The sequence below is a fragment of the Podarcis cretensis genome (assembly GCF_951804945.1).
Source record: "Podarcis cretensis genome assembly, chromosome: 13".
NCBI classification, from domain to species: domain Eukaryota; kingdom Metazoa; phylum Chordata; class Lepidosauria; order Squamata; family Lacertidae; genus Podarcis; species Podarcis cretensis.
Window position 1 is genome coordinate 10,647,374 of NC_137182.1, and position 72,089 is coordinate 10,719,462.

Consider the following 72,089-nt stretch of genomic DNA (forward strand, 5'->3'; position numbering starts at 1 on the left):
CCCAAGAATGTTGTTCCTGTTTCAAAACATACCTGTGATTAGAGGCCCTAAAATATTTAAGGATTGGCAGAAAACCCTTTCAAAATTTATATGGCAGGGGAAAAGACCAAGAATTAGATTCAAATTACTCACAGATCGAAAAGAAAGAGGGGGATTTTCAGTCCCGAATTTAAAATTGTATTATGAGGCTGCCTGCCTATGCTGGGTTAAAGATTGGATAACTCTAGAGAATACCGACTTATTAGATTTAGAAGGATTTAACAACAGGTTCGGTTGGCATGCCTACTTGTGGTCAAACAAAGAAAAGGTATATAAAGAGTTTTCAAGCCATATTATTAGAGGACCACTATATGAAGTTTGGGAGAAAAACAAAAAACTTTTGGAATGGAAAATACCTTGGTGGTTGTCCCCAACAGATATCCTAATAATTAAAAAAAAAAATATGGAAGGGCAAAGATTGACATATGAGGATTTATTGATAAGATCTGAAGGCAGCTGGAAATTAAGACCATATGAGGACCTGAAAGGAAAATTAACAGGCTGGCTACAATACCATCAAATAAACGCAATATGGACGGAAGATAAAAAAGTAGGAATGAATGAAAAGAAATCTAAATTCCAGATAGAAATAATTGAAAGCAAAACCAAGTTATTATCCAAAATGTATGACATACTATTAGAATGGGACACAAAAGATGAAGAAATCAAGGAGGTTATGATAAAATGGGCGATGGACCTGGGATATACTATAGAATATGAAAAATGGTCCAAATTATGGAACGAAGGAATAAAATTTACGGCAAGTGTTGCAATTAGAGAAAATTTAGAAAAGATGATATATAGGTGGTATATAACACCAGTAAAATTAGAAAAGATGTATAAAACAGGAAACAGGGCCTGCTGGAAATGCAAAATAAAAGAAGGTAATTTCCTGCATATGTGGTGGACATGTGAGGAAGTGAAGAAATTTTGGGACTCGATTTACAATGAGTTAAAAAAAATATTTAAGTACACTTTCCTTAAAAAACCAGAGGCCTTCTTATTAGGAATTATCGGAGAAGAAATCAGGAAAGAAGACAAAATTCTGTTTCAATACTCAACAGCAGCGGCCAGAATTCTAATTGCACAAAATTGGAAATGCACAAATATACCAACGGTGAGGGATTGGCAAACAAAATTATTTGAATTTGTTGAATTGGCAAAAATGATGCAAAAAATTAGAAATCAAAAAAATACAAAGTTTATTGGAGATTGGAATAAATTCATGGTTTATATTGAAGGAAATTATAGAAACATTACAACTATAGCAGGTCTGTTATAAAACTTATGATGTATAACCTCAGTAACAATACCAGCAGCAGAAAATGGAGTCTTTAATTAAGAAACCCGAAACCAGCAGGGAAGGAAGTCAATTTGTGTGTCCGAAATGGTTTTTATCATGTGTATCGGCTCTTTTTTCCCCTTTTTTTCCTTTTTTTTCTTTTTTGATGGATCCTATTTGTTTAATTTTTTTTGTGTGTGTATGTCTGTTGTAAATGAAACTTAATAAAAAGAATATTAAAAAAAAGAACATTAAAGCAGTAGCAAGAAGATGATTGGATCCCCTTCGGAACTTGAAATATGGGTACCCCCAACAAAAACAAAAAATTCGGCTTTGTAATTTGGAATTTATGTAATTTGGTTTGATTTGATGTGATTGGTCGGTTAATAAAAATTATTCTTAAAAAAAACAACAAAGCAGCTAACCTTCTCCTTTCCCTTCTTCCCCCACAACAAATACTCTGTGAGGTGAGTGGGGCTGAGAGACTTCAGAGAAGTGTGACTAGCCCAAGGTCACCCAGCAGCTGCATGTGGAGGAGACGTGAACCCAGTTCACCAGATTACGAGTCTACCGCTCTTAACCACTACACCACACACAAACACCTGCATTTATCTTGCTTGTAAATGGTTCTTCCTTGTAAATGGGTCTTGACTCAAGGAAGGGAAGGGTGTTTGGTTGGGCTGGGTTGTTGTTGCTGTTGTTATTGTTTGCATGGATCAAGGCCTCAGGACTGTGAAAAGACCCAGCCCCTCTGAAATACCAGGACAGGACAATAACACAAGCGAAGACCACCAGGCACCCTTTCCTAGAAGTGTGAGGTCTGATGAAGCAGAAGTAATAAAGTGTTTCGCAATGCAAATAATATGCTGGAGATGAGGCCTGAAGGCCCTCATTTGCTTTGCTCCACCCATATTCCATTCCTATCAGCTCTGGGCAGTGATAATAAATCCTTGGGTGCCATTCTGGGGCTTCATTGGCAAGGACCTTGAAGGCTAGGCAGTGAACACCATGCGGGTTTTAATGCTTTTCCCCATAAGTCTCTTTTTCTGGATCCAAGGTAAGAGGAACAGTTGAAACGGATTTGATTATTTTTAATGAATCTGGTATTTGATATTTGCCAAAGATTTCTTGTTGGTCTTGATTTCTCTGAAAGACTATTCCAGTGCTAACTGTTACCATGTGAGGAGTCATATAGATTTTTCTCCCTATATCTAGATGCCAGAGGGGACATTGTGGTGCTGACTCAGTCTCCAGAATCACTCTCCTTATCCATTGGAGATATGGTTACAATTAAATGTCAGACCGTTCTCAACATCGATGATGATATCAACTGGTACCAGCAGAAACCAGGACAACCCCCAAAACTCCTCATCGCCGATGGGCATAAACGCCAAAGTGGGGTTCCAGATCGGTTTAGCAGCAGTGGCTATGATACAGATTTCACTTTCACCATTAGTAACTTCGAAGCTAATGATACTGGAGATTATTACTGTCAGCAAAGCGACCGCATTCCTCTCCACAGTGATTCAAAGCAATACATAAACCCTTCCTCAGAAGCTTGCATCTGATATATCGGCCACTTGTTAAGCAGGGGGCAGGTAGGCTCTTCTTAGCTCTGTCGCGTGTGAATGAACCACAAAACTCTCTGAACAGTAACTTCTCCAGATGTCCTGGCAGCCAATGAGGCATGAATCACTTGAACACCCCCCTCCCCCCCGTTCTACCTTAAAACATTTCACAGGGCATTTGTGAACTTTTGAGAAGAGCACTGTTCTCACACCAAGCATCGCTGCCTGAGAGCATGCACACATGAAGCAATGTACCCAGGTTAATACATTGGCAGGGTTTTAAGATTACTTGTAATTTTATTATGATTCAAATGGTTAAAACTTTACAATGGACATGTAGTACATTGATAACACAATGGAACCAAGGAAGTCAATCTGTTTTGTTTTTTATTGCTGTTTGTTTTATTCTTATTATTGTTGGGAAATTAATAAAATGTTATGAAAGAAAGAGAGAGAGCATGTACATATGAGCACATGCATTTTTATTTTTATTTTTAAAAAGTTAATTGTCCAGCTCAGTTTCAAGCATGTGTTGCTTTCACCCCAATCTCTGAGCAGAGAGAGGCTCCAGGAGTGTCAGCGCTAACTTCTGGGTTTGGTTTCCTTGGAATGAAGGTCAAACAGGAATGCTGTGCTGTTATGACATTGATACATACCATCTCAATATCCATGAGAGGTGCGAGATGCCAGGGATCTCAGGCATGCGTTACCCAGACGTGTGTTATCTTTTGAACACATGAGGCACTACTCAGCTAGCTCTGCCAAGCTGGCCTGACTCATTAGCATAACATGGATCGAGGGGTTTCTATGCTTGGCACAGTTTAGTCAAACCTTAATTCATTCTAACTTTGGCTAAATCCAAGAATCATAGGTGACTTGCGCCCACAAACTCGCACCCAAACCTCTCACAGTACATGGTTTTACAGAGAACCTTGTTATGTACTGAAGTTCTCACCCTGGACCAGCAGGGGGATACTGTAGATAGTTCAGGTCCACATATGCAAATAAGGGATCGAAAGTGATGTTCAGTGATTGGATAGTTACAGAAAGTTGTTACAGTTACGTTCTACTGGAGCTCTATATAAGCAGGCTGGCTAAACCCTTCAGTTCAGTTCTGTTCTGACCTGTGAATAAACAAGAGCTGTTTGGAGAATTGCTGTGTCATCTGATATGTTCACCCACAACTTAACAAACCTCATTTCTAGGATGAAGTGGCCTCCAGGCAGGTGATGGGGAGGCCAAGCCCATTTCCTCCTTATGGAAGCACCATTGGCGATTCTCTCTATGGCAACACATCCACACTCAACCGACTCTTTAGATATGTAAATAAGGTGTCTAACAGACTGCCCATTGACATAACAAAGAAACTGTATAAGCTCGGAGTGTTGTAAGCCAAAAATGGCTTATCTCCTGAGTTTATGCCAATAAAAACCCAGAAACTTGAGGAGTTAGGAGTCCAACGTTTATTGCAACGCAATAGTTTACAGTTGAATTGTTTCGCAAAACTGCAACCTCGCCTGATGTTTCTGGCAGTGGTATTTACTGTATAAAATTTCAAACAAAGGGTTTCAATTTTCACCAATCTTGTACATCATTACCTCAAAGTTGTTGAGCAAAATAAAATACATTTTACAGCTATTTCCCCCACGCCCCCATAAATTGCCAAAACCATCGATTCCGATATGGGTTGCCATACACCCAGACATTCCACAATTTCCACCTGGATGCTATTCCCGATAGCTGAATCCTGGGTATGTCCAGGAAATTCCAGACATATGGCAAACCTGCCAGAAAATTATCAAGTTTGGAGGCTTTGGCTATTTCAAGTAGAGGTCACACTAAGGCCTTGGATATATAATATATTTTTGAATAATGTTTATTGGATTTTGTTGTGCACAAAGCACATGAGAACAGTAGAAAATAACCCCAACATACAAAGGTACCATAATATGAAAAACTTAGGATGAATGTCTCTTTTTCTTCTAATTTTTCACTCTGCCCCCTCTATTTTTACATACATGTTTATGAGATCAGGATGAAATACAGGCGATCGAGGCTGAAAATGACATTTCAAGGGAGGAAAAATGTACGTCGTCATGGAGGAAGGAGTAGTGATCAATTTTATGATTGTCAGATTAATGAAGTTTGCCAGTGATTTCTGAATTGTTTTATCATTGTTATTGGCATATGAAATAAACAACATCTTATGGCAAAGAAAGCATCCAGTTTTTCCTTTCCTTTTAGGGCAGTGATAAGATATATAAGATGCTGTTATATTCTGAAACACACCCTGTGGATAATTTAAAATAATTGTGGGAGCATGAACATGGAGATAGAAGACTCTACCTCATCATCTGTGTGGGACAAACCACCATTTTGTTCTCTCCCAGCAAGAAACAAGGAACCTAAAATTGATTCGTAAATGATTCAGATTTGAATCATAAATAAACTTGGATTGCCTTTATAATTTAAAAGGTCAGAAAACAGGAAATTATTTAGGCAGAAACAGGAGCTGAAAACAATAACTATGTAATATTTACTTTCTGGAATGACTGAACTATTTGTTAATTTGAGAGAGCAAATCTTTGCTTAAATTGGCTGCTTGGGTTCCTCCTGCTCCATGAGCTGGAACTTCCACCACAGGTGGCGTTTCTGCTTTGAAACACAATCCTCGCAAGAAGTGACAGTCACCCCTTGCAACACCACTATTCATTTTGCATATATTTCCATCCCTGGCACTTGATAACTCTCCCAGTTTTACCCCTGTCATTCTGAAGCCGGGCTGCCTGGTGGCAATATTATCTGAGAGACCAGAGAAAAAGTTTTATAAAAGGCATCATCATGTTACAGATTTGTTTCATGTGGCTCATCTTGAGTTTCTTTGAGGGTAAGTCATAAGAGGTGTGTGGTTCTGCCTGAGTTTCTCAGGCCAATGTTGTGTATTTTACAGTGCGCTTTTTGTTCCTCTCCTTCCAGGATCCAGGGGACAGATTGTCATCACTCAAACACCAGCTTCCATACAGGCAAGTCCTGGAGACAGAGTCACCATCCAGTGCCAAGCTTCCTCTTCCATGAGTGATGATATGGCCTTATATCAGTTTAAACCAGGACAGAAACCCAAGCTTCTTATTTATGATTCTGCGAGCCGTTTTGATGGGACCCCAGATCGCTTCAGTGGTACCTACAGTAACACTGACTTCTCCTTCACCATCAGCACCGTCCATGTCGAGGATGAAGCAGACTATTTCTGTGGCCAAGGCTACAGCTTTCCTCTCCACAGTGATACACTTCAGTACAAAAACCAGCTCGGCAGCCTAATAAGTTTGTGTCTTGCATCAGCACCCACCTTTCAGCTTGCAGAATGGGAGCAGGTGGGATGGAGATGGGAACTGGGCTGAGGGTCATGGGCATCTCCAGGTCAACCAACAGAAGGGCAGCTTCTCTGAGGCAAGCCAGAGCCACCACTGTGAGGGAACAGGAGAAAGAAAACTGGACACCAACGTCTGTGGAGCAGCTCAATCCGAGATGGCTCCTGACCTGAAGACTCTCCTTCCCCAAAGTTTTTAGGTCGCTATTTCCTCCTGGCATTCTGGGCCACATCGTGTACAGAAATAGACCAATCCCATACAACTGAGTTGAAAGAGGTCATGGCTTCAAGTTCTCTTCAGACTTCAGAAATGCTTCCAAATCATCATTATCCCTTTTTTGTGCATGGACTGATTGAAGTCCACTGATGAGATTTGCTTCATTGGCATGGGATGAAGTCCCCATCCTCTCCCATCGCTGATGTGCGATGATGGTTGGCTTTAGTCCTGTCCCTGTGAAACAGCAGGATGTTTATTTAGGTTCTTTGTATATTGTTGCAAGTATCTCGTTTCCTGCTTGGCAGGGGGTTGGACTCAATGGCCCTTGTGGTCTCTTCCAACTCTATGATTCTATGATCACTTCACTTTCAAAAAAATAAAACCATTACACACACACACACACACACACACACACACACACACACACACTTCCTACTAACTGGCTGGAAACCCAGATTGCTGGTACACTTGAGGTTTGCAGCTGACCTTTCAAGCACATGTCACAGGAATCCCCCGTGACAAACGATTCAGACTGCTGCATTTTCGCGCCGCCTTTGCGGGTGGCAAAGCAGCTGTCAGGTTTTGAACTGTTGCCCAGCCATTGTCACAGGTTGGGTTGGGGAAGAGTTTAGGTTCAGTTCACGCCGAAAGATGATTTCTGCATTGCAGTTCTCCATCCCAAAAATGTATACCAGGGGTCAGCAAACTTTCTCAGCAGGGGGCCGGTCCACTATCCCTCAGACCTTGTGGGGGGCTGGATTACATTTTTTGGGGGGAAATGAACAAATTCCTATGCCCCACAAATAACCCAGCAATGTGTTTTAAATAAAAGGACACATTCTACTCATGTAAGAACACGCTGATTCCTATATATATATATATATATATATATATATATATATATTCAGATTTTGAAAGTTACAAAAAAGAACAATAAAAAAAGAAAAATAACAAAGACATATAAAATACACACAAACAATTAAAAAAGAACAAATCAGACCTTTACATAGCTTTCTTTCCTTTGCTTATTTCCTTGACCTCCTCACACCTCCTTTTTTTGTATTCTAGTTCAATTAGGTGTTTCAGCAAATCCTTTCCAGCTTTGTTTTTATCCTAGTAATTTATCTTAATATATTGTATTTCTCATCTTTCACCAATTAATAAATCCATTTTAACCTAATCCTTTATATCATTTCTGCTAAAACCACATTACTTCATTCCAACAACCTTCTAACATTCCTTAATTTTACAATGATTCTGCAAATAAACTTTGAATTTTTTCCAATCTTCTTCCACCAACTCTTCAGCTTGGTATTGGATTCTGCCAGTCATTTCCGCCAGGAACACGCTGATTCCTGGACCGTTTGTGGGCCGGATTTAGAAGGTGCCTGGCCTCTGGCCTTAGTTTGCCTACCCATGGTGTATACAAAGGTGCATGTATTATAAGAAAGTGTGAATTAAATGTGAGGATGACGTACATTGCATTGCTGTTGTTGTTGTTTAGTCGTGTCCGACTCTTCGTGACCCCATGAACCAGAGCATGCCAGGCACTCCTGTCTTCGTACATTGCATTACATTATTCAAAGCTATACAGTGGTGCCTCGGGTTATAATCACCTCGGGTTACAAACACTTCAGGTTACAGACTCCGCTAACCTGGAAGTAGCACCTTGGGTTAAGAATTTTACCTCAGGATGAGAACAGAAATCGCGTGCCAGCAGCGCGGCAGCAGCCGGAGGCCCCATTAGCTAAATTGGTACCTCAGGTTAAGAACAGTTTCAGGTTAAGAACGGACCTCCAGAACAATTTAAGTATGTAACCAGAGGTACCACTGTATTCTAAAATCAATTTATAATGAGAAATTAGCACAAAAGTCTGGTGAATTTTCATGAGGATTAAAAGGGGAAAAAAGCTTCACCAGTTGGAGAAGAAGTTTGGACCCAGTGCGGCTCCATCAGCCTAGGCTTGGCTTCGCCTTCCCTCAGGTGGGATACCTGGAGGTCTCCGTCTACCTCAGTCAGTTGTCCAATCCCACCTGGGGGAAGCGTTGCCAAGGAGACCAGGCCAGGTAGGGGAGGAATTACCTGCCCAGACAATAGAGGGAGGATCTTACCTGGGAATCCTCACTTGGCTCCAGAGCTTCTCCCGCCCTACGCACCCTCAGTTAATGTCTTATTTTGCAGGTTAACCTTTTCTTCACAGGTATGCGGGCGCTGCTACGTCAAGGTCGCTATTGAAGGGCCGGAAAGGAATTATCCTGCATTGGCTGTTTTTGCCTTTCTCGTAGCAAAATGTCACAACTTTGGCGGTATCAGGCCTTGGGTGGAATCCTTTAGGCTATCTTCCTGAATGGGGGGAGGGGGCGTGCAGCGGTGACCCACGCCCCCTTCCTCTTTGCAGCGGCGATACCAGTGTTCCCCGTTAAAGGGGTTTCTGAGGGGAGGCTTTGACCGTACGCCGAGAGGTCGTCATTGCTCTCCACTGCGACGGCGGTGTAACGGGGGCAGCTATCTCTGCTTGAACATATGTTCTCCAGAGCTGGCCTATCCCCACACACACACACACTGGATAACCCTGATGTTCCCTAGATCCCCAGGGAGGGATAACGCCCAGTGCCTGAGCCAAGGTCTACCCACATCTGAAATATAATAAAGTTGTGGCCAATTTAATCTCATAGCACGTTGTCTTGAGTTGTTATTCCACATGGGGGGCCCCCAGGGTTTGGGGGACTCCGCCTGTCCACGCAATGAGCCATGGTCTCTGTGTCTTTGTCCCAGCCAGCCCAAATAGTGTTTTCTTCCTCTACCTTCTACTTGCTAACACTATAAAAACTAACTCTTCCCAGCCTACGTTGTCCAAAACTGAAATCCCAAACCTTTCTTGGCCCTGCCCACTAACACACAGCTGGAGGAGGAGGCCTCACCCCTCCTTGCCTGTCAGTCTTCACCCTCTTGATAGCTTTTTTGATGGATGTTCCTTCAGTAGCCTTTGTTCCTCCAATGACCCACACTCAGCTAGCTCTACCAAGCTGGCCTGACTCATTAGCATAAGATGGATCCAGGGGTTTCTATGCTTGGCACAGTTTAGTCAAACCTTAATTCATTCTAACTTTGGCTAAATCCAAGAATCATAGGTGACTTGCGCCCACAAACTCGCACCCAAACCTCTCACAGTACATGGTTTTACAGAGAACCTTGTTATGTACTGAAGTTCTCACCCTGGACCAGCAGGGGGATACTGTAGATAGTTCAGGTCCACATATGCAAATAAGGGATCGAAAGTGATGTTCAGTGATTGGATAGTTACAGAAAGTTGTTACAGTTACGGTCTACTGGAGCTCTATATAAGCAGGCTGGCTAAACCCTTCAGTTCAGTTCTGTTCTGACCTGTGAATAAACAAGAGCTGTTTGGAGAATCGCTGTGTCATCTGATATGTTCACCCACAACTTAACAAACCTCATTTCTAGGATGAAGTGGCCTCCAGGCAGGTGATGGAGAGGCCAAGCCCATTTCCTCCTTATGGAAGCACCATTGGCGATTCTCTCTATGGCAACACATCCACACTCAACCGACTCTTTAGATATGTAAATAAGGTGTCTAACAGACTGCCCATTGACATAACAAAGAAACTGTATAAGCTCGGAGTGTTGTAAGCCAAAAATGGCTTATCTCCTGAGTTTATGCCAATAAAAACCCAGAAACTTGAGGAGTTAGGAGTCCAACGTTTATTGCAACACAATAGGTTACAGTTGAATTGTTTCGCAAAACTGCAACCTCGCCTGATGTTTCTGGCAGTGGTATTTACTGTATAAAATTTCAAACAAAGGGTTTCAATTTTCACCAATCTTGTACATCATTACCTCAAAGTTGTTGAGCAAAATAAAATACATTTTACAGCTATTTCCCCCACGCCCCCATAAATTGCCAAAACCATCGATTCCGATATGGGTTGCCATACACCCAGACATTCCACAATTTCCACCTGGATGCTATTCCCGATAGATGAATCCTGGGTATGTCCAGGAAATTCCAGACATATGGCAAACCTGCCAGAAAATTATCAAGTTTGGAGGCTTTGGCTATTTCAAGTAGAGGCCACACTAAGGCCTTGGATATATAATATATTTTTGAATAATGTTTATTGGATTTTGTTGTGCACAAAGCACACGAGAACAGTAGAAAATAACCCCAACATACAAAGGTACCATAATATGAAAAACTTGTGATGAATGTCTCTTTTTCTTCTACTTTTTCACTCTGCCCCCTCTATTTTTACATACATGTTTATGAGATCAGGATGAAATACAGGCGATCGAGGCTGAAAATGACATTTCAAGGGAGGAAAAATGTACGTCGTCATGGAAGGAGTAGTGATCAATTTTATGAATGCCAGATTAATGAAGTTTGCCAGTGATTTCTGAATTGTTTTATCATTGTTATTGGCATATGAAATAAACAACACCTTATGGCAAAGAAAGCGTCCAGTTTTTCCTTTCCTTTTAGGGCAGTGATAAGATATATAAGATGCTGTTATACTCTGAAACACACCCTGTGGATAATTTAAAATAATTGTGGGAGCATGAACATGGAGATCGAAGACTCTTCCTCATCATCTGTGTGGGACAAACCACCATTTTGTACTCTCCCAGCAAGAAACAAGGAACCTAAAATTGATTCGTAAATGATTCAGATTTGAATCATAAATAAACTTGGATTGCCTTTATAATTTAAAAGGTCAGAAAACAGGAAATTATTTAGGCAGAAACAGGAGCTGAAAACAATAACTATGTAATATTTACTTTCTGGAATGACTGAACTATTTGTTAATTTGAGAGAGCAAATCTTTGCATTAATTGGCTGCTTGGGTTCCTCCTGCTCCATGAGCTGGAACTTCCACCACAGGTGGCGTTTCTGCTTTGAAACACAATCCTCGCAAGAAGTGACAGTCACCCCTTGCAACACCACTATTCATTTTGCATATATTTCCATCCCTGGCACTTGATAACTCTCCCAGTTTTACCCCTGTCATTCTGAAGCCGGGCTGCCTGGTGGCAATATTATCTGAGAGACCAGAGAAAAAGTTTTATAAAAGGCATCATCATGTTACAGATTTGTTTCATGTGGCTCATCTTGAGTTTCTTTGAGGGTAAGTCATAAGAGGTGTGTGGTTCTGCCTGAGTTTCTCAGGCCAATGTTGTGTATTTTACAGTGCGCTTTTTGTTCCTCTCCTTCCAGGATCCAGGGGACAGATTGTCATCACTCAAACACCAGCTTCCATACAGGCAAGTCCTGGAGACAGAGTCACCATCCAGTGCCAAGCTTCCTCTTCCATGGATGATGATATGGCCTTATATCAGTTTAAACCAGGACAGAAACCCAAGCTACTTATTCATGATGCTACGAGCCGTTTTGATGGGACCCCAGATCGCTTCAGTGGTACCTACAGTAACACTGACTTCTCATTCACCATCAGCAGCGTCCATGTCGAAGATGAAGCAGACTATTTCTGTGGCCAAGACTACAGCACTCCTCTCCACAGTGATACACTTCAGTACAAAAACCAGCAGCCTAAGACTGAAGGAAGAAATGGAAGTTTGTGTCTTGCATCAGCACCCACCTTTCAGCTTGCAGAATGGGAGCAGGTGGGATGGAGATGGGAACTGGGCTGAGGGTCATGGGCATCTCCAGGTCAACCAACAGAAGGACAGCTTCTCTGAGGCAAGCCAGAGCCACCACTGTGAGGGAACAGGAGAAAGAAAACTGGACACCAACGTCTGTGGAGCAGCTCAATCCGAGATGGCTCCTGACCTGAAGACTCTCCTTCCCCAAAGTTTTTAGGTCGCTGTTTCCTCCTGGCATTCTGGGCCACATCGTGTACAGAAATAGACCAATCCCATATGACTGAGTTGAAAGAGGTCATGGCTTCAAGTTCTCTTCAGACTTCAGAAATGCTTCCAAATCATCATTATCCCTTTTCTGTGCATGGACTGATTGAAGTCCACTGATGAGATTTGCTTCATTGGCATGGGATGAAGTCCCCATCCTCTCCCATCGCTGACGTGCGATGATGGTTGGCTTTAGTCCTGTCCCTGTGAAACAGCAGGATGTTTATTTAGGTTCTTTGTATATTGTTGCAAGTATCTCGTTTCCTGCTTGGCAGGGGGTTGGACTCAATGGCCCTTGTGGTCTCTTCCAACTCTATGATTCTATGATTCTATGATCACTTCACTTTCAAAAAAATAAAACCATTACACACACACACACACACACACACACACTTCCTACTAACTGGCTGGAAACCCAGATTGCTGGTACACTTGAGGTTTGCAGCTGACCTTTCAAGCACATGTCACAGGAATCCCCCGTGACAAACGATTCAGACTGCTGCATTTTCGCGCCACCTTTGCAGGTGGCAAAGCAGCTGTCAGGTTTTGAACTGTTGCCCAGCCATTGTCACAGGTTGGGTTGGGGAAGAGTTTAGGTTCAGTTCACGCCGAAAGATGATTTCTGCATTGCAGTTCTCCATCCCAAAAATGTATACCAGGGGTCAGCAAACTTTTTCAGCAGGGGGCTGGTCCACTGTCCCTCAGACCTTGTGGGGGGCTGCATTACATTTGGGGGGGGAATGAACAAATTCCTATGCCCCACAAATAACCCAGCAATGTGTTTTAAATAAAAGGACACATTCTACTCATGTAAGAACACGCTGATTCCTATATATATATATATATATATATATATATATATATATATATATATTCAGATTTTGAAAGTTACAAAAAAGAACAATAAAAAAGAAAAATAACAAAGACATAAAAAATACACACAAACAATTAAAAAAGAACAAATCAGACCTTTACATAGCTTTCTTTCCTTTGCTTATTTCCTTGACCTCCTCACACCTCCTTTTTTTGTATTCTAGTTCAATTAGGTGTTTCAGCAAATCCTATCCAGCTTTGTTTTTATCCTAATAATTTATCTTAATATATTGTATTTCTCATCTTTCACCAATTAATAAATCAATTTTAACCTAATCCTTTATATCATTTCTGCTAAAACCACATTACTTCATTCCAACAACCTTCTAACATTCCTTAATTTTACAATGATTCTGTAAATAAACTTTGAATTTTTTCCAATCTTCTTCCACCAACTCTTCACCTTGGTCTCGGATTCTGCCAGTCATTTCCGCCAGGAACACGCTGATTCCTGGACCATTTGTGGGCCGGATTTAGAAGGTGCCTGGCCTCTGGCCTTAGTTTGCCTACCCATGGTGTATACAAAGGTGCATGTATTATGAGAAAGTGTGAATTAAATGTGAGGATGACGTACATTGCATTGCTGTTGTTGTTGTTTAGTCGTGTCCGACTCTTCGTGACCCCATGAACCAGAGCATGCCAGGCACTCCTGTCTTCGTACATTGCATTACATTATTCAAAGCTATACAGTGGTGCCTCGGGTTATAATCACCTCGGGTTACAAACACTTCAGGTTACAGACTCCGCTAACCTGGAAGTAGCACCTTGGGTTAAGAATTTTACCTCAGGATGAGAACAGAAATCGTGTGCCAGCAGCGCGGCAGCAGCAGGAGGCCCCATTAGCTAAATTGGTACCTCAGGTTAAGAACGGTTTCAGGTTAAGAACGGACCTCCAGAACAATTTAAGTATGTAACCAGAGGTACCACTGTATTCTAAAATCAATTTATAATGAGAAATTAGCACAAAAGTCTGGTGAATTTTCATGAGGATTAAAAGGGGGGGGGGTGAAGCTTCACCAAGTGGAGAAGAAGTTTGGCAAACTGAATTCAAGAAGGAAAAATAGGGAAACAGAGAAAAGCAAAAGCAATAGAACCACCATCACCATGGCTTCATATTGCCACATTTGGACAAAATTCCTACAGTCCCATAAGCTCATAAATGAAGTGCCATTTTGTAGGGCTATCAAAGATGGTTTCTTCAGTTCTCTCCCTCTCTCTCTCTCTCTCTCTCTCTCTCTCTCTCTCTCTCTCTCACACACACACACACACACACACTGCTCTCTCCATTCTCCAACCATGCCTATTCCTCTGCATTTTCCCCACACCTGACCAAACCCCTCTCCCTTGTGAGAGCCATGTGGCTGAGCTGGAGAAACCAACTCAAACCTCCTTACATGCTGAGTTTCTCAGGTAGATTGGTGCAGCTGGAACAACTCGGGGCAGTTTAGGCATTGGGTAGGCCTAGTTTTGGAGGGAGGGGAGGTTGTAGTCTCTGCCTGCCTCTCTGGAAATTGGGATATCCCGTTAAAGGGATCCAGGTGAGATGCTTCTGTCTGGACGCCCAGGTGGGCAATAGGGCCACCACACTCTCCAAGTACAACCCAGAAGTCTTACGACTCTTTGATGTAGGTAAAGAACTCCTTCTCTTCCAGTTGACCCCATATTAGGTACTTCCAGCCGGAGGGCCAGAAGGGGTGCGGTCTACCTAATGCCTATGCCAAACCTCTTACATCTGTAGTCAATAAAGTTGTGGCCTGATTTGACCCAAAATAGAACTTGCCGTGCTTTGTTATTTGTGGTGTAAGACAGTCCATCGGATGGGGGGGCGCCTGGGCGCGCAGTGAGGAAACCAACAAATGCCTATAACTTTTTAATGCTTTGGCAAAATCGATTAAAAATCGCAAGCATAGTAAAACAACTCTTTACCTTAATTGGCTCCCAGGTGTTTCTCCTGATTTGTGAGCTGGAACCATGAACTGAATATGGCATCGTTTCTGTTGCCATTTTGGCGGGTGGCAAAGCAGTTGCCAGTTTCCGAACTGACAATCAGCCATTGCCACAGGTCCACGTGGCATGATATCGCCAGCTCTTGACAAAACTCCCATAGTTTAATGTTATATCAGCCCAAGACATTTTGGCACATGAGGCGAACCACAAAGTGGTGCCCCCTCTGCTTGCTCTAGCTTTAGGGACATGGTACTGTTGCTGTGAACCAATGCATGATTCTAAAGTAAGTAAATACCATTTTTAAACTTACTTTACAAGTTCTTGCCCGATCCTTTGTGAAGAGGGAGAAGAAAGGTAGAGCCAACTTACTTCATAGCTGGATTTGTTCAAAACAAGGTTTTGCAGCCTAATTCCTGTGCATTTAATTTTGCTGCCGTGGATGGGATTTTGAAACTGTGTTCAACCCAAACACAGGGGCACCTGGAGGGGCAAATTGCAATTTTTGTATCCTCTTTTCCCCATTAAAACCCATCCTGCAGAAAGCCACTAAGGGGTTAATGTACCTGGGTGTTTGGGGCTGGTTGGCTTTCCTGAGATCTGAGTTTGGTTTCTGTTTACTATCCTAACCAATATTTTCTCCAAAAGTGTTTCAGTATAAAGATATTATCTTTTATGTTGCAGAGTGCATTTTTTCTCTGTTCTGCTGTTCTTTTACGTTTGCTTCAGTGAACTCGGGTTTATCTCTTGATTTCTAATTCAGAGAGCCAGAAGATGGGATATTTTTCACCCGGAAAACTGGAGCACAAAATCTCTTCCTATTATTATCTTCTCTTTTTTTGGAAAGATCAAACTACTGTGGTACCTCAGGTTACATACGCTTCAGGTTACAGACTCCGCTAACCCAGAAATAGTACCTCAGGTTAAGAACTTTGCTTCAGGATGAGAACAGAAATCGTGTTACAGACTTCGCTAACCTGGAAGTAGTACCTCGGGTTAGAATTTTACCTCAGGATAAGAACAGAAATTGTGTGCCAGCGGCGCAGCAGCTGCAGGAGGCATCATTAGCTAAAGTGGTGCTTCAGGTTAAGAACAGTTTCAGGTTAAGTACGGACCTCCGGAGTGAATTAAGTACTTAACCTGAGCTACCACTGTATCTTACAATTCAGGATGGGAGAAAATCTCGTGAATTGTTCTCCTTCAGATTTCTGCACATCTTGCTGAGCTTCCTTCTGCTTCGTGACCTGGAACCTCACCCACAAGTGTTTTTACTGCCTTGAAGCACAACCATGAAGCAACACTTATCCCTTGCACCCCTTCTCTTCATTTGCATAGATTTCCATGCTGAACACTTAATAACTCCTCCACAGTTACCCCCTTCATTACCAAGCTGGACTGGCTGGTGGTGAAACCATCTGGGACACAGGAGAAAGAGTTTCATAAACAGCAGCATCATGTTACAGATTCCTTTGATTTGGGTCATCTTGTGTTTCTTGGACGGTAAGAGAGGTGTTGTTCTGTCCGGGTTTCTCTCTCTCTCTCTCTCTCTCTCTCTCTCTCTCTCTCTCTCTCTCGCTCTCTCTCTCTATATATATTGATTTTGACATATAAATAATAAAATGTACCACAAAACTTATCACTTATACAATCTTTTTAGACTTCCATCAGCACCTCTGATGATCCACCATTTTAACCACTTCTTATGCATTTCTTAACTTTATATTGCCTTTACATCTCTTAACAAATCATCCTTCCCCTTCTCCATTTTTGCAATACAATTTTGTACTTCCAATAATACTCCTCACAAAACTTTTTGCAAACCTACAAACGTCGTCTGATCTTCACAAATACTTTTCAAGTAGTCCGTAAATTTACTCCAGTCTTCCGTGAATTTATGGTCCCGCCGGTTTCGAATCCTTCCTGTTAGTTTATCTAGTTCTGCATAGTCCATTAACTTCATTCTCCATTCTTCAATCGTCGGTAATTCTTCTTGCTTCCATTTTTGGGCCAGTAATATTCTTGCTGATGTTATTGCATATAAAAAGAGCTTACATTCCTTGTTCTGTCTGAGTTTCTTAGGCAAATGTTGTGGACTCACCGGTGTGCTTTATTCCTTTCCTTCCAGAATCCAGGGGGCAGATTGTCATTACTCAGACACCAGCTTCTATACAGGCAAGTCCTGGGGACACAGTCACCATCCAGTGCAAAGCTTCCTCTTCTGTCACTAAATATACAGCCTTGTATCAGTTTAAATCAGGACAGAAACCCAAGCTACTGATTTATGATGCTACAAACCGTTTTGAAGGGACCCCAGATCGCTTCAGTGGCAGCTACGGCACCACTGACTTCTCGTTCACTATCAACGGCGTCCACGTCGAGGATGAAGCAGACTATTACTGTGGACATCGCCAAAGCTTACCTTTACACAGTGATACGCTTCAGTACAAAAACATGCTCAGTAGTCTCAGATACCAAAAAGAGACAGCAGTCGGTGTTTTGCAGCAGCACTTAGTAGCAGAACATCTGCTTTGCAGTCAGAAGGTTGCAGATTAGATGCCTGGCATCTTCAGGTCCAAACCCTCCAACAATTGACCGTTGAAAGTAGGGACATCTTAAGGAAAAGCTTGGGCTCCATGATCACTGCAGATGGTGACAGCAGTCACGAAATTAAAAGACGGCTGCTTCTTGGGAGAAAAGCAATGACAAACCTAGACAGAATCTTAAAAAGCAGAGACATCACCTTGCCAACAAAGGTCCGTATAGTTAAAGCGATGGTTTTCCCAGTAGTGATGTATGGAAGTGAGAGCTGGACCATAAAGAAGGCTGGTCGCCGAAGAATTGATGCTTTTGAATTATGGTGCTGGAGGAGACTCTTGAGAGTCCCATGGACTGCAAGAAGATCAAACCTCTCCATTCTGAAGGAAATTAGCCCTTAGTGCTCACGGGAAGGACAGATCGTGAAGCTGAGGCTCCAATACTTTGGCCACCTTGTGAGAAGAGAAGATTCCCTGGAAAAGACCTGATGTTGGGAAAGATGGAGGGCACAAGGAGAAGGGGACGACAGAGGACGAGATGGTTGGACAGTGTTCTTGGAGCTACCAGCATGAGTTTGACCAAACTGCGGGATGCTGTGGAAGACAGGAGTGCCTGGCGTGCTCTGGTCCATGGGGTCATAAAGAGTCGGACACGACTAAATGACTAAACAATAACAAATATAATGAGTTAAAGAAAATATTTGAAAATACTTTTGTCAAAAAACCAGGAACATTCTTACTGGGTATTGTGGGTGAAGAGATATCAGTTAGAGATAAGAAACTGTTTATGTATGCAACAACTGCAACAAGAACTCTTTTAGCCCCAAAATGGAAGGAACAAGAAATTCCAACGAAAGAAGAGTGGCAGATGAAGATGATGGACTTTGCGAGATTGGCAAAGCTGACCGAGAAAATCCAAAACCAATGAGATCAAGCATTCCAAAAAGACGGGAGTAAATTTATACAATACTTGAAGGATCATTGTAAACATTTAAAAACACTGGCAGGGTTGTAAGAAGATTTGTAATGTTAACTATACTTAGCTTTCTATATTTATTTAAAATGTTGATGTATCAAATGAGAGAATGTAAATTGGAAAATGCACAAATGCTATGATATAGAGGTTAACTTTGAAAACCATGAGGTGGGAGGGAGGGGGATCAATATGCTCTTAAGAGCGGTGAATAATGATGATGTGATTAAATGTTATAAAATGGAAAATGAATAAAAATATTATTTTTAAAAAGGGAGGCATAGATGGCTCATTCCTCCCATTGCTTATTTCTCTCTATATATTATATTATTGGCATGGTCACATGACCTGGGCCACGTCTTGTGCCCAAACATGGGGTTGGGTGTGATTCTGAGCCAAAACTCTGTGGGGTCCACAACCCTATCTCATCCTCTTCTTTATTTTTTCACACATTGGGCTAGCATGTTCCCAAGCATTCTCCCACAAGTGGGGCTGTCTGATTTGGGGTGTCCCAAAACAAAACACCCCTAGTTCTTGACTTCCCATCTAGGGCTCCCAGAGATTTAAAAAGCGTTGTGCAAAACCAACACTTTTGCACAATACAATGACGGAAAATAAATATTCTCTTTGAGAACAAAAATTGTGAATCTCAAAAGGGACAATCTCCCCCCAAAAGAAGATATATGAGATCCTCTTATTGTGGACTACAGGGACATAGTGACAGTAGTTCCTTATTAAGTTTACTGGCCGAGCTCATTTTGAAACCTTAAAGGAAGTAAGGAACTTGGAATAAGTAACCTACCGTATTTTTCCGTGTATAAGATGCCCCCGTGTATAAGACGACCCCTATTTTTTTGAGCGCAAAATTAAGAAATAAATATTTTAAACATTCTGTGTATAAGACTATCCCCAATGTTAAACTTAAAAAATTTGGGGGGGAAATATAGTCTTATACATGGGAAAATACAGTACTTTGTCCTTGTAATGTATAGAGATAGAGAGCAGAGAGCAGTATCTTATTTGCATAGCCCAGAAGTCTTTCAAGAGAACAGCTGTGGGGGTGGGGTGGAATCAGAAAATGCAGTTAAAATTAAACTTTTTTTTTTTAAAAAAAATTATTATTATTTTTGCTTGTTAAGCAGGGGGCAGGTAGAGAACAGCAGACTCCTCTTAGCTCTGTCACATATGAGTGAACCACAAAACTCTCTGAACAATAACTTCTCAGGATGACATGGCAAGCTGATGAAGCACAGATTAGTTGAACAACCTTCCAGCACTGCAATGGCTTTTAAACATTTCACTGGTGAAAATAGGGACGCTTGTGAACTTTTGATAACGGCACTGTTTGCACGCCAAGGATCGCCACCTTAGACGGCGTGCACATTCACATGCTTAAAAAAATAAATAAAATAAAAAGAGCCAACTCAATCATATGCACATTTACTCAGACCTCAGACTCACAATTTGATGGGATACCAATAAAAAACAGCTATTTGCAAACTAATCAGGCTCCCTACTGGAGAATTTCAAATTAAAATGAGAGCAGCTTACAGGATACATATTGTATATTTCTTAGGATTTCTTTCCCTGTTTATCCTCCCAGCTGAAAGAAAAATAGGGGAAAATGTACTTGGTATATATACTTAATTTCGCACCTTATGGTGTAGCAGCTTGCAAGACTATATTTAATACTGGGAATTTAAATATATTGTTTTAATAAAACTAATGCATTTTTATTCTACGGCTGTGTCCTTATACGGACTTACCTGAGAGTACAGTTCTCTGTATGTCCATACAAATGTACCAGACAGGTAAATCATACAAGATACATATCATATTCTCCAAGTAAGTTTAGATTATTATTATTTTAAAGTGTGTATATTTTATTTCCCCCGCTGCCATTGGTGTGCATTTTTCAGGGAAGACTATTTTCTTCCATGCCATGAGTCTTTCTGGAAATTTTACATCTGTTGGCCAAACCCAGTGGAAAACATTATATGACTCCAAAGTGTACAGTTATTGTGCATGTTTGCAAGTTTCCTTCAATCGAAGAAGTATACCTAGATGGTATCAGGCCAACATAAATCAGCCTAATACTCTCAGCGTTCCTTCGCGATACAATCAGTTGCAGAGTACTCAAAACCCTTGCAAAGTTGATAACGTAAAACTGTGAGCTAAGCCTCAGAACAAGACCCTAAGAACTAAGACCCTACCCGCCTGTGGAATGTCTTGCCAGAGTGGTGCATGCTCTAGTTATCTCCCGCTTGGACTACCGCAATGCGCTCTATGTGGGGCTACCTTTGAAGGTGACCCAGAAACTGCAACTAATCCAGAATGCGGCAGCTAGACTGGTGACTGGGAGTGGCCGCCGGGACCACATAACACCGGTTCTGAGAGATCTGCATTGGCTCCCAGTACGTTTCTGAGCACAATTCAAAGTGTTGGTGCTGACCTTTAAAGCCCTAAACGGCCTCGGTCCAGTATACCTGAAGGAGCGTCTCCAACCCCATCATTCAGCCCGGACACTGAGTTCCAGCGCCGAGGGCCTTCTGGTGGTTCCCTCATTGTAAGAAGTGAGGTTACAGGGAACCAGACAGAGGGCCTTCTCGGTGGTGGCGCCCACCCTGTGGAACACCCTCCCTTCAGATGTGAAGGAAATAAGCAGCTGTCCTATCTTTAAAAGACATCTGAAGGCAGCCCTGTTCAGGGAAGTTTTTAATATTTAACGCTGTACTGTTTTTAACACTTGATTGGGAGCCGCCCAGAGTGGCTGGGGAAACTCAGCCAGATGAGCGGGGTATAAATTATTATTATTATTATTATTATTATTATTATTATTATTATTACATTTACAGTGCCAACCTATATCCATTTATTTCAGTTTAATCCACATAATCCTGGAGCTTGCTCTCTCTCTCTCTCTCTCTCTCTCTCACACACACACACACACACACACACACACACACGAGAACCATAACAGACAATTGAAGACTAAGGTGAATGAGATCATGAAAGGAAGTCAGCTATGTCATGTGCTGTTGATGAAATGAATCCATGCAGGGACATTCAGGCAAAAGAGAAGTGGCTCATCTCTCTCATACAGACACACGTCAGACACTCACAAAGGCCTAGTTTGGGTAGCAAGTTAAACTTTGGTTTGGCATTCCAAGAACAAGCCTTGAGTTCATAAGCTCACCCCATCCTCTCTCCTTCAGCATAGCTGTGAGGAGGGATTGGAAAATTTGACTTCCGTTTTAACTAATCGCATTTGCACTTTTATATCCAAAACCAGACAAACTGTGGCGAGTCTTAGTTATGGTTCATAATAATAATAATTTATTATTTGTACACCACCCATCTGGCTGGGTTTCCCCAGCCACTCTGGGTGGCTTCCAACAAAGATAGAAAATATATTAAAATGTCACACATTAAAAACGTCCCTGAACAGGGCTGCCTTCAGATGTCTTCTAAATGTCAGGTAGTTGTTTATCTCTTTGACATCTGATGGGAGGGCGTTCCACAGGGCGGGTGCCACCACCAAGAAGACCCTCTGCCTGCTTCCCTGTAGCTTTGCTTCTCGCAATGAGGGAACCACCAGAAGGCCCTCAGCTCTGGACCTCAGTGTCCGGGCAGAACGATGGAGGTGGAGACGCTCCTTCAGGTATACTGGACCGAGGCCGTTTAGGGCTTTAAAGGTCAGCACCAACATTTTGAATTGTGCTCAGAAACGTACTGGGAGCCAATATAGGTCTTTCAAGACCGGTGTTATGTGTTCTCGGCAGCCGCCCCCAGTCACCAGTCTAGCTGCTGCAAACCAAAATTAAAGCAGCAAACCATGGTTTATAAAGTTGGCTTGTTTTCCTATAGTTTAGGCAAGCCACAGTTTAGGATTCAGACATAACAATATACTGCAGTTCATTAAAAATGGAAGTGAAATCTTACAATCTCTTCCTTGCAGATGTGCAAGAGGAGAATTGCATGTGCCTCAGGTTTAAACCTTGGTTTAATCCTAGGTAGATCTAGGGCCTACTTGGTGTCTGCTCCCAAATGTGCTTAGACTACAACTCCCATCATCCCTAGCTAGTTGGACCAGTGAATGGGAATGATGGGAGTTGTAGTCCAACCAAATCTGGGGACCCAAGGTAGGCTTAGAGTGTATTTAGCAATAGCAGTTTACAGCCTCTCTGACCTTTGGCAAAAAAATAAAATAAAGTCCATTCTCGTCATATTTCTTAAAATCTTTTATCATGGATGTACGTAGGAAAGTCCTAATGAGAATTTTGGCCATCATAATAAAGAACAAGGTGCAGTCCTATTCATGTGTATTCAGAAGTAAATCCCATGAATTGCAGTGAGATTTCTCCCAGATAGCCATGTTTAGTTTTGTAGCCTAAGTGGAGAAAACAGATGTTTTTCTTTGTTAAAGCGTGTTCTCCTTCATGGAGAGCACGTGTTGCGGTGGGGTCTGACAGGCCACCCCTCTGTTGCTGGGTGAGTTAGTATGGATGACCATCCACAGTGATTGGGCAGTTGGGTTACTGGGCAAATTTTGGTGTTGCCATTTAGGGGGATGGACCAAAGGTTATAAAATCAAGTCACGCAGCAATGACCCTCCCTAATCTAGGGCTATTGTGTTGACTTTGCTATGGGTGTGATGGGGTCATCTGCTTTTGGGGCAGAGGCGCCTGGTAGGAATTTTGTCCATTTGGCTGATTGGCTGGTGCCATTTGGTTTTTGCCTACTGCGTAGTAAATCGTCACAACTTGTAAGGTTGCGGTTAGTAAAGGTAAAGGGAGACCTGACCATTAGGTCCAGTCGTGACTGACTCTGGGGTTGCAGCGCTCATCTCACTTTACTAGCCGAGGGAGCCGGCGTACAGCTTCTGGGTCATGTGGCCAGCATGACTAAGCCACTTCTGGCGAACCAGAGCAGCACACGGAAACACCATTTACCTTCCCGCCAGAGTGGTACCTATTTATCTACTTGCACTTTGTCGTGCTTTCGAACTGCTAGGTTGGCAGGAGCAGGGACCGAGCAACGGGAGCTCACCCCATCCTGCGGGGATTCGAACCGCCGACCTTCTGATCGGCATGTCCTAGGCTCTGTGGTTTAACCCACAGAGCCACCAGAGCCACCCACGTCCCAAGGTTGCGGTTAGGCATTGATTAAAAATTGGTTGGTGGAGGGGTAAGGGTTGGCGGTGCCTGCCCCTCCAATGCTGCTGCAGAAAGGGAATTCCGTTAAAGGAATCCAGGGGCTTGCCATTCTTTCGTCCGTACCCTTGAATGGGGCTTGGGCCGTGCAAACCCCCGCGAGCATGCGGGGAGAGGTGAGGGTCTGGTGCCCGGCTCCATGCTCCCCCCAATATCGTTTTCCCTTACTGGCTTTCACTGGAATCTGGAAGTCAGTTCTGTCCCTGGATGGGGACAGAAAGTCAGAACCAATGCCTAAGCAACCACTCACATTTATGTATTTTAATAAAGTTATGGCCAAAAGTATGCCCAAAACCTTAAACAAAAATTATGTGTGAATTGTGAATTATTTAGGGGTGGCTTGTTGGGACGCAGGTGGCGCTGTGGGTTAAAGCCTCAGCGCCTAGGGCTTGCCGATCGAAAGGTCGGCGGTTCGAATCCCTGCGGCGGGGTGCGCTCCCGCTGCTCGGTCCCAGCGCCTGCCAACCTAGCAGTTCGAAAGCACCTCCGGGTGCAAGTAGATAAATAGGGACCGCTTACCAGCGGGAAGGTAAACGGCGTTTCCGTGTGCGGCTCTGGCTCTGGCTCTGGCTCTGGCCAGAGCAGCGATGTCACGCTGGCCACGTGACCTGGAAGTGTCTCCGGACAGCGCTGGCCCCTGGCCTCTTAAGTGAGATGGGCGCACAACCCCAGAGTCTGGCAAGACTGGCCCGTACGGGCAGGGGTACCTTTACCTTTACCTTTGAGGGGACCTCGACACGCAAAAGACAAGGCAAGACCATCTTGTAGTCACTTCAGCTGGACCTGTGCCTAGTGCCTCATTTTTTGGTGCTCTGCAATGCTCTAAGGAGCAAATACTCTAAGTTCTGGTTTGCATAGCATTTTTAAAAAGCTTTCCTCCAGCGGTCACAGCTGAAAGAAACTTGGTCTTTTTGTCAAGGGAGCAGGTCTTGCTAAAGCATTGTGTTACACTTTCGGTGCCGGGACCAAGCTAGAAGTGAAACGTAAGTCTGATTTTTCCGCTGCTGCTTTGGGGTGCTGAGTGTGGGAAGTCTATGTTTTTACTGTAATTTTTGATCAGTGTTGGAAAGCAGTGAGGCGAACCCTCTACGCATTATGGGGAATGCATAACAGTGTATTGCAGTGGAATTTAGAGTTGCTCAAGCAGTGAAAAATGTCAGCATGTGGGGCAAATCCCTGTGGAGTCAGATGTATCAACCTGACATCACAGTAATTTGAAAATGCACGTTGCAACAGGTAAAACGTGTAAGTCCTTCAAGGAGCTGAGGACAAAAAGTGGTCAAACCCATTGTAAGTTTAGACAGTGTTGCGTCATGTGTGCGTTTACCTTACAGGAAAAGGCCCTATCTTTTGTGGGACGGGGATTGTTTCGCAACAGCTTCAAATCAGCTTTAATTGTGCAGATTTTGCTGGGATGTGTTTGGAATCCTTTGTGGGTTTACTTTTCAGTTCAATGGCATTTTCTTCCAGTTAGGTGAGCTTAAGACTGCCACCTAAGTGAAGAAAATAGACGCCGTTTTTTCTCTGTTCAACAACTACACTTAACGTTCCACTTTGTAGGCACTCAGTTTGTCGTGAGACTGGTACCTTGTTTCCAGATTTCTAGGAGCGAAACCGCTTTGCTTACTTGTAAAAACTTTGAAATCTTCCCTTCAGTGGCCACAGTTGGGAGGGACTTGGGTTTTTGCCGAGGGCATGAGCAATGGCAAACCACTGTGGTTCACTTTTGGTGGCGGGACCCATTTAGAAATCAAGCGTAAGTCTGTTTTCTCTCTCTGTTGCTTTGGGGTACAGTGTGTCGGAAATCTATATTTTCATTTTTGTTGAGTGTTGGCAAGCTTCTGGGCATTGGGAGAAAAACTACACAAGCTGGGGAACGGACGATTATGACAGAAAACTGAGGTAGGGTTTGGGATTCTATTTTTTTTCCTAACTGAAGCTGCTAAGAGCTCTGCTGGGTGGTCAGTAAAAAATTTCAGCGTGCGGGAAAATGCTGCGATTCACTCTCAGCAATGGGACCAAACGGGAGATAAAAGAGTATGCATTTTATTGTTCCCTTGTGTCACCTCTGCCTCTTTCCCCACAATGTCTTGAGCTCTGCATGAAATTGATGCTAGCAGAATTTCTAGCCAAAGCTGCAGTAAAGATGGGAATAACACCTCTAACTGGTTTAATTTGGTATAAACTAAGTGATTTCCAAAGGAGAGCCAATTTAAAGAAACAGTTTAAAGGTTTTCAGAACGTAGGGGGTCGTCCCAGAAGCTAAATTGGGTTGCCTCTAGACAAACCAATAACAATTCAGACTTACTGTTTTAAAAAACTGCTAATTGCTGACAACTATTTGAAGAAACCAGATCACAGACAGAGAAGTGCAGAAAAAAAGAACTGAATATTCAGTTGAAACAAAATTCCCCTTTCTACACTTTACCAGGTTTTTACACTGGGTATTCATCAGTTGCTAATAAAAACATGTAACCCTCATAGAAAGCACTTTATTTGAAATAAATTACAGTGGGGAGGGAATGGGGTTTTTTTTGCACTATCAAGCACTTGGAAACCAGCCCAGTTCATTTCAGGGGAATTTATTTCAATGTAAATGGGCACAATTTGGAATATTTTGTTACCCTTAAGTCCCAATGGATGGCTGGGTGATAAAAGTTAGGTAACTCCTGGCTTGACTGCATAGAACCAAACCTGCCATCATATGTAAACTTATTGGGGGCGGGGGTTCAATTAAACCTGCATAGGATTGGGTTGTATGGCACCATTGGGTATCAATATAGCACACATTCATCTGAATGAATGGAAAGGAATCCTTTCGGAGCAGTGAACAGTGATTTATGCACTTGATAAAGTAGCAAGAACACAACAGATGATTTCTGGACTCATTAATTTGAGAATACATTAATTTGAAAATACAGGTATTTCTAGGTGAGATCCTATTTGTAGTTAAGTCTAGCATTGTAACTAAGATGCTAGAAATACTCTATCATTGATTTTCATAGGGATTTTAGTCTGACTGTTCTGAAAAAACCTATGTTAGAAACAGATATAGATATAGCTCTATAGACTACCCTAATTGGAGGACCTTTTCCCAAATGGCACAGCAAAACCCTTTCCCCCTTCTTTTGGCTGTGGCGTACCATGCATATTGATGGTGCTGTGCAAATGTATTGATTGATCAACAAATACATTGATAAATCAAAATCTGTTCTATTATAGATAAGTCAAGAGGAACCTAAAAAAATAATAATAAGCAGGCATTTTGTCAATGCGCTCTGTCAAAGACAGAGATTGAAGGCTATTGAAGATGGGATTGAAGATGCTATTAATTTATAGCAGAGACAGAATTCTGCAATAAGGAAAGTTAGGGGGGGAAAGAAAAAGAGTGAAATTTCAAGGCTATTTTCAAAGCGAATATAGTATTTATTTTGTCCCTACCAATTTGATGGTGCAATACTTTGCACAGATAAGTTACAGCAAGTAAAATGAAATGTATGTCCTTTACGAAACTTAGAGCACAAGCTGATCAATGTTAAGCCCACTGTATGCTTAGCACATGCTTAATTATTTGCCGTTGAAATTAATAGGGGGACTTCATATTTTACTGGTTTGGGCCATTGTTAGTTACTTGGGCATTTCTGAAGTAATCAAGAAAGGAGAAACAATGTAAAATATGGTAAAAACGTAAGTTTTATGATGGAATATAGAAGTTAACTCTCCTATGTGATTCATGTATTGGTGCTTAGCGAAGGGTTTAAACAGCACATTTCATTTACAGGATATAAAATGTAAGAACCATGTATGAAGAAGTAAAGAAATATCTGCACTTACACTGTAGGCAAATTTATAACAATGCACCACACACCAATTATCCAAGCCAAAGTAATGCAGAATATTTCTAATTTTGCAGCTTTCCATGAGCTCAAATTCTCTGTCCCAGCCAGAGGACAGGGCTCTAATGCCCTTTGCAGCACCCAGATAAGAATACTGGCCCGTGGAGTCTTTTCTCCTGTTTTAACTTTACTCAGTAAAGACTGAAAGATACGACTAGGAAAACGTTCACTTTAAAAATGTGTTGAACTATTTCTTTTATAACGACATCTGCCAAACTTTAGATCAGTTTTCTGCACTGTGTCTTGTCTGAGGGTCTGCTGAGCCCAAATTTTAGTTTCCTGCAGTACAAACACTGTCACGAACACTGTAGGATTTTGAATTTCTATGGTTTTCAGAACAACCGTGTCCATGTTTGCATTGCAATGAGACATTCTCAATTCAGCAGGGTTTACTTCCAGATAAGGGGACGTAGGGTTGCAGTTTGAAGTCTTTTCTGTACCTTTAACAACTGTTTAATCTGCAGACATCATCAGCAAGAATAAAAGCATTATACCTCCAATCAGTTTCTGAATGTTGGGCTGCTCCTTAATAATAATAATAATAATAATAATAATAATAATAATAATAATTTATTTATTAATTTTTTACCCCACCCATCTGGCTGGGCTTCCCCAGCCACTCTGGGTGGCTTCCAACCAAATATTAAAATACAGTAATACATCAAACATTAAAAGCTTCCCTAAACAGGGCTGCCTTCAGATGTCTTCTAAAAGTCTGGTAGTTGTTGTTCTCTTTGACATCTGGTGGGAGGGGGTTCCACAGGGCGGGTGCCACTACCGAGAAGGCCCTCTGCCTGGTTACCTGTAACTTGGCTTCTCGCAGTGAGGGAACCACCAGAAGGCCCTCGGAGCTGGACCTCAGGTTTGGGTAGAATGATGGGGGTGGAGACGCTAAAGGTGTGGAGGAAGCAATAATAATATTGATGATGATGATGATGATGATGATGGCAAATCTGAGCCTGAATGCTATTTGCATTTCTGGTCTGATCAAGGTAGCCAACTAGGGGGTGTCATGAAACAGCAGCAAATACTTCACTTACTTTATTGGGGGGGTGAAGAAGTAGAGGGGAAACTTGTGGATTTGCGTTGCCTCAAGCACTTGGTACCTTCACAATTTTTTGGGCAGCGGCGCCATTTGCAGCAAAATGTTTTGAACTAGCACTGTGGTCTTTCACTGGCCCTGTGGTACACCTGAATGATGCAATATTCCATGTTCTTGTTTGTTTACGCAGGAAGAGAAGATTCCACCCCATCGGCAATCATTTTCCCACCTTCACCGGAGCAACTTAAAACGGATTCAGCCACTGCCGTGTGCCTGGTCAGCACGTTCTACCCAAGCAGCCTGGCCGTGGCTTGGAAAGTGGACGGCACTCCAGTCACTGAGGGCGTCCAAACCAGCTCCCCAGCGTCAGATACAGACAACACCTATAAGCTGAGCAGCACCCTGACGCTCCCAACATCAGATTTCAACACCAACGAACTATACAGTTGTGAAGTGACGCACAAAACGTTGTCCAGTCCTCTTGTGAAGAGTTTTAGGCGGTCTGAGTGTTCCGGATAGGCCCCTCTATAAAGCAGGCTCTTCTTTTACTGGTCATTTATGGTCATTCCCCTGTTTACCATCCATACCAGAAATCCCTCTAGTATTATGACTGTAGGAAATATCTCATATTGCATGTCCTTTCTCTGCAGTCTGTAACTTCTTCCACGTCCTTTTTTCTCTTACTGATATCACGTTAACCTTGGGAAATGATATAAATGCAGAAATAAACGCATTATCTTGAAAAGCATGGTGTCTCCCTCCGCTTCTTGTTTCCAAGGTCGCAATCAATGGAAATCAAGCAAAATCAGATGAATTATAATACTTGATGGGGCGGTGGGTTGAGGGGAGAGGGCACGTTGCTGCTTGCTATCGATCCTAAGGCATAAGGAATCAACCATAAGGAATCAATATGACGGAAACCATAGGCGTGGTTGGTAAAAGGTCTTAAAACATCCACCTGCTCTGAAAGGACTTTTCAAGGCTCAGCAAATATGGCCTCCTATGGTCACTACATTCCTTTATCCACTGAACGGGTGAGAATTTGTTGGTTGCCCTTGGTTGCCATGGTGCACAGTTAGAGGGTAAATGGCCTAAACATCCCTAAATGGCCTCGGTCCTGTATATCTGAAGGAGCGTCTCCACCCCCATCATTCAGCCTGGACACTGAGGTCCAGCGCCAAGGGCCTTCTGGTGGTTCCCTCATTGTGAGAAGTGAGGTTACAGGGAACCAGACAGAGGGCCTTCTCGGTAGTGGCGCCCACCTTGTGGAACACCCTCCCTTCAGATGTGAAGGAACAGCAGCTATCCTATCTTTAAAAGACATCTGAAGGCAGCCCTGTTCAGGGAGGTTTTTAATATTTAATGCTGTATTGTTTTTAACACTCGACTGGGAATCTCCCAGGGTGGCTGGGGAAACTCAGCCAGATGAGCAGGGTATAAATTATTATTATTATTATTATTATTATTATTATTATTATTACATTTACAGTGCCAACCTATATCCATTTATTTAAGTTTAATCCACATAATCCTGGAGCTTGCACTCTCTCTCTCTCTCTCTCTCTCTCTCTCACACACACACACACACATACACACACACACCCTAAAATGTCCGGGGTTCCCTGGAGGAGCGGGGATGACTCTGAGGTCTCTTCTGCACTGTATATTTCAAGTACAGTGGTACCTCTAGATACGAACGGGATCTGTTCCGGAGCCCCGTTCGCATCTAGAGGTAAACGTATCTAGCGACGGCATGTCTGCGCACGCACACGCCGCTTTTCGCTGCTTCTGCGCATGCGCGTGACGTCATTTTGAGCGTCTGCACATGCGCAAGCAGCAAAACCCGGAAGTAACGCGCTCCGTTACTTCCGGGTTGCCGCGGAGCGCAACTCGAACGTGCTCAACTCGAAGCGTATTTAACCCGAAGTATGACTGTAGTTTCATAGCTCTACTTCCCACATAGAACTCTGGGAGATGTGGTTTGTTAAGGGTGCTGAGAGTTGTCAAGAGACCCCTATTTCCTTCACAAAACTACAATTCTCAGAGTGGTTTGACGACCAGCCCTTCTTCCCAATGAACTCTGGGAACAGTAGCTCTGTGAGGGGAAGAGGGCTCTATTAACAAATTTCAGAACCCTTAACAAAGGACAATTCCTTGTCTCTAACGCGAGGGCGTTAATACTTTATGTGGGTAGCTGCTTGTGTGTGTGTGTGTGTTTGTGCGCTGTCATCCACACATGAGTGCTTTCCATTTTATGCCCTCAAAATCTATATTGATGCTTCCCATCCACACTAGTGGGTGGGCTTAATGTGTTGTACAGTGGTACCTCGGCTTAAGTACTTAATTCGTTCCGGAGGTCCGTTCTTAACCTGAAACTGTTCTTAACCTGAGGTACCACTTTAGCTAATGGGGCCTCCCGCTGCCGCCACACAATTTCTGTTCTCATCCTGAAGCAAAGTTCTTAACCCGAGGTACTATTTCTGGGTTAGCGGAGTCTGTAACCTGAAGCATCTGTAACCTGAAGCGTCTGTAACCCGAGGTACCACTGTATTCGTGTAGCATATTGCTGTCCCTTTTCCTCAGTTAGTACTTTGTGCTCATCATAACGTCTGGAAACCTGAGGTCTGTTGTGGGTATGCATGCAGGTATTTGTGTGTGTGTGTGCGCACATTTAAAATATATATATGAAATAAAACATTTACACAAAAGAACAGAAAAACCATCACCACCATCATCTATGGTGATAAATAATGATTTGGAGTCACTTGTGTGAAACAGCTTTTCCTCCCCACCTCCTGTATCTGCAAAGGCAAACTTTCAGGTGCTTTGCTCAACAGCAGTTCTGCGTGAAAGAGCTGTTTTAGAAATAAAATAAATGAACTTCAAACCTGCCTTCAGCTACAACTGGTGAAGAAAGGCACCCTGAATTGTTTCGGCTATTGCCGGAAACACGATGGAAAGGTGTGCATGAAATTTCCGTGAAATGTCACTGCACACTAAAACTAAAACTTAAATCTCCCACACAATGCATTCCTGTGTGTCTACCTGTGGATCAGGAAAATCCTAATTTGGTGACTAAAATGTGTGGGCTGCCGCTTGGATGAGGATGACGTCATGTGGCAGCCACACAAAACACAGAGGCCCAGGCAGTTTCAAATCCACAAGGTCAATGTGGACAAGCCCTAAATATCTCTGGCACAGGCGTTTTCTCGTTGGCCTCCCTGAATGTCGCCTTGCACTTGCAGTGTTCAGACAGACACTAACATTTTCACCCTTAGGAGGAATGCATCCTGAATTGGACAACACTCCTCAGTATCTGTCGGCTTTCACCCAGGGATCAGTTTCATAGCTGATATTCCCCCTTTTCCATTTTAAACACTGGTAATCTGGTTCTACTCCAGTTAAAAATATATATTAGATATAATGTCTGGTTGTTGGATAGAGGTTATAATAGATGAAATATGAAAAGTCTTTTGATGGGAGAAGATAAGATAGGAATAGCAATGAATTGGGTTTATTTTTATTTTTATTTTTATTATTATTGCTGCTTTGTTTACATTTGTCTAGCTATATAAGTGCATTTTAAAAGGGCGCTAGTTACTGAGGAGGACAGTGGCACAATTTTAGCCAATCAATTTTTAATTTTACTGTTTTTGCCAAATGAAGAGACAAAATTGTGAAGTACGCTGCTTCTCCAGAGTACCAGCTGAATAGAGCTCAGAGTCTGTAGCTTTCACAATAGGCAGAATACATGCGGCATTTAATTAGGACCAAATGCAAAAGCTTCATTTGGTGAGTTGAAATTCTTGCTAGTTCATCTCCTTTATGACACTATCAGGAATCCACCAACTGGACTAAGGGTGCAATGCTCGTCTTAATTAGTTGTGGTTAATTAATTCCCACAAACAGTGGCACATAAAACTGATGGTATCACCACACCTTTAAAATTAAACATTTTATAATGTTGATTTACGATCTTTCAAAGAAGCTGAACATTTGATAAATGAAAGAGGCTAAACTGGACGCCTGAGCTTAGTCTTTACTTCGCCTAAGAGTATTTTTCCTGATTCCCAATGATTGGGAATAAAAAATATTTTCTATAGGTCCACGAGTTTAATATTTTCTTTTCTGACAGCAAATTTTCATCTCCTTTTGCAATGTTGTATGTGTGGTGTCCTCATTACGGTGGTGACGGCCATAGTTCTCATTTCTCATCTTCCTATTTCTCCTATTCTGATTCAGGCGAAGCAGGATAAGTGTACAACTGGTGCCTGGAATCTGTTATAGACTGGAAGAGGATCAATAAAGGGAAACTTAGGCTCCGTCTGCACTACGTGTTTAAAGCAGTTTCATACCACTTTAAACATCATGGGAACTGTAGGCTTAAGGGGGTTAAGGGCGCTGAGTGTTGTTAGGAGACCATAGTCCTCTCACAGGGCTACGATTCTCCGAGCGGTCCAAAAATCAATGCCTCTTCACAGGGAACTATGGGAATTGTAGCTCTGTGAGGGGAGAAGCTGTGACTTTTTTAAAGTGACATGCTACAGTGTTAAATGTAAAATGTACATGGGGCCTTAATCAGTGGCGGAGCAACATGGTGCACCCCCCGGAGTGAAGAACAAGTGGCGGCGTGGCTGGCGCGCATCCTGCGGGCGTGGCACGTGGCGTGGCGGCGTGGGGTGCGTCCCAGGAGGGTGTGGCGAGTGGTGTGCATCTCGGGGGCAGTCGCGATGGCACCCTTTCCCAAAATGGTACCCGGTGCAGCACGCTCCCCTGCCCCCCTTCATACGCCAATGGCCTTAATCACAGCAAGATGGAGGTTATGTGGGAAGGCAATTCTTCTGCTCCTGCTCAGGGAGATGGTATTCAACCTGTTCTTGAAAGGACTGCACTCCAACAGTAGGATCAGAGCCACTGTCTAGGGCTCCTTTCAGAACACCCTCCCTCAAGCTGGTACCACGATGTTGAACTATTAACAGCCATTATCCCCATTTTGGCATTAAGCCTAAGGTAAACTGTTTCTCAGGCGGCTAGTCCTAGTCTTAATAACCCTGTGCCTTCTTCCAGAAGGTAGAAGATGAAAGAGATCATTTCTGGGGTGTGCACTATCCTGCGCTATCTCTGCAGCTTTCTTATCATATCTGGCAGCATAGATTTGATCTAAGGTGGGAAGAGTGCACCCAATTATTCTCTCCACAGTCTTTACACCCCTGGAACCAGCATTGTTTTCTCCCTAACCGTGCAGCTCCCAAACCACACCCAGAGACCATAAGTTAATACACTCTCAACAGTACAATGGTCAAATGCCATCAACAGGTCCTTTGAGAGATTATTTTTCCAAAGGATTCTCAGAAAATATAACCTCTGCTGTGCTCTCTTCATCAGGTCTTTGCTGTTTTCTCCCCAGGTTAGGTCATCTCTCAACTCCATTCCCAGAAATCGAAGCACCGAGACCTGTTCCGCACACTTCACCTCAATAATGAGTGGCTGAATATTCAATTTACATTTCCTAAAGTCTACACTAATAAGCCTATTAGTACTGTAGCAGTACTGGCATCAGTATTATTAGTATTATTCTCTGACTACTGGCCAAGCTGACTGGATCTTTGGAAGTTCAGCAACACATCTGGAGCACACCAGTTTGAGGAAGGTTGTCCTAAATCTGGCTTTATCACCTGAGACCCAGGTAGCCTCTATGGCGAGGAGCGCCTTTCATCAGGTAGACTGGTGCACTAAACTATTTTAGGCAAGGCTAGCCACAGTCACCCATGCTCTGGCAACTGCTAGGACTGACTACTGCACAGTGTTGGGCTTCCTTTGAAGACTGCTGGGCACTGCATCTGATTCGCAACACGGCCCTTGGCTGCCAACTGAGACCAGTCACTGGGAAGATACCTTTCAGGTGCTTGAAGATCTTCTGGTCTGTTTCTGAGTTCAAGGGGCTGGTGCTTACCTTAAAAGCCCTATGCTGTTTGGTACCTGGGAACCTGAAGGAATACCTTCATCCTATTAAAAAATAAAGGTAAAGTACCCCTGACAGTCGCGAATGACTCTGGTGTTGTGGCGCTCATCTTACTTTACAGGCCGACGGAGCCAGTTTTTCCTGGTCACGTGGCCAGCGTGACTAAGCTCTTCTGACGAAACCAGAGCAGTGCACGGAAACGCTGGAAGTATTTATTTACTTGCACTTTGACATGCTTTCGAACTGCTAGGTTGGCAGGAGCAGGGACCCAGCAATGGGAGCTCACTCCGTCATGGGGATTCGAACCGCTGACCTTCTGATCGGCAGGCCCTAGGCTCACCCTATTAGCATGCCCATATATTGAGGTATGTTTCAGAAGATCTCTTCTGAGTGCTCCTACCAAACAAAGTCGGGTTGCAGGGAGCAGGGGGCTGACCAGAGCTTTGTTGTTGGTGGCAACCCCCGGCAGACTCACCTGGCACCAACATGCTCGCATGTTTTGCTCCAGCCAAATTCCTTTTTAAAAAATTCTCCCCGGCTATAAAAGTTCTTAAAACTGTTTTTAAACTTTTCTAGTGGTCTTCATAATATTTTTTTCTATTGTGCTTCCATTTTGATAAAAACAAGCATGTCTGAAAGGGGATTCATAGATTTTAAAAACAAACATAACAGTCCTTAAGGTCCACAAATGACAACATTTTGGAGGTCCCAGGTCGCAAGGTGGTTGAACTGGTCTCAACTAGGGCCAGGGCCTTTTCAGTATTGGCCCTGACTTGGTGGAACGCTCTGTCACAAGAGACTAGGGCCCTGCGGGACTTGACATCTTTCCGCAGGGCCTGCAAGACAGAGCTGTTCTGCCTGGCCTTTGGTTTGGACTCAGTCTGACCCTTATGTTTCCCTTATGGTTTTGATCTATGGGCTACTATTAAAATGAGGCTGCATTTTAAATTGTATTTTAATTGGGGGGGGGGGTTCTTCTCCCCCTATTATGTTTTTATTGTAATTTTACTGGTGTTAGCTGCCTTGATCCTGGCTCTGGCCAGGGAGGGCGGGGTATAAATAAAAATGTAATAATAATAATAATAATAATAATAATAATAATAATAATAATAATAATATTTCTGAGTCATACTGCCTGGCAAAGTAAGAGGCAATACATTGAAGCTCTCAGGCATAGGAGAACCATTTTCTTCCATATCTTCCTTTTGCCTGGGTAAAAAAATTAATTGCTTCTAACACATTATAATGAATGAACTTTATTACGGTCACAGACCAGGATAAAAAACACACCAATAAACAACCGATAATTACTAGAGCAAATAAGGACAAAGAAACAAGCATAGGATAAAACCTCTGAATATCTGAATAAAATAAAAGATTAAACAAGGATAAGGTAAAGGTAAAGGTACCCCTGCCCGTATGGGCCAGTCTTGACAGACTCTGGGGTTGTGCGCCCATCTCACTTAAGAGGCCAGGGGCCAGCGCTGTCCGGAGACACTTCCGGGTCACGTGGCCAGCGTGACATCGCTGCTCTGGCGAGCCAGAGCCGCACACGGAAACGCCGTTTACCTTCCCGCTGGTAAGCGGTCCCTATTTATCTACTTGCACCCGGAGGTGCTTTCGAACTGCTAGGTTGGCAGGCGCTGGGACCGAGCAGCGGGAGCGCACCCCGCCGCAGGGATTTGAACCGCCGACCTTTCGATCGGCAAGCCCTAGGCGCTGAGGCTTTAACCCACAGCGCCACCTGCGTCCCTCAAACAAGGATAATGGATGGGTAAAAACTGATAATTAAAACAGATAAGAACTAAAAAAACAAATAAAAACTCGCAGTTAAAACAACTGTAGGAGCATAAGACCTAAAAGATTCGCAGTTAAAACAACTATAACAGGCTGCAGAGTAGAAGCCTCTGAAACAGAGGACACTCACAACATTAGAAACTGATGTGCAAATATGGTTAAAACAGACAATTAAAACAATTGTAAAACAATGTACAACCATCAATTTAGAAACAATGTAGAACAATAAACTATCCCAGGGAGCTGACTCAGAGTCACCCATGGAACCGAGTTTGGGGATTTTCATGCCGGACTATTTTGAGTTGGGCGATGGTCTGCGCCTACAGATTTGTACACAGAATCTGGCCACCATCCAGGTCATCTTCTGATCTTTGCCTAACAGCAAAAGGTCATTTTTTTGTTTTTGCGGGAGGTCGGCGAGCCTCACTAGTAGGGGATCAATGATCTTACTACGTGCCTCTTCATAAAAGGGACATCCAAGTGTTCTGGGCTTCCTATCTCTCCCAATGGACAGGTGCAAAGTCTCTGAGCATACACATTATAATGCTTCAGGCAATGATCCTATGCCCACTTACTTGGGAGTATGTTACATTGCTCTCAATGGGACTAACTTCTGATAGCATTGTAGTGTTAGCTTTGCTTTTCTGTGGGTAAATATGAAATAATGTTTGTGACATGCTTGGAACACCTAAAATGCTTCTTCTTCTTCTTCTTCTTCTGGTTGAGCAACCATCAGCTTCAGCTTCTGAGACTTGGTGTGCTGTTTGTGATGCCTCCAGGTGTGTTGCGGTTTTGGGGTTTCGGTTCCTCATAACGGGGCCCCAACTGATACTGTTGCCTTGGTGATCTCTAAATTGGCCGCTGCGGCTGCTCCCTTGAGGCCTGTTTAGACTTTCGAAACAAGTCAGGTTGAAACCGTAACCTGTAGAAAATGTTGATTCTCTTATTCTCAGTATGGGACAGATGTCACTGGACTTTTTGGCTCTCGCTACCGGCTAGATGAGAGAGAGCTCACCACACATTTCAGTTCAGATATAACATTATACTGTTATAGGTTTTTCCAAGATGTGGCATTCTGGTGTTTAAGGCTGTTCTTGCAAAGCAACACAAATATCCTTCCATTGCAGGCCAGGCAACCATTTTTATGACACTATTTCCCCCACTGCTTCAATTGCTAGCTCAGTTCAGCAAAATGGGTACTAAGATCAGATTTGTGAGTCTTTCAATGTATTGATTACCCTGAAGGCTGCTTAGATGTGATGACAGAGCATTTAAATATGGGGCGCAAGAGTTGAAAGTTAAGAACTTTTTTTGGCAGAGTTGTTTGGCCTTTTTTTTTTTTTTAGTTTTGCCTGAAGTTGTTGAGCTTTTCTTGCAAACTCTCAAAAAACTATTTTTAAATTTGCCAAAATCTAGACTTACAACATTGGTTGCCGTATGTCCAGATTTGCTCCAGGATGCTACTTGCAGGGCTGAATCTCGGACTGATGGCAACCCTAATTTAGTGTCATGCTACTTCAGTCATAGCTTTCCCCAAAGAATCCTCAGAATTGCAGTTTGTTAAGGGTGCTGTGTGTTGTTAGAAATTTCCCAGAAGCTACGGCATTCACTGATGCATTGACATCATCGTCTTATGTCATGCAACTTCCTGCAAACGTATTCTAATATGACTTCATTGTGTCAATTAATATTACATATAGATATGCATCTGTAATGTATATACAGTGGTACCTCGGGTTAAGAACTTAATTCGTTCCGGTGGTCCGTTCTTAACCTGAAACTGTTCTTAACCTGAAGCACCACTTTAGCTAATGGGGCCTCCCACTGCCGCTGCGCCGCACAATTTCTGTTCTCATCCTGAAGCAAAGTTCTTAACCCAAGGTACTATTTCTGGGTTAGCGGAGTCTGTAACCTGAAGTGTTTGTAACCCAAGGCACCATTGTACAAGCTGAAGATACCAGTAGGTACTTCATAGTTACCGGTAATTAAATTTCCTTTTCTCAGATTACTGTTTCCATGTTTGAACACGAGATATGTAACTGGGTATATAATCAAACTAAATTGGGAGTCCCACCCAAAATGTATTTTCCGAGACCAGGGAGAAGAGTCAGTGGAAGAAGATTGGAAGAAATTTAAAGTTTATTTACAGAAACATTGTAAGATTAAGGAATGTTAGAAGGAGGCTGGAATGAAGTTATGTGGCTTTAGCAGAAATATTATAAAGGATTAAGTAAAAATAGATTGTTAATGGATGAAAGGAGGAAAGGTAAAGTTACATTATATTAAGATAAATTATAGGATAAAAATTGGGAAAGATGGAAAGGATTTGCTGAAACAGCTAACCGAACTAGAATACAAAAAAAGGGAGGTGCGAGGAGGTCAAGGAAACAAGTAAATGAAAGATAAGTTATGGGAAGGTTCGCTGTGTTTTTTAATTGTTTCTATTTTTCTGTTTTTCTGTTTTTTATAATTTTTTTCTTTTCTTTTTTTTCTATTCTCCTCTTTCTTTATTGCGATGTGTTGTTAAGTTTTTGTTTAACTTGGAATTATCTATTTTTCTTTTTGTAACATTTAAAACTTTAATAAATATTATTTAAAAAAACAAAAAAAAACAAAAACAAAATGTATTTTGTAAAGTCACCACAACCAAGCCTTGCCACTGCTGGCTCTGTGCATTATTATTTCAGTTGCAAAGCGGACAATGAACACCATCTCCATTCCATACTTTTACATGTCCAATATGTTAGAGTAAAACAACAACCACCACCACCAGTTTGCCAGTCCTTCTTTTATTTGGGGAGATGGGAAGGGAGGATGCTGAGCATTACAGTTCACCCTTTCAACTCGCTGAAATCACAGCACAAAACACGCCGATGGGAATAAAATAAGGATTGCTTCTGCTGGCCTGAAGCTGAACACATTTCCTTAGGAGGAAGCACCATTTTTTTGTAGAGAAGAATAATATATTATAATGCAAAAATGAGGGTGAAGGAGGTGAGGACAGGTGACCCCACCTAGGCCCGAAGTCACCCCCCCCCCAAAAAAAAAGCAGGCTCAAAGCTTCTCAAAGCTTTTCAAAATCATTTTCTCAGCAGCTAAGCATCTGCTCATTTGCTCTGCTGTTGCAAGGCAAAATGTTATTCTTTTATCAGCACAAGAAGGCTTCAAAAAGCTAATGAACAGACTCTGTCAGAGCAGGCCTGAGAACTGAATCTTATCTCATTCAGTTGCAACATCTTGGACATGCTGAATCACCAGGGCTCCTCGACCCCTTGGCTCTCACCCCCATTTCCTGGGAAGGGTGCCAAGAGTCCAAGAGTCCCAAGGCAGCTTTCTGTTCATGCTCAGGGGAACTCAAGGCAGGACTCCTGAGGGAGGAGAAAGGGGAGGGAACTAGAAGGGGAATATATACTCTGTGCATATGACTGTGAACTCATGCGTGCTTTTTGTGAGTTGCGTGTCGAGGTCCCCAGGTCCACCCCAATAGCTCACACATCACACAGAAATTTTTGTTTAAGATTTTTGGCATAATTTTGGCCACAACTTTATTAAAATACAAATTTGTGACTGGTTGCGTAGGCATTGGTTGCGACTATCTGCCCCCACCATGGGGGACAGATTGACATTCCACACGATGCGAAAGTCAGAATGGGGGAATAGCCTTGGGGGTTACGCGGAGCAGGGAACCTGCCCTCACCCCAGATGCAACCAGGAGCTCATTGCTATGGCCCGAGCCCCCTTGACAGAGTGGACAAGCAATAGTTAGCTCCCAATTCCTTTAACGGAATCCCTTGCAGCAGCAGCATTAGAGGGGCAGGCACAGCCAATCCATGCCCCTCAACCAACCAAACCATAAACCAATGCCTAACCGCGAACCTTACAAGTTGTGACGATTTGCTTCACAGTAGGCAAAAACCAAATGGCCCCAGCCAATCAGCCAGATGGACAAAATTCCTACCAGGCCCCTGCTCCAAAGGAGACGACCCCATGACAGGCATAGCAAGGTCAAAGCGAACAACCCTATTCTAGGGAGGGAGGGACGGGCAATCCAATGCATGGGCGAAAAGAGAAAGCCCTAGCCTCGTGCAAGGAGTTTTACTATTTCTGGCTGTCAATCAATAAATGGCAACATTAACTTCTTCCCAGCAACAAGGGAAGCCCCAATCGCATCAGTGGCCAACGATCAATTAGCCCGCCCCCCAACTTTGGAGTGTCCTGGCGGCCCCCACCGCAACATGTGCTCTCCATGAAGGAGAACACGCTTTATCACACTTGCTCCTTCTACCAGTTCATGGATGGTGGAAATAAAGCTTTTTCTCCGAAACTATTCCTTGAGTGTCTGTTGACTCCCATCTCCCTTCCCCGGGCGCAATATTTTTCCCACCCGAGGGCAAAGCCTCATAAGGCTACATTTCAACGATCACCTGTAACAGGCCAGCTTTTTCCTGACTGTAAAATGTCCTTTAAAAACAATAGGAGGAGGAGAAGACAGAAATGGTTTTGCAGTGACCAGTGTCAGCTCTGACAGGGCTTGACATGCTTATGGCAAGGCCTGCTCCCATCACCTGCCACTCTCTGGGCAGGGGTTACTAGGAACCCTGGACTATGGCATCCTTTTTGGTCCAGTGGTCTAGCTCTGAGTGCACTGTTTGCAAGAGCCAAACTCAAAATCTAAATGACTTAGATCATGCACAAGGAACATGAGAGAAAGTCAATAAACCAAGGAACTTAGGAAAAGAGAGACATAGGAGCATGGATGTTTACCTATTCAGGAGAGGGTGGGAGATACAGAAGCTCTTTCCTGGGTGCTCATACTGGCCCATTTACTGGAGCCCCATCACACAAATTATGGTTGGGTAATCAGCCCTGCCCTGTCCTTTGAGGTAGGACACCCAGGCCCCCTACCCAAGACTAGGAGAACATCTAGAGGGCCGCAGGTTGGGGGTGCCTGTCCTACAGTTTAGCGCACGAAAGGCCTACTCTCCAACTTTAACAGCATGACCCTATGCATGCCAGTTCAGAGGTGAAGCTCATTGACTTCAATGGGGCTTAAAGGTAAAGGTAAAGGGACCCCTGACCGTTAGGTCCAGTCGTGGCTGACTCTGGGGTTGCGGCGCTCATCTCGCTTTATTGGCCGAGGGAGCCAGCGTACAGCTTCCGTGTCATGTGGCCAGCATGACTAAGCCACTTCTGGCGAACCAGAGCAGCGCACGGATACGCGCTTACTCCCTGGTAAATATGTATAGCACACTATCTGAGAAGAGAAAAGCTATGAAACTATATCGCTAACAACTCTGCTAAGCCTGTATGGTTTTGTCCCAGAGCATCTCCTCCCATGAGCAGATGCCAAGTTTTATTTGTCGATTTGTAGAGCTCTTTCTTCTCTGTACGCCAATAAAGGTTGATTGATTGATTGATTGATTGATGTTTAGGATTGCAGTTTGCTGCAAAAAAGGGGGGAAAGACAAGTCCATTCAAAGAACACATAATGGTTACCTTTTTTTAAGATATAAATTTTCTTCATTGAATTTTGATGATACAGAAAAAAGAAAAATACATAAATAAACATAAATATTTACACAAACACCATTTATTCCCCCCACCCCCGTTACAACCTATCACCACTCCCCACTGCTCCCCTCCACCTTGACTTCCATATATTTTCAATTTGGTACAAAACATTGCAATCTTTTGGGTTTTGTATTTTAATCTCTTTATAACATGACTTATTAATGGTTTCTTTTCTGCTTTACTCCTTTAATCTAAACATATCAGCATATTCTTTTTTGAACAGTGTTTATCCATATATTATTCGAAGCATTGTCTAAGTTTTTGATTTGAATGCATTCTTATGTATGCTGTTAGTTTTGCCATTTCCATAAATTCACTTAATTTATGTAACCAGCCATCTTTTGTAGGTATTGTCTCATTCTTCCATTTGCTGGCAAACACAATCTTGGCAGCTGCTGTAGCGTATAGGAAAATTCCTTTCTTTTTCTGGGGTATATTTTTCCCCAGTGGCCCTGATAGAAATGCCTCTGGTTTCTTTTGTATAGACACTTTTAGCATTTTTTAAAAGTTCTTCGTGAACTGTACCCCAATATATTTTAGATTTTTCGCAAGTCCACCAGGCATGGGGAAATGTTCGTTCTACTTTCCTGCATTTCTAGCAAAGGTTGGATTTCTGTTTGTAAATTTTGGTAAGCTTAGATGGTGTTTGGTACCACCTGAAAAACATCTTCTTAAAATTCTCTTTTATCACATAACAAGCGGCGAACCTAATGTCTTTATGCCAAAGTCTTTCCCACCTTTTTAAATACCGTATTTTTTGCTCTATAAGACTCACTTTTTCCCTACTAAAAAGTAAGGGGAAATGTGTGTGCGTCTTATGGAGTGAATTCAGGCTGCGCAGCTATCCCAGAAGCCAGAACAGCAAGAGGGATTGCTGCTTTCACTGCACAGAGATCCCTCTTGCTGTTCTGGCTTCTGAGGTTCAGAATATTTTTTTTCTTGTTTTCCTCCTCCAAAAACTAGGTGCGTCTTGTGGTCTGGTGCGTCTTATAGAGTGAAAAATACGGTACTTCACAGTACCCAGTAATATAGCTGCTTCTGGGGAATCATCATATGTTGGCAGTGCACATACTATATACCTTTTAAAGCACATTCCAAGCACATTGTTTTCCTCAGAGAATTGTGGGTGCTGAAGTTTAGCCCTCACAGTGTTACAATTCCCAGCATCCCAGCAAATGGTAGTACAGAGTGGGGGTTGATGGTTGTCTCTGCTCCTCTCGGTATCATCTCTGACTAGAACCACAACAAAATGGTTCCCTGGCCTACAGTGAAAGGAGATGTGTTTTGCTTTGTTTTGCTTTGCTTCGTTGGGTGAAAAATTGGATAGCCTTACACACCAGAATGTCACAGTCCAGAAACACTATAACTTTAATGTTCAGGGTTATAGTGGACATTTATCTGAATCGAAAATGTGTGGCGACCCCCCTCTCTCATCCACCCACCCAGGGCTGGGACCATAAAAGTCCAGTGACATCTGTCCTCTACTGAGAATAAGCCAACTTTCTTAAGAGTGCACCAACATTTTCTGCAGGTTACGGTTTCGCCCTGATGTGTTTCGGAAGTATAAACAGATGTCGAGGGAGTGGGCCCATCGGCCAGTTTTAGCGATCTCCAAGGCAACAGTATCAGCCAGGGCCCCATTTTGAGGAACCGAAACCCCAAGCCGCAATGCACCTGGAGGCATCGCAAGAAGCACCCAACGGGTGTTTTCCATCTCAGAAGAGGAGCTGAGGCTGACTGCTTGACAACAAATGTTGAACCAGAAGAAGAAACAGTAGCATTAGTGTCTCAGGTGTTTAGAGCATGTCACAAACATGATCTCCCAAGTGTCTTTATTCATAGAAAGATGGAGCTAATAGGGCGAGCCTTTCCATGTCTACTCAGAAGTAAGTCCCCTCGAGTCCAGTGGACAGAGAGGGGACTGAAGCCTGAATTATGGCAATGTGAGTGTAACAATTCTTTGCAGCCCAGGAAGATCGGAAGTGGTACTTATCCTGTCTAAAATTCCTAATGGGTTGTCAGTTGCTAATCTGGCAGCATCATGACAGGTAGAAAAAGAAAAAAACCTGCCCAGGTGACTATCAGGTATACAGTAGTACCTCTGGTTACGTACTTAATTCGTTCCAGAGGTCTGTTCTTAACCTGAAACTGTTCTTAACCTGAGGTACCACTTTAGCTAATGGGGCCTCCCGCTGCTGCTGCGCTGCTGCTGCGCGATTTCTGTTCTCATCCTGAAGCAAAGTTCTTAACCCAAGGTATTATTTCTGGGTCAGCGGAATCTGTAACCTGAAGCGTATGTAACCTGAAACGTATGTAACCCGAGGTACCACTGTACAGTAAATGCATATTTTTTTGTTTTTAAAACAATTTTATTGAAGGTTTGTAACATATTGAGCACTACGATCCCAAAGACATTCATAAAATGATAAAAAGCAATATATCCAAACAGAAATTATATATATATATATATATATATATATATATATATTATAACATAGCTGTCAACGTTTCCCTTTTTTAAAGGGAAATTCCCTTATTCCGAATAGGATTCTTCACAAGAAAAGGGAAAAGTTGACAGCTATGCAGTATAATTATTAAATATTATAATTATAAATTATGTAATTATAAAAGAATACTCATGGTCCTTACAATACACCATTCTATAGAAAAGAGAATGAGTAAAAGCATGTTGAGGTAGTTAGGGAAATGGAGTCACAACATCAAAACTTGTTTTGTTTACCTACAATGCCCGTTCAGTGTAAGGAGTATGCATATGGTGCAATAAACACGCCTATTCTGGGGCCAGAGTTTGCTCCTGTAATCTCTTTTTTTTTTTTAATATAATTTTTATTAATTTTCCAACATAAATTTAAAACAAAATAACATACACACATAGACATACAAAAACATATAAACAAGTATAATTTCAGATCCTCTTTTCATAAACCTTCTTTCTCGGACTTCCCCTTACCTCCCCCTCTCTGCATCCTTATTTTAAATTTTTTCAACAACCCTTCGTTCCAATTAAATAATAACTTATTTTCTTTTTCATTTTTTTCTCCTAATTCATCAACCAAATACAGCTATAATTCTATCTTTTCCTTTCCTTTGACATTTTAGCACTCATCAATTTTACAACAGTTCTTAAGATATACTTTAAATTTCTTCCAATCTTCTTCCACCGTCTCTTTCTCTTGGTCACGGATTCTGCCAGTCATTTCCGCCAGTCCCATAAAGTCAATCACTTTCGTTTGCCATTCTTCCAATGTGGGTAATTCTTGTGTCTTCCAATACTTTGCCTTCTGGAGGTTCCCTCACTGCGAGATGTGAAGCTGCAGGGAACCAGGCAGAGGGCCTTCTTGGTAGTGGCGCCCGCCCTGTGGAATGCCCTCCCATCAGATGTCAAACAGATAAACAACTATATGACTTTTTGCAGACATCTGAAGGTAGCCGTGTTTCAGGAAGCTTCCAATATTTGATGTTTTATTATGTTTTTATGTGTGTTTGTAAGCCCCGCAAGACGAATGCCTCGCAAGACGGAAAACCTGCTAGATGAAAGGGTTTTCCTTTTTGGAGGTGCTTTGCAAAACAAATTTCCTATGGGCTTGCTTCGCAAGACGAAAATGTCTTGCGAGTTCCTGTGGTTTTTCCCCCCTCCCCCCTTTTTCTAAGCCGCTAAGCCACTTAACAGCTGATCCGCTAAGCCGCTAAGCCGCTTATCAGCTGATCCGCTAAGCCGCTTATCAGCTGATCCGCTAAGCCGCTTATCAGCTGATCCGCTAAGCCACTAATAGCGCTAATCCGCTAAGCCGCTAATGGGCATGCTTCGCAAGACGAAAAAACCGCAAGACGAAGAGACTCGCGGAACGGATTCTTTTCGTCTTGCGTGGCACCACTGTATTGTTGTTGTTGTTGTTGTTGTTGTTGATAAGGTTCAGCTTTTAGGAAAGTAATGATAAAAGGTGCATTTTCCAACGTGCTTTATGGCAGTATTCCTTTATGTTCTTTTATCTTCGGCTTATTTCATTCATTTTTTTAAAAAGCGCATTTTCACACAGAAAGTTAACTTTCTGGTTCTTGTACTCTTCAATTATGTTAAAACATCTTTCTTGAAGCATTGCTTTTCTATAAAGAAGGTACAATATGCTCAAAACTGGAAATGAAGCCACACACCGTGTACTGAGGAAGTGAGGAGTTTGTGTGCAGGAGGCCCATTGTATTCAAGCACTGTGGTAACCAACGCTTAGCCAGCTCACAGAACAGAGAGCACAAACAACAGAATTAACCACCCACAAACAACAGAATTAAAAATAGTTTTATCACCCTGCTAGGTAAAGAGAGTTTGCTAGCAGCAGTAGCCTTGTCAGACGTTGAAAAGATAAAGCGAAACTCCACTCTTTGCTCAGAGAACGTATTTCACAAGTTTGCAGAACATAGGGTTCTTTGAAGTAACCAGTTATCTTGGTTACAACCACATACACACAATTACCTTTCAACATAATGACCTTTTGTTTTTCAAAAGCATTATTACTCTGCATTCGTGGGAATTCAGATTAGCAAGTTTTGGGAGGAGCAGGACCAGCTGCGAGTTTTCATTTCAAACGGCATCTCTCTGAAAGAGCACCCTCCTTTTCCTTAAAAACAAGAATGTGGAGAAAGAAATGATCTCCTCGTCACTAAACTGTTGCAGGATTTTGGACTGGGTTAGCTTGGAGCTCCCTCTTGTGGTCTTTTGAGATTATCAAAGCGTCAGGAGCCAGGCTGAGATAACCCGGGGGGGGGGGGGGAAAGGTAAAGGGACCCCTGACCATTAGGTCCAGTTGTGGACGACTCTGGGGTTGCGGCGCTCATCTCTCTTTATTGGCTGAGGGAGCCGGCGTACAGCTTCCGGGTCATGTGGCCAGCATGACTAAGCCGCTTCGGGCGAACCAGAGCAGAGCACAGAAATGCCGTTTACCTTCATCAGTTGTACGTTTGTATGTAGCATATCAAGATAATGGAACGTACCGTATTTTTCGCTCTATAGGACGCACTTTTCCCCCTCAAAAATTAAGGGGAAATGTGTGTGCGTCCTATGGAGCGAATGCAGGCTCCTTGGCTTCAGCGATAGCAACGCGAAGCCTCCGAAGCGCAGAGGGAGCGCTCCCTCCACGCTCCAGAGGCTACGAGTTGCTTTCTCTGAAGCCTGGAGAGCGAGAGGGGTCGGTGCACACTGACCCCACTCGGTCTCCAGACGTCAGGGATAGCCGCCTGAAGCCTTTGGAGTGCAGTGGGAACTTGCGCTGTGCTCCAAAGGCTTCGGGTTCCTATAGCTGAAGCCGGGAGAGCAAGACTCTCCTGGCTTCAGCAGAGAGGGAGAGCTGCGCAGTGCCCCTTCAGTGAAGCCGGAGGAGAAATGGAAGGGCCCCCGTTTCTCCTACCACTTCGCTGAAGGGGCACTGAGCAGAGAGGGGGAGAATTTTTTTCCCTTGTTCTCCCCCTCTAAAACAAGGTGTGTCCTATGGTCAGGTGCGTCCTATAGAGCGAAAAATACGGTATGACATGGTGGTTTCTGCAGAAACAACTGATGAAGCCCAGGAGCGTGAAACAAGGCATTATTCTGGAAATCCTTGTCAAGATTCTGTGGAACTGCAGCAAGCTCCCATTTGGATTTTATGAACATACAAAGACATGCGTGGAACAGAAACTAGCAAATATTTGGACTCTCTGAATGAACTGATCTATTGGGATTTCCGTTTACTTTGTTGTACTTTATGTGTTGATTATGTGGAACAGAAATATCTGATACTGTGATAAATAGTAAAGGTAAAGGTAAAGGGACCCCTGACAGGTCCAGTTGTGGACGACTCTGAGGTTGCAGCGCTCATCTTGATTTATTGGCCGAGGGAGCCGGAGTACAGCTTCCGGGTCATGTGGCCAGCTTGACTAAGCCGCTTCTGGCGAACCAGAGCAGCGCACAGAAACACCGTTTGCCTTCCCGCCGGAGCGGTACCTATTTATCTACTTGCACTTTGATGTGCTTTCGAACTGCTAGGTTGGCAGGAGCTGGGACCGAGCAACAGGAGCTAACCCCGTCGCGGGGATTTGAACTGCTGACCTTCTGATTGGCAAGTCCTGGGCTCTGTGGTTTAACCCACAGCGCCACCCGCATACCACTGTGATAAATACAGAAGAGCATTGTTTATGTGCATGCACAGCCGGTTACATTTTGTGGGTTTGTTGAATGTATTTTACGTAACGCTAGGTTTGATGTTGTTTCCCTGATGCAACAGGGCACAGGATTGGATCCTGTTAAGCGTCAGGATCCAATCTTGCATGACAATCTGGGGCGGGGCAGCACAAGGCACTTTGACCCAATTCGGGGACCAAAGGGCAGATCAGGAAGGCGTTTAAGAACAAACCCGAACACACAAATGGCTGGCGTTACAGCTCTTTAAGTTCAGTGCCTAAAACAAAAACGACGAGTCGTACATTTCTGACACGGTTATCATGCAAAGCACTTAAGAGATGAGAGACAACAGGTTTTTTGTTTTTTAAAAAGTGCCCTGCTCTTGCTACATTAATACAATCCTTCCAGTAAGGCTCGTTCTTTGGACGTGTTTCGAAGCAGCATTCTGTGAAAATGTCGTCATGCAAAGGGAGGGCCAGGAACTCTTTGAAACTCCAACTGGGCCCACAATTGTTAAACTGGGCATTAACCCAGTGCATCTTCACCTGTACAGATGGCTAGGCAGCCTCGAATTTCAGCCATCCATTATTGGGGGGGGGGTCCTGAAACATTTCCGAAGTATATTATTTCATTATTTCATATATTATTTTAAAGGTATGAATTCTTTGCGTGGAATGGGCGTCGTGGCTGATCCCATGCCGTACAAATTCCACGGAGGCCAACAGCACAAATTATCAGCAAATTATCTATACTTCTATACTAAGACTAAACATTCTCTGTTAAAAACAGTTATGGTAAAAATCGTTGAAAGGCATAAATCAGAGAAACGAAAAAGATTCTAATAAGGCATCTGTGAGTACCAATTGGGCACAACCCTCCTGCGTCAATGTATTGGGGGGGGTGTTTATGCAAATACCACAAATTGCAACTTCTATTTTCTCTCTCCCCCCCCCCCCCCGCTAGACACACTCTGAGCAACCCGATGGTTCAAGTACTGTATAAAATATCCTTTTTGGTACAATGTTTTGTATAAAAACCGATGTGGAAAAAAAGGTTTAAAATGCTCAAAATGACTGATTATTTTTTTTAAAAAAATGATTTACATGAAAAATAGTAAAAAATATAATTTAAAACATTCATTTCCAGTATTAGTGAGATCTGCTGGACCTTTGGTTACATTCACCAAGATCGGGACAGGATTTAAGGCAAGATGTCAAATTGGCACCAAAGTGATAAACTGTATGCAATGGGCTGAAGGCAGAGTAGATTTGGGGGCTGGCTGGTGTGGTCAGTGGACTGGCTTCTCCCGGACGCTGACAGAACCATCTTCCATGCCAAAGTAAACCCATTCCGCCATGTCGATAAACAGGCCTGTTTCCACCACCCCTAGAACAGAAAAGCAAAATCACGTCTGAATGCAACAGAAGTATTAATAACCACTGAAAATACTGGACTTGTAAGATACAAGTCATAGGTTTGTAATTTCATCCCACTGGGGGCAGAATGAATTTCTGAACTGTGCTATCTTTGGGCCTGTTTATATTTTAATTTAAAAAAAATAAAATTAGAGAGAGACCAGAAATGCACGTTTTGCTAAATGCTGGATCATACTGTAAAGATAAGTTATAGAATCAAGGTCAAGCAACGATGGAAGCAAGTCAGATTTTAACTCACATTTCGAGTTATGTCGAACCAATGGGGGTGGGGTTTGTGTGAGTTGGTGGGATGCTTTGTGTTACTAACATGTACATATGTGTAAACGTTTGTTTCTGTTATTTTGCAGAGATAAAAACTTCAATAAAAATTAATAATAAAAAACAGGAACATTTAAAACATTTCAGTGCAGTATATTGTAGCACAGCGTTGAAATATTTTTTATTATTTGCAGAATATAGATAGATATCTTTTCAAAATGAGGGAATGAGCATCAGGCGATACTGCGAGCTCACAACTTTTGTTGAGTTTGCATACACACTTAAGGTGCATATACATACTTAGATATATGTAAGAGGCTCATTCATAATTATATTTTGGGAATGATTTATGTTTTACACTTTCTGGATGACTCGTCTTCATATTATAAAGCAGTCATATGCTATGTTATGAAATAAGCACTGCTAGGAGCTGCTTCTTTCTGTTTTCCTGGACCAATTCCTGGACCTATCAATAATAATAATAATAATAATAATAATAATAATAATAATAATAAATGGTGTGGCAGGAGCAAATTTTTTTCCTGGAGAAATAAGTTTGAGAACCACTGCTTTATATAATGGTAGAAAAATGTTATCCACATGTGCCATTGTCCTACACCTCAAGATGGTTTTTCTGTTACTGTATTTACAAAATATTCGTTTTGAAACTCTTAATAAAGTTACAAAAAGTAAAATAAAATAAATGATGCTACAATATATCCTAACACAGGTGATCTGAGATAACCACATATAGAGCAATCTACACCAATGGCGCCACCTGCTGTCTAACAGTTGCAAATACAGCATTAACGCCTCCACTAGGCTTTTGGTAAAAGAAATATTTTCTAAGAATTCATATTTATCACTGTACTAAGACGATGTACAGTCAGGGGCAAAAATAAGTTCCAAAGCACTTAATTCTACTCTTGTGTTATTCAGGCATTAGGCATATATTTTCCTTCATTTATAAAGAGGAGGACTGGACCCACTAATTAATAACTTTTTAGAATTTTTAATTCCACAGCTGTTAATATGCCTGCTACAAGGGATTCTTTTTAAAACCCTCATGAAATAAGCTTCTGTTGCAAGACTACCTACCTGGTATCATCTTGATTGCCACATTCGCTTCACGCCAGTTATGGACTTTATCAAATTTCCAGTCCAATAAGAAATTCCCATTGTCAGTCACAACAGGGCCCTAGCAGCGAAGAGAATAGGCAGAGATTCATTTTTTAAGAAACAAAAATCAAAATGGGTGAAACAAAACAAACCCCAATTTTCAAGTGAAAACTTAAGCACCCTAAAACTGAATCATCATGAACCTGAACAGGTTCATGTCTGCATAAGTGGTGGGAATGTGAAAGAATAAGAGAGTTCTGGGATATTATATACAATGAATTAAAAAAGATACTCAAGTTCCCATTTACAAAAAGACCGGAGGCCTTCCTATTAGAATGTATAGTATTTAAGGAGTATTTAAAAAATTGTTGTGACAACAAAAATCTCCTGGCAGACCTCGGATGATTCTTGTAATATATAGGTGATAAATAACAGAACATCGTGAAAATATTTATAATGGGTGGAGGAAGGGTGTCAGCACCGGGCCTAGACGGCTCTGGTTGCCCTAACAGATGATCTCCGTAGACAACTGGATCGAGGCGGGTCAGAACTGCTGATCCTTTTAGATTTGTCAGCAGCCTTTGACATGGTCGATCATGATCTTCTGGACCACCGCCTCGCAGACGTGGGGATACAGGGCATAGCCCGTAACTGGCTGTGCTCTTTTATCTCTGGTCGGGGACAGAGGGTGGCACTAGGGAGGGAAATGTCGTCGCGCCACTCCTTGGTGTGTGGAGTGCCGCAGGGCGCAATTCTCTCCCCAATGCTTTTAAACATCTTTATGGGCCCCCTTGCCCAGATTATCCGGAGCTTTGGGCTGGGCTGTCACCAATATGCTGATGACACTCAGCTCTATCTGCTGATGGATGGCCACACCGACTCGACCCCGAACACACTGACCAGATGCTTGGAAGCTGTGGCTGGATGGTTTCATGGGAGCCGATTGAAACTAAATCCTTCGAACACAGAGGCCCTATGGCTGGGTCGGGATGGCATGGGGATGAGGGACCAACTCCCTTCTCTTGCAGGGGCCCAATTAGTGCCATTGTCTTCCGTTAAGAGTTTGGGTGTAATCCTTGATGCCTCCCTTTCCATGGAGGTGCAAGTTACAGCAACAGCCAAGGCGACATTTTTCCATCTTCACCTCATCAAGCAGTTGGTCCCTTACCTTTCCCGCCCTGACCTGTCCACAGTGATCCATGCGACGGTCATCTCCAGGCTTGACTACTGTAATTCGCTCTACGTGGGGCTGCCCTTGAAGCTGACCCAGAAACTCCAGAGGGTGCAGAATGCTGCAGCGAGGCTCCTCACGGGGTCTCTGCCATGGGAGCATATTCACCCAGTGCTTTTCCAGCTGCACTGGCTCCCGGTGGAGTACAGGGTCAGATTCAAGGTGCTGGTTTTGACCTTTAAAGCCCTTCATGGCCTAGGACCCTCGTACCTACGGGGCCACCTCTCCTGGTATGCCCCACGGAGAGCCTCAAGGTCCATAAATAGCAACACCCTAGTGGTCCCAGGCCCTAAGGAAGTTAAATTAGCCTCAACCAGAGCCAGGGCCTTTTCAACACTGGCTCCGGTCTGTTGGAACGCTCTGTCTCATGAGACCAGGGCCCCTGCAGGATCTGATTTCTTTCCGCAGGGCCTGTAAGACAGAGTTGTTCCGCCTGGCCTTTGGCTTGGAGCCAATTTGATTCCCTCCCTCTCTTTCTTTTTTCCTTTCCTTCTCCTCCTGCGATGAGGCTACATTTTAGTATTTTAATGTTTCAATATTTTAATGTTGTATTTTAATTTTGTTTTTAAGTTGTAATCATTCAACTTGTTTTTATTATTGCTTGTAAGGCGCTCTGAGCCCGGCCTTGGCTGGGGAGGGCGGGGTATAAATAAAAATTATTATTATTATTATTATTATTATTATTATTATTATTATTATTAAAATCATAGGTGGGAGCTTTTCAAGATCCTATCCCCACAGCAGAATCCCAGAATCACTGCTGAAAATTGGGCTACATTCAAACACTGAAATCAAGAGAGTCCTGTGACAGTTTCTGAGACATCTAATCATAAGCCTGCATTTTTATTAAAGCTTATATGTTTAATCAGGGGTTGTATTTTAAAATGAGCTTAAAGATTTTCAAATGTTTTATGCCAGGCAGAAGACCAGCTGCCTAGAGAAACCTTGGGAAGATGTTTTTTCTCCTAGACAAGGGGCCCCCCTGATTTATAGCAGAAAACAATTCTCAAAGTCGTAAAAAGGGAATGACAGGCTGAGAGCCAAGGTTACACTGACCCTACAAATTAAGGGTTGATAAATAGTAAAATGAGCCATATCTTCTTCCTAAGGTTAAAAAGGCCAAGAGCAAATTGAAAAGCAACTGGTCTGGCTGGCAGAAAGAGAGCATTTTTGGGAAGTCTTTTCTAAAGCTGTTTCTTTCTTAAACTAAGATCCTTTTAAGATTTCTTTTCCTTTTAAAAGGTTATTTATGTATTAAATATATTAGCTTAAATATAATTATGCAAAGGATTTAAGAAATGCTAGATTCTTATTTCATATAGTTGGAAGAGTTGTAACTATCCTGAAATTAAGTCAGCCACCAGCCCAGCCTCCTGCCAGACAGGAGACGCCATCGAGCACTCCTGATATATGGTTGTCAGGCCTTTTGTTTAGAAACCTTCAAATGAAGGAGATCTCTCAATGTTGATGTGAACTCAAAATCCTTGACATATGTTTAAGATAAAAATTCAAGATTAACCATCTGTTTTGGAAGGCAATAGGGCAAGGAGGGCAAGAGGTGAGCTGGTAATTAAGATTCCTTGTTGAGACACATGTAAGATATATTACTACTTATTTGTCATTTATAGATAGAAGAATATATAGCTTTTTGATTCCCATAAAAGGGCAAGAGGAAATGGGTGTATCTTTTGTGATTGGTTCTAGCAAACAGCCAATAGGAATTTCAACCAGGCTGATTGGACAGAGGCAGCCACAGGAGGAGCAAGGGGGCTGGATTAAGGAAATATAAGTGCTGGCCAGAATGGCAGGAGGCCAGGCCAGAGCTTGGTAACCATATACCACTGTGCCTCATATTTATTTGTCTGACAAATAAATTATTATTTTAATTTCTCTATTGCTGCGTTGAATATTTCATTCCAGCTAAGCGTTAACCACAAGCAGGGTGCTACATTGCGAAGCAAGCCCATAGGAAATTCGTTTTGCGAAGCACCTCCAAAACGGAAAACCCTTTCGTCTAGCGGGTTTTCCGTCTTGTGAGGCATTTGTCTTGCAGGGCACCGCTGTAATAATAATAATAATAATAATAATAATAATAACAACAACAACAACAACAACAGATTTTATTCATACCCCGCTCTCCCCAGCCAAGGCCGGGCTCAGGGCAGCTAACAACCAATAATAAAAATGAGTTGAATGAATACAACTTAAAAACAAGATTAAAATACATTAAAACAATTAAAATGCAGCCAGCCATTCATATCCTCTCCCAAGAATCTATAAGTCTGTCAGGCCCATTTAATCCCCCCACCCACTTAGTCTGCTTTTTCCTATTCCACCTGTTTTGTAGCTTCTGGAGGCCACTGAGCATGCTCAATCTTCCTCAAGCTTTTCAATTTTTTTTTACTCAGATATATGCTGCTTTTCAATATTTTTTTTTACTCAGATATATGCTGACACCCCACTTTTGTTTCTCAGAGGCCCCGTTGCAGCTGAAACATTAACATTTTAAAAATGGAATCAGTCCAGTCTGCACCAAACCACCTAATCTTGCTGTCCGAGGGAACGGTTGTGTATTCAACCATTGCATCATAAAACCACTAAATTTCATTCATGCAAAGGTTTTTACACTTACATGCATTTTTCTAAAAATAAAAATAATAAATAATAATAATTTTTTATTTATACCCCGCCCTCTCCAGCCAAGACCGGGCTCAGGACAGCAAACAACCAATAATAAAAACAAGTTAATTAAAATACAATTTAAAAGATTAAGATACAACATTAAAACATTAGTATGCAGCCTCTTCACAGGAGGAGAAAGGAAGAAGAAAGAGGGGGAGAGAATCAAACTGATTCTAAGCCAAAGGCCAGGTGGAACAACTCTGCCTTACAGGCCCTGCGGAAAGAAATCAGATCCCACAGGGTCCTGGTCTCATGAGACAGAGCGTTCCACCAGGCCGGAGCCAGTGTTGAAAAGGCCCTGTCCCTGGTTGAGGCTAATCTAACTTCCTTAGGGCCCAGGACCTCTAGGGTGTTGCTATATATGGACCTTAAGGTCCTCCGTGGGGCATACCGGGAGAGGCGGTCCCGTAGGTACGAGGGTCCTAGGCCGGAAAAGGGGAAATATTTCTTATTAAGCTTATCCATGAATGAAGAAATGGTCTTCATGCATTTATTCCTGAAGGATGCATTTAGACCTGAAGGAGAGCTCAAGTCAGTAGAGCATGACTCTTAATCTCAGGGTTCAACCCCCATGTTGGCCAAGAGATTGCAGGGGTTGGGGTGGACTAGATGCCCCTCGGGGGCCCTTCCAACTCTACAATGCTATTATTCTCTTGCAGGGGAGGCACTGAATCAACAAGACAAGCAACACAGCTCATCAACGCTCTGATCAAGGATCCCGACAAAGAAATCGACGAACTCATTCCAAAGAACCGTTTGAGAAGCTCTGCAGCCTATCCCAAAACAGGGGCTCACGCCAGCCCCACGACTACCCACAATTCCGTCGCTGGGAGCAAGGTGACCACCGTCGCAATCTCCTCCTCGTCTCAGATGGCCACAGCGCTTTCCGTGCCTGTCCTCCCTTCGGCACCGACGCATAAAGCAGTCAAGAACCCGGTGAATAACGTGCGGCCTGGGTTTCCAGTTTCTCTGCCGCTGGCCTACCCTCCTCCCCAGTTTGCACACGCCTTGCTGGCTGCTCAGACTTTCGCTGGAATCCGGGAGTCAGTGCTGTCCCCCAAGGCGGGGGGGACAGACGGTCATAACCAATGCCTAAGCAACCACTCACAATTTGTATGTTCAATAAAGTTGTGGCCAAAATTATGCCAAAAACCTTAAACAAAAATTTACGAGTGATTTGTGAGTTATTGGGGTAGGGGTGTTTTGGGGGACCTCAGCACGCAAAAATGCTGTCTGTTAAAATTAGCAGCTGCCGGTGCTCCCCCAAGGACTGTTCCTGGTGCATATACTTGACTGCTTGAAAGGTTCGAGGCAAAGGTACCCAAGTGCGCAGAAGGTGGTGTTACAGAACCATATGGCGAATCCATACTGACAATACCTATAGAATGATGTGCAAAACGTCAGTACTTTCTGGGAAAATAGCAGCATTCAAAGCAGGAGGTGTAGGGAAGGGACTAAACTTTTGCATTTTGTACAGTTTGCTTCCAGTTCGGACTAAAATAGTTATGATTCTGTTCTATGGATCCTGGAAAACTAATTTGTTCCAGGCTGCTTTTCTGTAGCCTATGTTTTTATGGTACTAATTCCTGAGACTATGTGCCTCCTGTATTCTTATGGTTTGACCATTCAGATATATCTCAATGGATCAGTAATTGTATTTGCAATTAGACAAGATGCTCAGTAACCCACATTTAAAATCATCTCTTTGGAAATTACACCCCCAGCATACTTTCAAACAAATAAAACATCTGCCTTATCCTCTCATGAAGCATAGCACCAATGGGTTATAATTATGTTCTCATTTTTAATTCACATCCATTTCCATTTGTTCCCCCCATTCATTCTAAACTGAAGCCTCTTTTGCCAGTATTGAGTTGCTCTATAAAGTATAAAAACTGCCTATGTTTTAGAGAAAATAGGTTATGCAAGTCAAAATCAAGCTGACTGCCAAATACATTAAAAGGGGGCAGTAGGACCACTGTCTTATCCACTGCCAACAGAACACCCAGTTCCCAGAGGGAACAAAGGGTGTCCAGAAAGCCTACGAAGAGGCTGGTGTCACATGAACCAGCCAGTAAAATAATCCAAATAAGTCTTGACTCGCACTGTTCCAATCCAGAAAGGCGCTAAAGGACCTGAGTGCTGCACAGTCTATTGCGCAACCCAACGGCATCGCCTTATCAGTAATACGGAGCTCCATCCAAACTAAAGCCCAACCACTTAAAATCTTCAACAAGGTACATCTTCCAATTTGTTGGTAAGCTCAACCACCTGATCCAGAGACGCGTATTTCACGAAACAATTCCGGAAGGATAGTGTCATTCACTGAGGTGCCTTTGGGATGCAATAAATAAGGATCAGATGGAATTATATGGGGCTTTCTTAGGGACAATCCCCGATGGGGATAAATGAAGATCAGGGATAGAAGGAGGATCAAAGGGGATCCCACCATACGTCTCAATGCAAGCTGCGTCCTAACCTTCTTCCAGGCTACTTCAGGTAGCTCTCTAACTGACTTTTGATTTGCTGTATTCCAAGCCACTGGCTGAAGAGCCAGAGGAATCCTAAACCTTGAGAAAACACAAAGCTGCGATCCCAGCAAGCTGTGGGAATGATGGCAGCCCTGCGTCTAACATTCTAAAATACAGGAAGGCATCAGACATTAAAATCTTCCCTAAACAGGGCTGCTTTCAGATGTCTTCTAGAAGTCTTGTAGTTGAAATCTGGTGGAGGGTGTTCCACAGGACGGGTGCCACCCGAGAAGGCCCTCTGCCTGGCACCCTGTAATTTTGCTTCTCGCAGTGAGGGAACCACCAGAAGGCCCTTGGTGCTGGACCTCAGTGTCCAGGTAGAATGATGGGGGAGCATGCAGCTGTCCCATACAGGGACCAATCCTGCAACCTAGACATTACCATCACCACGTGCTGACCAGCTGAGCTATCCAGGATGATCCTTGAGACCTGGGACAGCCTCACCCTGACCCCCGTAGAGGTCCAAGGTGATGTATGAATCATCATCAGAGCCCAGGGATGATGTACCTGCGCAAGTAGTCCGCATGTCCCCATCCCGCGAGGAAGTGCAAGCATCATCCCTGTTCCTCTTTGGCCTCCTCCTGGATTGCCGCCTCCGAAGAGCTTCCTTCTGGAAGAAGGCATCAGCAGGTCATCCTCTGCATGAGAGGCAAACTCTGGAGGCATCTGCAAAAGCCCTGCCATAGTCTGCAAAAAACAACAAAACTAAAAAACTAAACAATGCGAGGAACCGGTGCAACCAATGCTTCGTGCACCACTTGGGGACGCTATTCAGGCCAGAATCGCTGCCAGAGGCCATCAAATTCTAGGGCAAAGCGAGCAAAGCCTTAGGATCACCTGCTAGCCCCTTCATAAATCATTCCAATGAAATAGCAAACTCGAGGCAGCCTACCGCCTGACCAGATACCCCTGTTTGTCCTTTTAGAGGGAAGCACCTCCTCAAGAAACCCAAATTTCTTTTTATTTCCTTTCTTTTGGGGGGGGAGCAATGATATCACAAATGGGCCCAACTACCCAGCCACAGAATAGTCCAAAAGGAGCAGTTTGTTTTGTTTGGTTTTGTTTTGTTTGGTTTGGTTTTGTTATGTAGTGAAGTTTCACCCTGGGCCAGCAGGGGGATACTGTATATAGTTTTCACTCAGGTCTGTAGATAGTTTTCACTCAGGTCCACGTCAGTTATTTTAGGCGGGAAACGCTGGGCTGTTGTTGCTACAATGTTGACAGCCGGCTGCCTATAAAAGCAGGCCGGCTGAGCTGTTTGCAGTCAGTTCTATTCCAGCTTACAAAATAAAGAGCTACTTGGAGAAATCGCTGTGTCGTCTGCTATGTCAACCCACAACTTAACACTGGCGACGAGGATGGGATCGATGGACATCAGAGCACAGCCAGATGCGGCCAGCCTCTGAACTGAGCTGAATCACTGAGCTGAATCACAGAGCGAAATCACTGAGCAAAATCACTGGACAGAACCAATTCAGAGCTGACTGTTCTGGCTAAGAGCACTGTGTTCCATCCATCGCCCTTCACGCCGGCATCGGAATCATGGCTTCACTTGTGCCTCTACCGCCGTTTGCGCCAGCCTCTGAATCATGGGACTCCTACCTCACTCGGTTCGACTGCTACCTCCAAGCCAACGAGCTGACAGCAGTATCAAAGGATCGGAAGCGGGGCCTATTCCTCAGCCTCTGTGGGCCTGAGGTGTTTGAGACGGCACGAGCATTGGTTGCGCCTGAAGCAGTCCAGGCAACACCATGGGACACGATCCAAGAGAAGCTCCACAACCACTACGCACCAAAGCCGTCCAAGATTGCTGCCCGCCATGCGTTCTACCACCGGAACCAGGCAGAGGGGGAGTCAATCAACAACTACACCACCGCCCTGCGACAGGCTGCAATGCACTGTGAGTTCCGAGACTTAGACGATGCCCTGATGGATCGAATCGTCTGCGGGGTCCGGGACATCCATCTGCAACGGCGTCTCCTCGCCAAGCCAGACCTCACGCTACAGAAAGCCATTGAGGAGGCTGTGGCCTCAGAAGCTGCTGAACGTTCCGCCCAGGAGATCCGCAAGTCCAGCAGCCCGCGTCTTGCTAGGGAGCCAGTTCCGGTGCATCATGAAGAGGCCAGCAGTGATGAGGCATCCTCCAGTGAAGACGATGACGTGCACGAGACAAAGCGGGAGTGCAGGAAGTTCCAACAGAAGTCCAAGGGCCAACCGGAATGTGCCAGCTGCGGAGGCAACCATTCCCGTGCCAAGTGTCGATTCAGAGACGCCATCTGTAGGAAGTGTTCCAGAAGGGGCCACATCGCTAAGGTCTGCCCATCGGCTCCGTCTGACACCCCCCTTCATCGACTCGCAAGTCCAAGTCTTCACTCCAGTCTGCCAAGGAAAGTTGTTTCGCTCTCACCAACTGCCGCTGCCCGTCTGGAAGCACGATTGGCCAAACCGACTCGCCTACGCGACGCAAGCTGAACGTCACGGTGCTCATTGAAGGAGCTCCATGTGACATGGAGATCGACACCGGGTCTGCCCTGTCCATCGTGTCATGGAGCACCATCAAAAGACTGGTACCCAGAGTGTCCAAAAGGCAACTCGACTCTCACCGCGTACACCTGAGAGACTACCAGGGAAACAACATTCCCGTGGTAGGCGTTGGCCGGTTCCGGATTGCCTTCAAGGATTTTTCGGGCCTGCTCCGGTTGGTGGTGGTCGAAGGTCAGCGGCCAAGCCTCCTAGGGCTAGACTGGTTTGATGCCCTCGGCCTGGAAGTCACCGGCATCAACTGCATCTCTAACGCAGAGACTGAGGGTCTAGTCAAAGACTTTGCCGAGGTTTTCGACGGCACCTTGGGGCAATATACAGGTACGCCCATCTCCTTTAGCCTTGATCCACAAGTCGCCCCCATCAAGCTAAAGCCACGCCGGGTTCCCTTTGCTCTCAAGGCTAAGGTGGACGAACAACTGGACAAACTGATCGCCCAAGGAGTTTTGGAGCCGGTTGACCACGCCAAGTGGGAAACCCCCATCGTCACGCCTGTCAAGCCAGATGGGTCGGTGAGAATCTGCGCTGACTACAAGTGCACGATCAACAAGGCACTTCAGCAGCACGCTTATCCGGTTCCTGTTGTCCAACACCTGCTGCATTCCCTGGGTGAGGGTAAGGTCTTCGCTAAGCTGGACCTTGCCCAAGCCTATCAACAACTGCCCGTCGATGATGCCACTGCTGAAGCCCAGACGATCGTCACCCACCGGGGGGCATTCCGTTGCCGCCAGTTGCAGTTCGGGGTGAGTGTGGCTCCTGGCATCTTCCAAAGCCTTATGGAGCGTCTCCTGCAAGGGCTTCCGGGCGTGGTACCATATTTTGATGACGTCTTGGTGTCTGCAGACTCACACCAGCAGCTGTTCGAGCGCCTCCGTGCCGTGCTGACCAGGTTCCAAGAGGCCGGGCTCAAGGTAAAGAGGGAGAAGTGCCAGATCGCCGTTCCACAGGTAGAGTTCCTGGGCTATCTTATCGATGCCTCCGGCCTTCACCCGACCACATCCAAGATCCACGCTATCCAGCAGGCCCCCACCCCAAAGAACAAGACGGAGTTGCAGGCGTTCCTGGGGCTGCTGAACTTTTATAACATGTTCCTGCCCCACAAAGCCACAGTGGCTGGGCCTCTTCACCGACTCCTTAGCACTAAGACGCCTTGGGCCTGGGGTCATGGGGAGACGGCGGCCTTCAGCGCGGTCAAGGCTCTCCTTTCATCAGACAGTGTCTGGTACAGTACAGTGAATCCAGGCCGCTGGTCCTTGCCTGCGACGCCTCACCTTTTGGCATCGGTGCTGTCCTTAGTCACCGTTTTCCAGACGGAAGAGAAGCACCGCTCGCCTACTTTTCCAGGACGCTATCTCCGACGGAACGGAATTACAGCAAGCTCGACAAGGAGGCACTGGCACTTGTGGCTGGAGTGAAGTGGTTCCATGAATACCTCTATGGCAGGACTTTTGACCTCATCACTGATCACAAGCCACTCCTGGGCCTCCTCGCCGGTGATCGTCCAACTCCACCGGTCCTCTCGCCACGCATGCTGCGATGGACTGTTTTCCTGGCTGCCTACCACTACCGGCTCATCCATCGCCCGGGGAAATCGATGGGCCATGCCGACGCCCTCAGCCGTTGCCCTCTTCCAGCATTTGTGGAAGACCCGGCTCCAGCTTCATTGCTCCTTCTGATTGAGGATCTTCCGGCAGCGCCTGTATCGGCTGCCACTGTGGCCTCCGCGTCTGCCCAGGATCGCACCATCAGCCGGGTGCTCAACTGGGTGTGGAGGGGGTGGCCACAAGGGCCTTTTGCATCGGAGTTCCAGCCCTTCGCAACCAGACAACATGAACTCTCAGCTCATCGCGGCTGTCTGCTGTGGGGAGACCGTGTCGTGATTCCCCAGGGACTCCGTCAGCGCGTCCTGGAGGCTCTGCACGTTGGCCACCCGGGAATTGTCAAAATGAAGGCATTGTCTCGGTGTTACGTCTGGTGGCCTAATATGGACGATGCCATCACTGCCTGGGTGTCCGCCTGTTAAGCGTGCCAAGAGTCGAGGCCTGCACCACCGGCAGCTAAGGGACACACCTGGGAGACGCCAAAGACACCCTGGTCGAGGGTGCACATCGATCTGGCTGGCCCCTTTCACGGCCGGACCTTTATGGTAGTGGTGGACGCCTATTCCAAATGGCTGGAGGTCGCCCTGATGCCCTCCACCACTACCGAAGCTGTCATCCGGGTGCTGCGAGGCCTGTTTGCAACGCATGGGTGTCCTGATGTCCTTGTCTCTGACAACGGACCGCAGTTCACGTCAGGCAAGTTTGAGCAGTATCTTTTGGGACTGGGCATCCGCCATGCCCTAACGGCACCTTTTCATCCATCCAGCAACGGGCAAGCGGAAAGAATGGTGCGCTCGGCAAAAGAGGCACTGGCGCGCCTGGACCGGGGAGACTGGCATGAGCGGGTTGCCGAATACTTGTTCGTGCAACACATCACCCCTCATGCGGCCACAGGGAGGAGTCCTGCTGAACTGCTTATGGGCCGCCGCCTCAGGTCACCGCTCGACCGGCTACACCCAGACTTTGCCGTGGCTGAACACCCAGGCTGTGCCAACGCGCCACGGTCATTTGTCCCAGGAAACCAGGTCTTTGCCCGGAACTATGTGGGGGACATTCCTTGGGTGCCAGCCACAGTAGTGGGAGTCACTGGACCTCGCTCGTACCAGGTGGCACTCGAAGACGGACGCTTGTGGCGATGGCACATAGACCAGCTTAGGCGCAGGGTTGGGGACTTGGACACTACCGAGGTGCCCCCAACTGCGCTTGCGGCTCCAGAAGAGACACGTACAGATGGCGAGGCCCCACCTACACCTCCCTCGCAAACTGCCAGCGTGGAGCCGAACCAAGCTGCTTCAGAGGGTCTGCCAGACTTACCACAGACTCAGACCACTCCACTTGAGGAGGCTCCACCCACAGCAGTGGATCCAGGGGAGTTGGTTCCAACGCCACCTAGGGTCGCACCACAGCCTCAGCAAGAACTGTGTGGCCCTCCGGACTTGGCTACCAGTCCCCGGCGGTCTGGCAGAGTTCCCAAGCGCCCAACTTATTTAAAGGACTATGTTGTTGGACATGTATCACTGTTGGTCTAAGTATGGGAAATGTAACCGATATGCTTTTGTGCCTAATTGAACCATTACGCGTAGTGCTGTATATAAGGAAACCATACGATTGTAACTAATGCCTTATCTCGGTGGGGAGGGGTGTTATGTAGTGAAGTTTCACCCTGGGCCAGCAGGGGGATACTGTATATAGTTTTCACTCAGGTCTGTAGATAGTTTTCACTCAGGTCCACGTCAGTTATTTTAGGCGGGAAACGCTGGGCTGTTGTTGCTACAATGTTGACAGCCGGCTGCCTATAAAAGCAGGCCGGCTGAGCTGTTTGCAGTCAGTTCTATTCCAGCTTACAAAATAAAGAGCTACTTGGAGAAATCGCTGTGTCGTCTGCTATGTCAACCCACAACTTAACAGGTTTGTTTTGCTTTGTTTTGCTTTGTTTTGCTTTGCTTTGCTTTGCTTTGCTTTGCTTTGCTTTGCTTTGCTTTGCTTTGTTTTGTTTTGTTTTGTTTTGTTATAACAATGGCTAAGAGGGGGAACTGAACCCTGTCTCCCAGGACCTAGTCCTTTCCTCTAGCCACTAAGCCACAATTCCTCTCTAAAATAGTGGTAGCTACTATCAGGGCAAAACAAACTTGAAGAAAATAAACTTGTTCAGAAACAGCATAGTTAAAGAGCATACACAGAGTGCTCATAGTCATTGGAGGCACAGAGACCCTGGCTCCACTCTGTCTGCAACTGAGCCTGCAAGCAAAAGATTCATTCTTAGAGAGAGAATGAGTCACATGTCACAGAGACTTCACAATTTACTGCTAACTGTAGCAGCCTTAGGGCTGAATGTAGGCCTCACTGCTTCTGCTCTTAAAAATCTTTGACTCATTGCAATATTAAAGGAAGCTCAAAATGGTGCTCCTGCCCAAGGCTAGATTAAAATTCGGCCAACAGCGCTGCACACACCCAAAATAAAGCCACCTTTGGGCATACTATAAACGAAAGTGATTCCAGCTAGGCTGGGAACAGTCCTGACTAGCCCCACAATTAGCAAACAGGCAAAATGAGGGAAACCTTTCTGCAAAAGAAAGCCCCCTAAGTGGGGGCTCTCTCCCTATTGGGAAAGACAAGCCAAGGAGGAATATGCACAGGCAGCACTCACGGGTACAGGGAGGATCTTCTCAAAGGGCAGGGTAAGGGGTGGGGTGGGAAATCAAAGAGGAAAAGGGGTGGCATTAAAAGGCGAACGATTTATACGATCTGAAGAGAAACCAGTACCACATGGTTACAATATCACCAAATTGCACAAATATTCAACCAGGATAAAGTAATAGGATTTGAAAAAGAAGAATCAAAATTACAAAAAGTATTATTACAAAATTCAAAAAAATATATATCCAAAATGTATAATTTATTATTAGAATGGGAATTAAAGGATGAAGAAGTAAAAGAAGTTATGATTAAATGGGCATGTGATATAGGATATGTAATTCGGCTGGACCAGTGGGAGAAATTATGGAAATATGATATTAAATTCACGGCATGTTATACAATAAGAGAAAATTTTATGATAATGGTGTACCAATGGTACTTAACTCCGGTAAAATTGGCTAAAATTTACAAATTAAAATCGAATACCTGTTGGAGATGTAAAAAAGAAATAGGAACAATGTTTCACATGTGGTGGGAATGCCGACCTATTAAACAATTCTGGAATGAAATCTATGAAGAACTCAAAAAGATGTTTAAAATATCTTTCAGTAAAAAACCGGAGGCATTCCTTTTAGGTTTAATTACAAATGATATCCCCGAAAATCAAAGGAAATCAAAGGAAAGTATTCCTTTATGCAACAACAGCTGCCAGGATGCTTATAGCTTATAGCTAAAAACCGGAAAGGCAGAAAAATTCCATCAGTGAAAGAGTGGCAAATTAAATTTTGTGAATACATAAATCTGGCAAGACTCACAGCTTACATAAGGGGACAATCGGACCAGAAATTATTAAAAGAATGGGGTTGTGCTAAAGAGTATATGAAAAAACATTGTTCTGGAGTAAGTATATTGGTATGTAATGAATGATGCTTTACAGGGTTAAAGAAAAAGAAAAATGGTGTAAAAAAAAAGTACAAAGGTCAAAGTAATCTAATTAGACACAACAATACAGTAAGAGTAAATTTTTTGAGGTCTTAGAACAAAGGAAGGAAGTCAGTTTTTGTTTATGTACGTAATGATATGGTTTTTTTCTGTAGATGTGTGCTTTTTCGTTTTCGTTTAGTTTAGTTTTGTTTCCTTTGTTTTTTTCCCTCCCTTTTCTTTTCTTTTCTTTTCTTTTTTTTTCTTTTTTTTTGTATGTTCCGGGGTTTTTTGTTTGTATAGTATTATTTTGGATTCAATGTTTGTAATTTTTGTTACGATTCTGCATTGAAAATAAAAAAATTCAAAAAAAAAGGGGGTGGCATTAAATTAATTAAGGGACTAGAGAGGATTAAAGAGAAGGGGGAAATAAAGAAATATAACCAGACAATGAGAAGATAACTTCACGGTCCAAGTGCTCCTGGTGATCCGAAGTAAGCAGCGAAAAGAGGAAGTTCATCGCTGCGAGCATTGTATTTAACAAATAGGGCTGTCAATCAACAAATGGCAACATCTAGATTTCCCCAGTAACAGCCTGCACCTGCTTAAAGGATGGCCAAACCATTTGCCTAGTAACAGTGAGGTGTCTTGTCAGCCCCACCCGCAACCTGTGCTCTCCATGAGGGAGAACACACTTAGCAAGAGCCAAAAAGCCCAGTGACATCTGTCCCATACTGAGAATAAGAGAATCAACATTTTCTACAGGTTACGGTTTCAACCTGACTTGTTTCGAAAGTCTAAACAGGCCTCAAGGGAGTAGCCGCAGCGGCCAATTTAGAGATCACCAAGGCAACAGTATCAGTTGGGGCCCCGTTATGAGGAACCGAAACCCCAAAACCGCAACGCACCTGGAAGCATCACAAATAGCACACCAGTCTCAGAAGCTGAAGCTGATGGTTGCTCAACCAGAAGAAGAAGAAGAAGAAGAAGCATTTTAAGTGTTCCAAGCATGGCACAAACATTATTTCATATTTACCCACAGAAAAGCAAAGCTAACACTACAATGCTATCAGAAGTTAGTCCCATTGAGTGCAATGTAACATACTCCCAAGTAAGTGGGCATAGGATCGTTGCCTGAAGCATTATAATGTGTCTGCTCAGAGACTTTGCACCTGTCCATTGGGAGAGATAGGAAGCCCAGAAAACTTGGATGTCCCTTTTATGAAGAGGCACGTAGTAAGATCATTGATCCCCTACTAGTGAGGCTTGCTGACCTCCCGCAAAAACAAAAAAACGACCTTTTGCTGTTAGGCAAAGATCAGAAGATGACCTGGATGGTGGCCAGATTCTGTGTACAAATCTGTAGGCGCAGACCATCGCCCAAGTCAAAATAGTCTGGCATGAAAATCCCCAAACTCGGTTCCATGGGTGACTCTGAGTCAACTCCCTGGGATAGTTTATTGTTGTACATTGTTTCTAAATTTATGGTTGTACATTGTTTTACAATTGTTTTAATTGTTTTAACGATATTTGCACATCAGTTTCTAATGTTGTGAGTGTCCTCTGTTTCAGAGGCTTCTACTCTGCAGCCTGTTATAGTTGTTTTAACTGCGAATCTTTTAGGTCTTATGCTCCTACAGTTGTTTTAACTGCGAGTTTTTATTTGTTTTTTTTAGTTCTTATCTGTTTTAATTATCAGTTTTTACCCATCCATTATCCTTGTTTAATCTTTTATTTTATTCAGATATTCAGATGTTTTATCCTATGCTTGTTTCTTTGTCCTTATTTGCTCTAACAATTATCGGTTTTAAAAAAACAAACTGCTATTTTATTTATATATATTTTTCCCTTTTTGGGGGGTTTGTTTTTTATCCTGGTCTCTGGCTGTAATAAAGTTCATTCATTATAATGTGTTAGAAGCAATTAATTTTTTTGCCCAGGCAAAAGGAAGATCTGGAAGAAAATGGTTCTCCTATGCCTGAGAGCTTCAGGCAGTATGACTCAGAAATATTATTATATAATATTATATAATATAAAATATATAATTCTTATTTATACCCCGCCCTCCCTGGCCAGAGCCAGGATCAAGGCAGCTAACACCAGTAAAATTACAATAAAAACATAATGGGGGAAGGAGAAGAAGAAAAACCCCAATTTAAAATATGGGTTAAAATACAATTTAAAATGCAGCCTCATTTTAATAGTAGCCCATAGATCAAAACCATAAGGGAAACATAAGGGTCAGACTGAGTCCAAACCAAAGGCCAGGCAGAACAGCTCTGTCTTGCAGGCCCTGCGGAAAGATGTCAAGTCCCGCAGGGCCCTAGTCTCTTGTGACAGAGCGTTCCACCAAGTCAGGGCCAATACTGAAAAGGCCCTGGCCCTAGTTGAGACCAGTTCAACCACCTTGCGACCTGGGACCTCCAAAATGTTGTCATTTGTGGACCTTAAGGACTGTTATGTTTGTTTTTAAAATCTATGAATCCCCTTTCAGACATGCTTGTTTTTATCAAAATGGAAGCACAATAGAAAAAAATATTATGAAGACCACTAGAAAAGTTTAAAAACAGTTTTAAGAACTTTTATAGCCGGGGAGAATTTTTTAAAAAGGAATTTGGCTGGAGCAAAACATGCGAGCATGTTGGTGCCAGGTGAGTCTGCCGGGGGTTGCCACCAACAACAAAGCTTTGGTCAGCCCCCTGCCCCCTGCAACCCGACTTCATTTGATAGAAGCACTCAGAAGAGATCTTCTGAAACATACCTCAATATATGGGCATGCTAATAGGGTGAGCCTAAGGCATGCCGATCGGAAGGTCAGCAGTTTGAATCCCCGTGACGGGGTGAGCTCCCATTGCTGGGTCCCTGCTCCTGCCAACCTAGCAGTACGAAAGCACGTCAAAGTGCAAGTAGATAAATAGGTACCGCTCCAGCGGAAAGGTAAACGCCGTTTCCGTGCGCTGCTCTGGTTTCGTCAGAAGCGGCTTAGTCCTGCTGGCCACATGACCTGGAAAAACTTTCTGCAGACAAACACTGGCTCCCTAAGCCAGTAAAGCAAGATGAGCGCCACAACCCCAGAGTCATTCACGACTGGACTTAACGGTCAGGGGTCCTTTACCTTTATTTTTTAATAGGATGAAGGTATTCCTTCAGGTTCCCAGGTACCAAACAGCATAGGGCTTTTAAGGTAAGCACCAGCCCCTTGAACTCAGAAACAGACCAGAAGATCTTCAAGCACCTGGAAGGTATCTTCCCAGTGACTGGTCTCAGTTAGCAGCCAAGGGCCGTGTTGCGAATCAGATGCAGTGCTCAAGCAGTCTTCAAAGGAAGCCCAACACTGTGCAGTAGTCAATCCTGACAGTTGCCAGAGCATGGGTGACTGTGGCTAGCCTTGCCTAAAATAGTTTAGTGCACCAGTCTAACCTGATGAAAGGCGCTCCTCGACATAGAGGCTACCTGGGTCTCAGGTGATAAAGCCAGATTTAGGACATCCTTCCCCAAACTGGTGTGCTCCAGATGTGTTGCTGAACTTCCAAAGATCCAGTCAGCTTGGCGAGTCGTCAGAGAATAATACTATAATACTGATGCCAATACTGCTACAGTACTAATAGCCTTATTAGTGTGGACTTTAGGAAATATAAATTGAATATTCAGCCACTCATTATTGAGGTGAAGTGTGTGGAACAGGTCTTGGTGCTTCGATTTCTGGGAATGGAGTTGAGAGATGACCTAACCTGGGGAGAAAACAGCAAAGACCTGATGAAGAGAGCACAGCAGAGGTTATATTTTCTGAGAATCCTTTGGAAAAATAATCTCTCAAAGGACCTGTTGATGGCATTTGACCATTGTACTGTTGAGAGTGTATTAACTTATGGTCTCTGTGTGTGGTTTGGGAGCTGCACGGTTAGGGAGAAAACAATGCTGGTTCCAGGGTTGTAAAGACTGTGGAGAGAATAATTGGGTGCACTCTTCCCACCTTAGATCAAATCTATGCTGCCAGATATCATAAGAAAGCTGCAGAGATAGCGCAGGATAGTGCGCACCCCAGAAATGATCTCTTTCAGCTTCTGTCTTCTGGAAGAAAGCACAGGGTTATTAAGACTAGGACTAGCCGCCTGAGAAACAGTTTCTATCCAAAAGCGATTTTGGTTTTAAACGCAGTGTAAGGTAGTCTCTATGGGAGTATATTGTATTTAATTATGGGGTATCAGAGTTTTAGGGGGCTAAACAGGCTGGGGTAGCTGGGCTTGTTGGTTTTGAATGTCTGATGTAATTTTTTTTCAATTTTGTTGTTCTGTATAGGACAATGACAATAAAGATTATTGTATCGTATTAATGCCGGGGACGCAGGTGGTGATGTGGGTGAAACCACAGAGCCTAGGACTTGCCGATCAGAAAGTCTGTGGTTCGAATCCCCGCGACGGGGTGAGCTCCCGTTGCTCGGTCCCTGCTCCTGCCAACCTAGCAATTTGAAAGCACGTCAAAGTGCAAGTAGATAAATAGGTACCGCTCCAGTGGGAAGGTAAACGGCGTTTCCATGCGCTGCTCTGGTTTGCCAGAAGCAGCTTAGTCATGCTGGCCACATGACCCGGAAGCTGTACGCTGGCTCCCTCGGCCAATAAAGCGAGATGAGCGCCGCAACCCCAGAGTCGGCCACGACTGGACCTAACGGTCAGGGGTCCCTTTACCCTTTACCTTTACCTTTACCTTAGCTTAATGCCAAAATGGGGATAATGGGTGTTAATAGTTCAACATCATGGTACCAGCTTGAGGAAGGGGGTTCTGAAACACTGAGCCCTAGGCAGTGGCTCTGATCCTACAGTTGGAGTACAGTCCTGTCGAGAACAGGTTGAATACCATCTCCCTGAGCAGGAGCAGAAGAATTGCCTCCCCACATAACTGCTACCTTGCTGGGATTAAGGCCACTGGCGTACGAAGGGGGGACAGGGGAGTGCGCTGCACTGGGTAACATTTTGTGGAAGGGTGCCATCGCGACCTCCCCCGAGACGCATACCGCTCGCCACGCGCTCCTGGGACGCATGCCACACGCCACACAACCCCAGGACGCATGCCACGCCTCCACGGCACATGCCACGCCCCCGGGACGCGTGTCAGCCACACCCCCATCTGTTTTCCACTCCGGGGGGTGCAGCATGTTGCTCCGCCACTTATTAAGGCCCCATGTACATTTTACATTTACCTTAACAGCATCATCTTTTAAAATTTTAAATAGTTCAGCTGGAATATCATCACTTCCACTCGCATTGTTATTAGCAGTGCTTTCTAAGGCCCATTTGACTTCACTCTCCAGGATGTCTGGCTCAAGGTCAGCAACCACACTACCTGGGGTATAAGAGACATCCATTTCTTTCTGGTATAGTTCCTCTGTGTATTCTTGCCACCTCTTCTTGATGTCTTCTGCTTCTGTTAGGTCCTTACCGCTTTTGTCCTTTATTATGGTAATCTTTGTACGAAATGTCCCTTTCATATCTCCAATTTTCTTGAACAGATCTCTGGTTCTTCCCATTCTATTGCTTTCCTCTATTTCTTTGCATTGCTTGTTTAAGAAGGCCTTCTTGTCTCTCCTTGCTATTTTTTGGAAATCTGCATTCAATTTCCGGTGCCTTTCTCTATCTCCCTCGCATTTTGCTTGCCTTCTCTTCTCCGCTATTTGTAAGGCCTCGTTGGACAACCACTTTGCTTTCTTGCATTTCCTTTTCATTGGGATGGTTTTCGTAGCTGCCTCCTGTATAATGTTGCGAGCCTCCATCCATAGTTCTTCAGGCACTCTGTCCACTAAATCTAAATCCTTAAACCTGTTCCTCACTTCCACTGTGTATTCATAAGGGATTTGACTTAGATTGTATCTTACCGGCCCAGTGGTTTTTCCTACTTTCTTCAGTTTAAGCTTGAATTTTGCTATAAGAAGCTGATGATCTGAGCCACAGTCCACTCCAGGTCTTGTTTTTGCTGACTGTATAGAGCTTCTCCATCTTTGGCTGCAGAGAATATAATCAATCTGATTTCGATGCTGCCCATCAGGTGATGTCCATGTGTAGAGTCGTCTCTTGTGTTGTTGGAAAAGAGTGTTTGTGATGACCAGCTTGTTCTCTTGGCAGAACTCTATTAGCCTTTGCCCTGCTTCATTTTGAACTCCAAGGCCAAACTTGCCAGTTGTTCCTTTTATCTCTTGACTCCCTACTTTAGCATTCCAATCCCCTATAATGAGAAGAATATCCTTCTTTGGTGTCAATTCTATAAAGTGTTGTAAGTCTTCATAGAATTGGTCAATTTCAGTTTCTTCAGCACCAGTGGTTGGTGCATAAACTTGGATTACTGTGATGTTAAAAGGTCTGCCTAGGATTCGTATTGAGATCATTCTATCATTTTTGAGATTGCATCCCAACACAGCTTTTGCCACTCTTTTGTTGACTATGAGGGCCACTCCATTTCTTTTACGGGATTCTTGCCCACAGTAGTAGATATAATGGTCATCCGAACTGAATTCGCCCATTCCCGTCCATTTTAGTTCACTGATGCCCAGGATGTCAATATTTATTCTTGCCATCTCATTTTTGACCACATCCAACTTACCAAGGTTCATGGTTCTTACATTCCAGGTTCCTATGCAATATTTTTCTTTACAGCATTGGACTTTCCTCTCGCTTCCAGGCATATCCGCAACTGAGCGTCCTTTCGGGCTGAGAGACTTCAGAGAAGTGTGACTGGCCCAAGGTCACCCAGCCGCTGCATGTGGAGGAGCGGAGACGCGAACCCGGTTCACCAGATTACGAGTCTACTGCT

The 72,089-nt window shown here is 43.8% G+C and overlaps 2 long non-coding RNA genes and 1 gene segment (V, D, J or C); 2 read left to right on the top strand and 1 right to left on the bottom strand.

Annotated features, from left to right (window-relative positions):
• The first annotated feature begins 2,262 nt into the window (after positions 1–2,262).
• LOC307200972 (Ig kappa chain V region Mem5-like) lies at positions 2,263–29,580 on the top strand. The segment is given in 4 exons: positions 2,263–2,378; positions 2,537–2,834; positions 24,840–24,877; positions 29,023–29,580.
• An 18,016-nt stretch (positions 29,581–47,596) lies between these two features.
• On the top strand, positions 47,597–49,767 carry LOC307201312. The gene is made up of 2 exons (XR_013832674.1): positions 47,597–47,967; positions 48,336–49,767. It is a non-coding gene; the product is annotated as an uncharacterized lncRNA (long non-coding RNA).
• On the bottom strand, positions 49,223–51,260 carry LOC307201311. Its single transcript, XR_013832673.1, has 2 exons — positions 51,124–51,260; positions 49,223–49,717 (listed from the first exon to the last, which is right to left on the bottom strand). It is a non-coding gene; the product is annotated as an uncharacterized lncRNA (long non-coding RNA).
• Positions 51,261–72,089: the final 20,829 nt, after the last annotated feature.